This window comes from Papaver somniferum, chromosome 8, assembly GCF_003573695.1.
Source record: "Papaver somniferum cultivar HN1 chromosome 8, ASM357369v1, whole genome shotgun sequence".
Lineage (NCBI taxonomy): Eukaryota > Viridiplantae > Streptophyta > Magnoliopsida > Ranunculales > Papaveraceae > Papaver > Papaver somniferum.
This window is the reverse complement of record NC_039365.1, coordinates 154,619,426-154,691,514: the sequence shown is the minus strand read 5'-3', so window position 1 is coordinate 154,691,514 and position 72,089 is coordinate 154,619,426. Positions and strand designations below refer to the sequence as shown.

General features: G+C 38.8%; 4 protein-coding genes across 4 annotated transcripts; all 4 read left to right on the top strand.

Moving 5' to 3' along the window:
• Nucleotides 1-27,265: 27,265 nt before the first annotated feature.
• On the top strand, nt 27,266-28,135 carry LOC113306257 (F-box protein At5g41720-like). Its single transcript, XM_026555216.1, has one exon. The coding sequence runs from the start codon at nt 27,266-27,268 to the stop codon at nt 28,133-28,135; it is 870 nt and encodes a 289-aa protein (XP_026411001.1).
• A 22,427-nt stretch (nt 28,136-50,562) lies between these two features.
• Nucleotides 50,563-55,966, top strand: LOC113303609 (THO complex subunit 6-like). The gene is made up of 13 exons (XM_026552651.1): nt 50,563-50,877; nt 50,978-51,009; nt 51,093-51,206; nt 51,960-52,030; nt 52,201-52,246; nt 52,958-53,018; nt 53,234-53,287; nt 53,452-53,532; nt 53,634-53,673; nt 53,906-54,015; nt 54,505-54,615; nt 55,136-55,252; nt 55,608-55,966. The coding sequence occupies exons 1-13, from the start codon at nt 50,686-50,688 to the stop codon at nt 55,695-55,697; spliced, it is 1,119 nt and encodes a 372-aa protein (XP_026408436.1). The 5' UTR covers nt 50,563-50,685; the 3' UTR covers nt 55,698-55,966.
• Nucleotides 55,967-56,410: 444 nt separating this feature from the next.
• Nucleotides 56,411-57,678, top strand: LOC113306256. Its single transcript, XM_026555215.1, has 2 exons — nt 56,411-56,446; nt 56,536-57,678. The coding sequence occupies exons 1-2, from the start codon at nt 56,411-56,413 to the stop codon at nt 57,676-57,678; spliced, it is 1,179 nt and encodes a 392-aa protein (XP_026411000.1).
• Nucleotides 57,679-58,339: 661 nt separating this feature from the next.
• LOC113301463 (F-box/kelch-repeat protein At1g15670-like) lies at nt 58,340-59,678 on the top strand. Its single transcript, XM_026550236.1, has one exon. The coding sequence runs from the start codon at nt 58,393-58,395 to the stop codon at nt 59,470-59,472; it is 1,080 nt and encodes a 359-aa protein (XP_026406021.1). The 5' UTR covers nt 58,340-58,392; the 3' UTR covers nt 59,473-59,678.
• Nucleotides 59,679-72,089: the final 12,411 nt, after the last annotated feature.

The window sequence follows — 72,089 nt, the reverse complement described above, 5'->3', positions numbered from 1 at the left end:
GTTAACAAAATCTTGCTGTGTCATTTACTTTATTATTCCACAACTATTATTTGTTTATTATAATTTAAAATAAATACACTTGTACATCAATTCCTAGTCTCTTGATATTGTTCCTATAGAGTTTCAGTTTCATATCGTACCTATTATCAAGTGAACACTTTGTTGTTGTATTGTCTCGATTTCATATCCATAGACAATCACACAAAGTGTATAACTTAGTTGTCGTATTGTCTCGATTTTTTCCATAGACAATCACACTTGGTATCAGACTTATAGGTTGGTATTTAAAAGATTGTGGTGTATTTGGGTACCCTTGTCTTTTCAAAAAGGGTATCCTTTTCGGGAATACAAGCTCAAAAGCACCAAGTGGGACATATTAGTAAAATCACGACTAAGTTGAGTTATTTATTTTGCGTATGTTATTAAAATCACAATCTAGTGTTACTACATAATAGTACTATCCCACACTAAGCAGGGGACTTAATGTTAATGGTGGATTTTTTACGAAGGCGAAAATCGTAAAATCGCCTCTACTCAACTGTAGAAACACGAGGATTTTATATGTCTCTAACCCAACATCAAAAGTATGAAATTCACATTTTACATTCGGCAAGAGAATTGCAAAAAAATCATTATTACAAGCATCTCCGACTAATCATGTAACCTCCTTAAAGCATAAATATATATGACAATATTAGACCCTCACCAGCTGAGCTTTCAATATTTTATATACTTTGTTATGTATACTGTACGATCCAATATTTGCTTTTTGTATTCAAAAATCACTTTGTTGAGGCTTTAAAACATCAATGGTGCTTCTTGCGACTCTTCCCAGATGATTCATAATTATACATAATATACATTCAGAACGAATATGGTACTTCTATTATCTTGTACTTCATTACCGAATCAATACAACGCTCTTATATAAATTTCCGTACTAGTATATATAGTGTTAGAGCATTACTCAGTTGAACCCACAGGTTTTGCTTGTCAATGTTAGGTGATCAAAACTATATCTTGATATATATTTTACTAAGTCAAGTTTCGGAAATGTTAGATATGTAGTTGAGTATCAGAGATCACCCTTGAAGACTGGAGATCGAAGAAGACATTTGGAGAACTTCTGTATCAGGTATGTAAAAACTGAACTATTCTATATCACTCACTATACGATTATTTTATCTATTGAGACTATGTCGTTTGACTTATAGTAGATTAACAAAGAAGATATTTCGAGTCAAGCTTGTATGTGAAAAATATCGAAATATGATTTAGCGATTGGATATTCAAAGGTCCTTAACAATATTAGTTATATGAATTAATTTTTGGATCAATTTTCTTGAAAATTGCCCATGTAAATGATTATATCACCTGGGAATGTTTCAAACATCAAAAGAGATAAATATGAACTTACTGAGTTTCCACTCAGGGTAGGTTGGCTAACTTAGTTTGCAAATCATAGATATATGAGATTTAGAAATATAGAAAGGTTGGCGAACCAGTTCACAAACCAAAAGTTCAGTTGGGAACAGTTCACGAATGCGATTGGCGAACCGTGGTGAATTGGATTTTATATGTTGGATTAATTGGCTAACAGTTGGCGAACCCGGTTCACGAACCGAAGTCAACTGAGTTCGGTAATCTAATAGGGTTGGCGAACCTGGTTCACGAATCGTAGCACCCTGACTCGTGAACAAGCCATGCAGTTGGCAAACCGTTGTACCAACTGCCCCGATAATGTTTAGCAGATGCTCAAAGACTTATTATTTTAATATGTTTAACATTGCTAGAACTCTCTTAAACACTTCTAAGGCTTCATTGATCTATTAAACACTTAAGTGTTTAAATCATGATTAATTTTTAAGTGTTTAGATGAACATCAAGTAGCTTTTAGTTCTTTAGCTAACTTTCCATACCGAACATTCATTATACACGGTTCAGTAATCGGACCTATGTGTATAGTCTTCTATTGTAGTTTGAAGATCTTTTTTTTTGCTTGATTCTCAAGTTATCTTAGCTTGAATTCCATGATAACTCTGGTATTTGAAACTATAAATAAAGGATCTCTGTCAACTGGGAAAATCAATCCCTAACACTTTGTGTCCTAATAGATTCTAGATTCGCCTCCATTGACCTTTTATGTCTACAAATAAAAAGACTTCACTTGGGGATTCGTAAAGCTGGCCAGGTCCGACTATATTTACCTTGATAGTTCGTATATCCTGATATTTCTTTATCGAGGTCTTCGTAATCTCTTTCACGCAAGATATATAATAACCAAAATCTCTCTTCGTCTCAGACTTTGTGATTCCTCAAGATATATATCTAAAGACTGATCTTAGTTGATCTTTCGAAGATTGTTCTTAAGAGGTGGTTAAGAATCTAGGTTGCTCTTTGGGAGTTGTAAGTTCCAGATTTGTGAGGTTTGCTAGCGTGTTATTGCAAACATATTTCCACACCTTGATCTTTGATTTAAATGGAAATCAAATAGGCAGACTGGTATCAAAAGTCTTCGGTTCGGCTAAAGCAACTCTTAGGATGTAAAGGATGACAACTAAGGGAATCAAGTGCGAAGAACCTTGCGAGGTTCAAGAGATGTAAGGAGCGCAACTGTAACTGAATCGCTTAGAGGGTGGATTCGGTCTCAACTGCATTCCAGTCCGAAGTATGATAGTAGGCTAGTGTCTGTAGCGACTAAATACAGTGTGGTGTTCAATATGGACGAGGTCCCGAGGTTTTTCTGCTATTGCAGTTTCCTCGTTAACAATTTATTTTATGTATTGTGTTTTTCCTTTTCCGCGTTATATTGTTTATCTTTATAATTGGATTTACACAGGTTCGTACATATTCAATCTAACTAGATACGTCCACTTAATTGTAATCGATTACGATACTAATTTTTTGTCGAATTCGTATCTTGAAAGATAAATAAAAAGTTTAATCACTTGGCTCTGATTGAATTATTTGGATACGATTAGATTAATATTGGATATTTATTTTTGAGATCGTCCAAGTACTCTGCTTAACAATTAGGTTCACGGACCTTGTGCCTGTATACATACTGATTGAGTAGAGGTTGAGATATTAACTTTATACATATCGTCAAGGATTATTAAGTTGGTCTACTTGCAATTTTGTTAAGTTTTTTCTATACAGATTTCCGAACGAAAAAGTTGGGTGTATTTGGTATCCCCTGCGTTTTCATATGGAGACTGATTGGTTAATTCTATTGTTATATAATCATCAATTGAATTCCTAATATATTACTTTTTCAACAAAACATATCAGTACTTTTATCTATAGCTTTTCTCAGCAGAATTCTATAAATTGCGTATGGGCCACCACTGGATATCCAAAAAAAAATTGCGTGGGTTTACGTATTAATAGTGCTCTAAAGAGCAACATATATCCAAAAAGGATTAATGGATAAAAGAGAAATATTTGGAAAAGAAAAACTTTTGACGGCCATCGGCCCGGTCCCGCCTTTTTATTTATCATTATTGTTTATTTCCTTTATATAAGACCTCGTTTTTCTAGCAAACTCTTTCTTTTGGTCTTTATATCATTTATTTTCAAATCTTGCTTTTAAGAGCAACCTATAATACACAAATAAATGTCCCGCTACCATTTAATCTTTATGCCACATAATACATTAGTAAAATATTATTATTTTAGTATATATTTTCAAATATTGGTCTTTATACCAAAATCTTATTTGCCCTGCATTGTAAAATTAGGTCTTTCAGTCAAGATCAAACTCTTCGGAGATACACCAAATATATGCTCTCAAGACCAACAAAAACAAAAATGGCCCACGCAGCACGACCACCACGACCAACCATCATGTGTTGTCCTACCACTACCTTGGTCGGTCCTCTTGCTCCACCTTGGTCGGTCCCTCTTCACCACCTCGGTCCTCCTCCTATCACTTTTTTCTCTTTCTACCATATTTGACAAAATGTTCTAAGAAGCATAATTCTAGCTAGGTCTAGGCACCAATAATTTTATATTGGCCCAACTACCAATAAATTTAGCTAATAAATATAATTGATTGCTAGAAAAAGCTAGCAATATTTCCTTTGACTAGCAAAATAGAAAAATTGCTCTAGATGGAAATGTTTGCTCTAGCTGACAATGTTTACTCTAGCTAGCAATACTTGTTCAACAATATTCATCTAACTGGTAATACTTCCCTGACTAGCAATATTCCTCTCACTAGAAATATTGCTCTAGCTAGTAATATTTAATCATTTAGAAATATTTGCTTTGACTAGCAATATTTCTTTAGCTAGAAATATCTAATTGCCATGATATTTGCTCATATTAAATTGCTATAGTTAGCAATATTTCTCTATCTAGAAACATTGTTCTGAGTAATATTTAATTGCTTCGACTATCAACATTGCTTTAATTATCAATATTACTCAAACTAGAAACATTTCTCTAAATAGCAACATTGCTCAATATTGTTCTATGCTTGATCCAGCAATCTCATCAGACATATTCCAATCGTCGAGTATCTGCCTCAATTGGCATCAATGCTTGTCTCACCAGATACCTTATGCTTCATTCGCCAAACTGACGAGTCTCTACAAAGCATGCCAGACTCATCATTGAGACTCATCAATATGCTAAGACTAACATCTACGTCAAGGTTGACCAAATAAATACGTCTGCAAAGCAGACTTAAGCATCGAGACACCAATAATGTCACATGGGGGATATTTACTAGGTTTGGACTTGCGGCCTACAACACGTGCAATTTAGAAATACTTCAACGATGAGAAAGTGAGTAAGTCGTGCTGGCAGTTAAAGAATAAATAGAGTAGGGGTATGAAAACCACCAAGTCTCCCTAACGAAGTAGAACTGGTTTCTCCTTAATTTCCACTTCTCTACTCTTCCACTTCCTTGCAACTCCCACAACTTAAGGACATAAATGTGTAACTACCTATGCTACAAATAGGTTCCTCAACCTATGATTTGGACAATCAGTCAGCAGTCATACAACGACCACATTCCAAAAACACAAAGGAGCTTTCTCTCAGTCTAACACGGAGAAATCATTCAAAACAGTTCAACACATTCGCAATCCAAGCCATTTGTCTCAACACCTTATCAGCTTCCTTCCCTACAGATCGACCCTTTTTCTTCCATTGTGACCGAATTGAATCAGGAACAACCATTTCTTGATTTCGGTCATAGTTTTACAGATTAGTCTCTCGAACTCAAAGCACTCCCATGTAATGCATTTGTTTAAAGGTTGAAACGATTTGCTTCATTTAGCATCTGCATACTCCACCATTCTACACTTTAAATAGTGAATCGTTTTTACGCACAAACAAACTTACTTTTACTACTGGAATGAAATTCCGACTCCTTAGACACACTTGAGACATGAAAAACTAAAGTGCGAAATGATCTCGAGGTATGGTCCCCTCTTCCTGAAGATACTACCAAGACTAATGTGGATGTGGATATTTTTGTGGAAAAATCTGTAACTGTTATTGTTGTTAGAGATCACGATGGTCGTCTCACTGCAACATCTACCTCGTTATTCAACAAAACTATTCCTCAGATGGCTAAAACAAATGGATTTTTCCTCGCGCTGAACTAGGCACATAATGATAATTTCAAAGAGTAAGAGCAAGTCTTATGGTGGAATCCAACCTATACCAAGTGTGAAAAAATTATGGAATGTCAAGTCTAGTGGCTTCCAATTTGTTGTTTTCCACAGTTTTTCCAAGCCATGTTCCATGATTTCGTGGGATGCTCTATGAATCCACGAAAACGCTAATCAAATTAGCACAAAACGCTACTCATAATAGCGCACTAGAGGACGAAAAACGCAAATCAGAATAGTGATGAGCACGTAAGTGTGACGCATTTTCACCCATAAATACATTAGCTGGGACTCGTTTTATCACTAATAAACTTCTTTGTAGGTGTTTTTGGAAGAATAAGCTCTTGTGGAGAATCGGCGTGAAAAAAATGTTATTTGCACCTAGAGGACACGTGTTATTCGGACTCTCAATGTTGGTTAAGGGGCACCTCAGTTACTAAGGGGCTCCCAGTTGCTAAGGGGCACCTTCTTTACTATTTGGAACCAATGGCTATTCACACCCCAGTTCAGGATATGGGGCATCTCATCTTCTTCATTTGAATTTCCAGTTTTGGCGGGGAAAATGGCAGCTTTGGATTTTGGAGGTCTTATAATGAGACTAAATGGCGGTAATCATTTGGGTATCTTGATTTCGGCTTAACAGGACTGGTAATGGGTTCAGTTCCGATTGCAATTGGTTAGAATCGTGGATTTAATGTGAACCAGTTCCGGCAGAAACTAGGGTCCGATAATTGAAGGTGTGTTAATGAGATTAGAAGACTGAAATCAATTGGGTTTGTTCCAATGGGCCAAACAGGGATGGCATGTGATTTTGATTTAGTTGGAATTGACTGGAATGGCCAATTTGGGTTAATCAGGGAAGGTTATTAACTGCGCTGATTTGTGGGATTGATTTTGGACGAGATATTTGGAGATTCTGTTTCGGAAATGGAGTGATATTACCCTGTTTGACTTAAACAGGGAAGGTAATCACTTGAGAAACTTAAACAAAGGAAGTTTCACCGAATTTTAAGAAAACAGAGTAAGGGAAATATACACGGGTTTTTGTTTGATTCACTGGCATTATTTATGGGAAACTTGTAGAGGATATCTTCTCTATTTACTACACTCTATCAAGCGACAGAGAAGATGTGGATTAAAAAAGGGAAATATGTTTTTACGATGAACAGAATTTGAGATATTCACGGGTTTGTATGTGATTGGCGTGTGTCTAGAAAGAGTTTAAATTGTTCTGCAATGTGGTAGAGTGTGCTAGATATAAGGAAGCTGCGTGAGAAGATAATATATTCCCCGAAATTAACAGCTACAGATACACAAAATATTCCCGAGAATATCATCAACATGCAAGAAGATTTTGGAGTTAATATCGTGAGATTTTGGTGCCTGTTGAGTATAAAAGATATTTTGGGAGCAAGAGAAGGATATCGAGAGTTGGGGAGAAGAACAGAGGGTCGAAGAGCAGATTTCTCTGCTGCTGCAGAGAAGAAGAAGAAGAAGAAGAAGAAGAAGAAGAAGAATAAGAACATTTGACGCCTGCTGACTGTCGCAGATAACTGTCGTTTATTAACAGTACTCGCAACAGTCAGTTTGGCACACTTGTTTTGAATTTGCAACAATTTCTTGTAACGGTGACTTCTGTAACGCAAGTACACCGTTGCAGATTCATTGTATTATTAGTTTTCTTCAATAAAAACACTATTTGAGCTACGAATTATATTTTTGAGTGTTTTTTTATCATGAGAAGATAAACCCCAACACTGGCTCGACGGAGGAAGCCGAACTTCATACATGGGTGAATTTATTTTATTTTCTATATGACTTTTGCACTAAGTAAAAAAGAATTATGATTTGGATTAATTAGTTATTATTTTATTTGATGGGTCATTCTTGCTTACATGTTTGATGTCTCATGCTTACGATTTATAACTGATATTTTGAGAATCTACCTTGGAAAAATAAGAGTCCATGTTTTCATTTATTGAGCGATAATTGTAGAGAATAAATAATTGAACCTTATGTTATGAATTCGATGAAATCCTAGACCCAGTAACTCTTGCCTTTGTTTATTATTTTATTTAAACCTTTAAATTTAATCTTCACAAGTCTTAGAGTTCGAATCTTTATTTGCAACAACGACAATTAAAAATCACATCAAATAGCGCCCAAAGCTAATCTTAATAGCGTAGAACTCTATTCTTATCAAAGTTTTTTTTTATCCGTAGATTCAAATGAATTTCATGGTTGAAAAAAAAACGCTAATCTTAATAGCGTAAAGCGCTATTCTTATCAGCGTTTTTCTGGCGCTATTCTTATTAACGTAAAACGTTATTTTGATTACCGTTTCTATGATTCCGCCACTACACTTGACCTTCCATGAACTATTCTAAATGCTGACGTGGCGTGGAAGATGAAAAATGGAATCCTTTCACCATATGACTTTCCCTAATAATTGAAGGTGATTGTTTCACTGTTGGAGAATCTCAACCGACTTCTTGCAGAATTCAGAGAACTACCGAAGATACCAGGTTTGCAACGACTCAATTTCTTTCTTTGACTTTCAAATTCTTGAAGATAGAATCTAATTCAACAACTTACAATCTCGCTAGTTATACGGTGAAGCATAATGTCCGTAATTGGTGGGCATCTTCCCAAATCTCTTCTTCTTTCATCGTTAATTTTTCCGTGAACGTTTCAGTGTTCTAGTTTGTAAGTTATTTTTTTCTCTTGTTTTAACTACCAAGAAAATAGAAAAGGGAAGGTTTGAACAAATTATAACAAGTCTGGTTATTGTAAATATTGATTGAGGATAATCAGGGATGAAGGAATGAGATATAGAGACAAGAAGAAGAACCATCATATTAGAGAGATTAGTAGTACAATTACATAGGTTACAGTATACACATATAAAGAGGTAACTGGATGGACCGCACATCCAAGGACCGTAGGCCCTGTAACACTCCCCCTTGTACGGTTCAATAACAAAACTTTATACATACTGCTTCATATATAGTTCTTTGAATGTATTTCTTTAAATGACGTCCTCTCCTTGATGGCTTGTGCCGAAATCAATCGCCTCATTAAAAGTTCGACAAGTAAAAACCCAGTGGGTTAAAACCTTGGAACAACTCTTCACATGTAGTACTTCACATGTTATCTCGTACTTTACTTGTAGTTCATCACATGCAATATGATATTCAAGGACCGACTAGTCTAAGTTAATTGCCTCGTCAAAGCTTTGTCAGGGAAACCTAGAGGGATAAAACCTGAACTAACAAAAGGAGTACAATATTAAGCAAACTTAGAACATAGTTGGACTTGAGTATGTTGCCTCATTAAAACCTTGACAAGGAAAAACCCAGTGGGACAAAACCTTGACGAAGGGAAAAGAGTACAACGTGACAAATGCAAGTAAATGTGATCCGTTGAAGATGATCACTTTGCTCCACTGAAGTTGACTATTTTTTTCACAACTCCTAAGACAGAAAATCCTCGTGGGAAAGACAATAGCCTTAGATAGGAAATTACTTCCCGGTGTTTGTTGTTGTCTCATTAAAAACCTTGCCGAGTAACAAAACCCTTTGGGAAAAAAAGCAACCTCGGTGAAGGAAAAGAGTCTGACACACTATTAGATTCTCCCCCTGATGTCGAACAGTTTCATTAATACAACCAAGTCATGAGAGTTCATCACACTTTACTTTGGTGACTTAAATGTTTATAAGACCCTGTTGTTGATTCTGTAAGTTGCGTTGCTTAACAGACTATCACGTTTCATTTCTTTGATTAAGATATTTTCAGTGATATCAACGCGATCTATATGTCTTCAACGTACAACATACTTGATGTTTGTAGTGTTGTCTCGCTAAAAACCTTGTCGAGTAACAAAACCCTTTGGGAAAAACTATTCTCGATCCAAGGAAAAAAGAGTACAACACAACTCCAATTTCGATGTAAAATATGTCGACATCATATCCTTGGATCCTCCCCCTGATGTCGGCATATCCCCCTGATTACATTCAGAGTTGTTCCAGACAGTTCCTTTAGTCATATACTTTTCGAATTGAATATCGGCAATGACTTAGAAAATAGTCTACCATATCTCCCCCTGATTACTTTCGTTGGAGAAGATATTATTGTTCTTTAATAATCAACAACCTTTGGATTGCACTTTAGTTAGTATTCTTTTTTATGTCTTTGCAGGGATAAAACAAATTTATGTCAATGGTTACTATTAAGTACATGATTACATTCAGTATACCATTCCAATGACGTTGCGTTGGTGCTGAGCTATATCTAGCTGACAAGTTCACTGAGGATGTAACATTTGGCCGAGTACATTATGCTAAGTACAATGATGCGTCTATTATACTTATATAAGGAAATTTCATCTCCCGACACAACTTCGTCATCTTCCTTTAGACGAATTGGTCATTTTTGTACATTTGGAGCTCGACTAATCATGGGAGTGCTAGTCAGATGCATGTCCTTGTTAAATTTCCTGACAATATACATATACAAAGTGGTGGAATAATATACCACAAGTTCGGTCTTCTAGTTCAAAACATAGATAAGATCGATATTTCCCAGGATTTTCATCTCAAATTCAGATTTTAAATAGCTTGTAAGATCTCTTATTCCATTAAGAGTACTTGGTGCGTCGTAACCACAACAAATTAGTGAATATATTTCAACTCAATTAACAAGTAATATGGTGGTAGTTAAGTTCGTTCCTACGAGGAGCAAGAGATTTTTAGTTGTAAAATTGTCACAGGGGGGGGTGTTTGGTTTTAGATTTAAAAAAAAAAAAAAAGTAAATAAAGCGATTAAAAGTATAAGTCGAAATCAATAAGAAAAGTTAGATTAAGGAATCCTTCTTCATTGCAAAACAATGAATCAAGTTATGTTCTTTTCCAATTTTTATTAGTCACAGATTATCACTAACCATAGGTAAAACAGCTAGATCAGTGCTAAACCCCCAAATCCCTTGTATCACAGGATACGGAAGTTCTCGACTACCGAATTATATTTACCAAACCACCTAGTAGTAGATCACTCAAGATGTAATTTAAATAAACGCATTAAGATTTATGAACTTATTAGGTTGATATTAGTAGTTAGACTCTTAGATCAAGGTCTACTTGCTAACGTTGTTTTCACACACAATTGCTCCACGGAATCCCTCCGCAAGGTCTTGTGTTTGCTACTTGTGTAAAGAGTCAATAAACTATTACTTATCCCCTAACTTTCACTAACTTTATATCAATTAATAAATCAATTTAGTTGGCCACCTAAACAATCTATCAATCAACCATGAATGTATAAACATTCCTGTTAGTAAAAACAAACGATAATCATGTGAAAAACTCAAAGTAGATTTAAAATAAAACTTAAAACATGTTAAGAACTAGGTATTCATCCTCAATCAATAAGAAAATTATCTACGTATGTTTTTGAAATTCACACCAATAATTAAAAGAAAAATTTTGAAGTTCACACAAATAATTAAAAGAAGAATTTTTAAAATCAAGCAAAAACACAAGTGTTGTGTGTGTAGAGGTGTAAAAGTTTTGTAAAAAAGTAGAGAACTTCTCTATTTATAAGCTTCAATTTTGCTTGTATCCTCTTAGGAATAGAATCCCTTTCCCTTTATAGCTCCACTTTCCAAGTCCTTGTCTTTCTCAAACCTTCCATCTTCACTTTCCAAATTCAAGTCCAATTCCTAAAACCCATGAGTCTAGATAAGTCTATAAAATTCTTCACAAATTGGGTTGCCGGAAGTTCACTGGTACCACCGGAATCCGGCCGAAAAGCTCCCTGAAATGTCACTGCCGGCCACCTGAGATGCTTCTCCATAGACGGAATATTCTGTCACTGCTCGGTTATAAATAACGGTCAATATGGTCAACCGTTAGTCGAGGAGGTCAAGGAAGATGGTTAGTCAACTCATTCAATTGTTCTGGCTCAGTCTTACTTGGTCTTATTTACGAGATGGATCGTCATTTTCGGTACTGAGTTAACTCGCCGGAGTAGAAATCCGGGCATTGTTTCTTTTGTATTTCGACCGATTCCAATCCAATTTCAGGCCTTTCTTCCCTTGCAAAACCTGTAGAGGCCTAACATACATCTAATCAAATTCAATTTATTCACCAACAGGGCTTCAAATCATCATCAGCTCCTCCACTATTGTCATCAGTTCAATCTCTGGTTGCAGCTGCAATTTCATACCAACACCATTTACAATTTCTTCCTTAACAATAACAGTACCAACACCTGCAATTGCAGCTTTGATTCTGCAACATTTCTTGTTCTTTCTACCTGAGTTTCTCATCAAACCCAACCTTTACAGCAACACCAAATTTATTCCTCATAACTTCATAGATCTCCTTCTTCTTAACCAACAACATCAGTGGGGTCTTGTTCTTTCTCTATATCCAGTTCAAATCTAACCAAATTCAGAAACCCAAAATCAACCACTATCCCTTATCTTTACCAGCATCACCAGCTGCATCTTTTCTTCAATTACAGAGACGAATTGAACCCTAATTTCTTCACTATTATTTCAATCACCAGAGTCAAACCCATCTTCATATTCACAGCAACATCATCTCTCGCTGCCAGATTCAATCTTGAATCAAACCCTAATTTCATCCTCTCTGATTCAAATAGCTCTCATCTCTCGATTTCACAGCAGCAGCTGCGCTGCTTTTCTTCTTCCATTTCATTCAGGTGAAGCAATGATTGAGAAGAATGAGAAGCTCTCAAGATAGTTAGGGTTGTTTGGGTGGATCGTTGCACCCCAGGGATAGGGACCCGATAAATACACCCACTGATAAGGGATAAGGGATACCCTGATGGCAACCCCCTTAACCTCTGCTTGACTGTACTTGGTACTTCTCCAAATATAGTTGCCTCTTAACCTTGACTGGGCTCCAGATAGTGTTCGCCCATGAAATGATAATTTTTCCCTTTTTGCTCAAATTAGGTGATTTCTTCTTCTTTTTCTCCGTATGACTCCAAGTAGCTATAAAACTCAAAATACGCGTGAAATATATAATTTACAAGAAAAATAGCAAAGAAAGCATAAACCATAGATAATAAATATGGTGTGTTCTACACCTATCAAATTCCCCCACACTTAGACTTTGCTAGTCCCCGAGCAAACTAAACCAAAACTTACAACTTCAAAGCGTTCCAGCGTCCCAAGCATCCAAAGAGCTATGAGGACATAGAGTTTCTGCATGCTAGTAATAAGAAGTTAGAAATTCTAAAGAACATATTCTCATTCTTAAATGTTGAGTGAGAATTAACCACACCATAATGAGAGAACGCGTGTTTTAAGAACGATCAATAAGCATTTCGCCTCGACTTCTGCCTCACCAAAAAAGGTTTTATGAAATTGCACTCAAAAGACGTACATTTATGGTTCTCACATGTGTGCAGGTAGAAATGAAGAGAGAGTTCCTGCAACACGTTGAATGGTGGGAAGGACAACTTCCGAAATATTTTAAAAACCCACATCTTTTAACATTTTGAAAAACCATTTTTATGACGATCTCTAAGAAAGGAAATCAACCACTATTATCGAGGGTGAGATTACTTACTCACCTTCACATCCGATTGCAATGATGATAACACCACTCTCACAACATCCAATAGAAACGTCTTCGGCTCCTCGTCTTTATCTTCTTGGTCTTCGTCTTTGGTTTCAACTATTGATGATAAACTCTTGAATTTCGTAGATCCTTGACAATTTGTAACTTTTTACCTTAAATCCTTGTCGCTTGAAACTTCCTTATAGATTTTCCTTCCCCACGGTTTATTAAATAAAAAGTAAAACAATGATAAATTTTTCTCTTGTCTCATTTTTTTTTTTTTCATTTTTTTCATTTTTTTTAAGACAAGAGAAATAAATACAAAAAAAAATGAAAATAAAACAAACCGTGACCGTGGGAGTAGTATTTTACCGCTTGATTCTTCACAACTTGTATCGTCTCGAAATCATAAACTTCAACAATTCTCACCTTTTGGTTCTCTTTGATCTCGTAAATAAGTCTCCATACTTGGATATGTATTTCCTCATTGTATTGTAAGTCCTCAACATACATGTAAAAATCTGCTCATTTTATGTTGCTTTACTTGAATATGAAATTTTCTCTTTTCTTGTTCCGTTGCTTGTTAATCTTGAACGTTTTCAACTTTCCTTGTAGATTTTGATGTCGCTTCCTTGTTGATGATGATGGTGTTTCTATGGACCCATTGTTTTCGAGAGAATGATGCTAACTTCAAATCGAACTACAAGAAGGAGGCTTTCATCTATAGACGTCACCCTCATGATTGACAAAAAATTAGCACTCAAGAGATCAAAAATAGTGCTGAAATTGGTGTGAAGTTGGGTAGCTCACCATTCTACCCGTAAATAACGTATGGTGACACATACTCAAAAGAAAGCTCTTTAATTAGATGGAAAAATTTTTGGTCGGTGCCTCACATGATATAAATAGGGTAGTCTCCACTAATGATTGATCAGCAACTCTAATAATGCATTTCTCCCTGCTCTTAATTTGCATCACCGGCATGATTAAATCCATTATTTAACACTCTAACAAGCAAGAAATCTGAACGTAGTTCCCTAACACTTCCAAGTTCAATTACGTCGGTCAGAATTCTCTATGTAAACATACCTAGAAGTATGCTAGTGACTCTAAAATCTCTACAAGTTGGAGGTTCTATGTAAAACTTTTTTTTTTAATTTTTTTAAAAAAATACATGCTTAACCACTCCCCCACACTTAAACCTTACATTGTCCTCAATGTAATTAAATTGTCCTAGTAAAGTCAAGGTGGGAAATCTTAACAAGAAAAATAAATAACAAAATAAAAAGCAAAAGGATAAGAAATACAAAACCTGTGGGTTGCCTCCCATTTAGCGCTTGTTTTAAAGTCGACGGCCCGACGTAGCTCTTTCTTCACGTTACTCCTCCAGAGGGAGCACATCTCCAAGTGGAAGTTCATCCATATTCACATAAGCGATGTTCTCATAGTATAGCTTCAATCTATGGATGTTGACCGTGGAAACCGAGTTGTCTCTAAGACTAGTAATTTCAACTGCACCATAAGGAAAAACATTAGTAACAACATATGGTCCAATCCAACGGGACCTTAACTTTCCAGGAAAAAGTTTAAGGTGAGAATGATATAAAAGGACTTTTTATCCCACGATGAAGCTTTTACGAGAAATCATCTTGTCATGGAAAAGCTTAGTCTTCTCCTTGTATATACGGGCACTCTCGTAAGCATCATTACGTATCTCCTCTAGCTCATTTAGTTGTAACTTCCTTTGCTTCCCCGCTTCATCATACTCCATGTTGCATTTCTTTATCGCCTAATAAGCCCTATGTTCAAGTTCAACCGGAAGATGACAAGCTTTGCCATAAACCAACCTATATGGAGGCATGCCAATCGGTGTCTTGTGCGCCGTTCTATACGCCCAAAGTACATCATTGAGCTTAAAGATCCAATCTTTCCGTGTTGTATTCACCGTTTTCTCAAGAATGGACTTGATTTCACGGTTTGAAATTTCCGCTTGTCCACTAGTTTGTGGATGGTAAGGCATACCAATCTTGTGTGTTATGTTGTACTTCTTGAGGAGAGTGTGGAAAGAATTCTTGAAATGTGATCCTCCATCGCTTATCACCACTCTTGGTATACCGTGCCTAGTGAATATGTTTTCCTTTACAAAATTACAAACAACTTGAGAATCATTAGTTTTGGTGGCTCTAGCTTCCACCCATTTCGAAACATAATCCACCGCAAGAAGTATATAAAAATTTCCATTCTAATTGACAAAAGGCCCCATAAAATCGATACCCCACACATCAAAAATCTCAACGGCGAGAATTGGTGTGAGTGGAATTTGATTTCGAGCACCTAGATTGCCCGTTTGTTGACATCGATCACACGATTTACAAAAAACATATGAATCTTCAAACAAGGTGGGGCAATAAAATACACTCTCGAAAACTTTAAGAGCGGTATGTTTAGAACCAAAATGGCCACCACAAGCAAGAGTGTGGCAAAAGGAGATAATGGATTGAAATTCGGAGTTAGGTACGCACTTTCGTATTATTTGATCAACGCCATATTTCCATAAGTATGGTTCATCACACACATATTTCTTGGCTACCTTCTTAAGTTTCATCTTTTGGAAGTTGGACATTATACTAGGTACCTTTCTTGTCACCAAATAATTCACTATATCCGCATACCAAGGTGTTGACTCTTCCAAGGAGAAAAGTTGTTCGTCCAGAAAACGGTCTTGTAATGGAAGTTCTTCTTGAGACATAACAAGTCTACTAAGATGATCCGCAACGGTGTTCTCCACACCTCTCTTATCTCGAATTTCTATGTCGAACTCCTGTAATAATAGGATCCACCGTATTAGTCTTGGCTTAGCTTCTTTCTTCTTTATTAAGTGTCTAAGTGCGGCATGATCGGAATACACAATAACCTTTATACCTACCAAGTATGATCGAAACTTTTCTAATGCAAACACTTTAGCCAATAACTCCTTTTCCGTGGTAGAATAGTTGATTTGTGCATCATTGAGGGTCCTAGATGCATAATAGATAATATGGGACAACTTTTCCAATCTTTGACCCAAAACGGCTCCAACAACATAATCACTAGCATCACACATCAATTCAAATGGAAGATTCCAATTCGGTGACTTGATAATCGGTGCACTTGTCAACATTTCCTTCAATTTGTCAAAGGCATCCTTGCATTCCTTGTTGAATTCAAAAGGTACCTCCTTTTGTAGTAACTTGCACATCGGCATGGAGATTTTGGAGAAATCCTTGATAAATCGCCTATAGAAACCTACATGGCCAAGAAATGAGCGGATCTCCCTCACCGAAGTGGGATATTGTAAGTTTCTTATTAAATCTATCTTTGAATTGTCCACTTCGAGCCCTCGAGAGGACACAATGTGACCAAGTACTATGCCATGGTTTACCATAAAGTGACATTTCTCCCAATTAAGGACAAGATTTGTGTCTATGCATCGTTTAGAACTAGTTCAAGGTTGTCTAAACAACTATCAAAAGAATTTCCATAAACACTAAAACCATCCATAAATACCTCAATAATGCGATCCATGTAATCCGAGAATATATTTACCATGCATCTTTGGAAAGTAGCCGGTGCATTTCAAAGACCAAACGGCATCCGTCTATACGCAAACGTTCCAAACGGACAAGTGAAAGTAGTCTTCTCTTGTTCCTCCGGTGCAATACCAATTTGGTTGTATCCCGAATATCTGTCCAAGAAACAATAATGAGAATGCCCCGCTAACCACTCCAATATTTTATCAATGAAAGGTAAAGGAAATTGATCTTTTCGGGTTGCGGAATTAAGCTTTCTATAGTCAATGCACACTCTCTAACCGGTTTAAACTCTTGTAGGAACAAGTTCATTGTCTTGATTTCTAACAACCGTAAAACCAGACTTCTTTGGCACCACTTGTACCGGATTAACCCACTTGCTATCAGAAATTGGATAGATTACCCCCACACTTAGCAATTTGAGTATTTCTTTATTTACAACCTCCATCATGGGAGGATTAAGCCTACGTTGAGCATCACGTACCGGCTTCACGTTCTCTTCCATTAGAATCCTATGCATGCACATGGATGGACTAATTCCTTTGATCTCCGAAATTGTCCACCCAATTGCCGTTTATTGCTCTTTCAAGACTCTAAGAAAACGGTCTTCTTGTACCGGTGTGAGGTTCTTTGTAATAATCACCGGAAAACCGTCTCCATCTCCCAAGAACGCATATTTCAAATGGTCCGGAAGTGGCTTCAACTCTAGTTTAGGCGCCTTCACAATAGATGGTACAAGTACTTCATCATTCACGGGTAAATAAATATATGAAACATTACCCCTTTTAGCTTCTTTTAATGCCGTCAAGGCACCACACATATCCACCAATTCCTTGGAGATTTCAACATCCAAGTTAGACAATCCATGGACGTCCAATTCAATGCTCTTTTGCAACCCCATATCAAGTTCGTCCTCTTGACTCAATTCCACCATTTGTTGCGCTAAAGAGCTAACCACATCAATGGAGTAAACGGAATGCACATCACTTGGGTAGCGCATGGCTTCAAATATGTTGAAGTGTATTATTTCCTTGTCGAATTCCATAGTAAGTGTACCCTTATCAACATCAATCTTCGTCTTTGTGGTCTTCATAAGTGGCTCCCAAGAAGTAGAGAAGTAGACGACCGATTCTCATTGTTGTCCATATCCAGCACAGATAAATCAACCGGAAAAATAAGCTCATTTACTTGCACTAACACGTCTTCCACAAGTCCCTTAGGATATATGTTAGACTTGTTTGCTAATTGGATAATAACTCTTGTTTCTTTCAAAGGTCCAAGATTTAAGGAGTCATATATATCGGCCGACATCACACTAATGGAAGCTCCCAAGTCAAGCAACGCATGTTCAAACCTTTTCTTACCAATAGTAATTGGCACCGTGAAACCACCGAGATCCATGCACTTTGTAGGCATCTTCTTTAATATCATAGCTGACGCACTCTCGCCAACTTTAGTAATTTCATAATCAAGCAACCTATCCTTCTTTGTGCATATTTCTTTCATGAACTTGGCATATCTAGGCATTGTCTTGATGGCCTATATGAATGGAATGTTGATTTCAATCTTCTTGAAGATATCCATGAGTGCCTTGTCTTGAGCGTCTTTCTTGGATTTAGCAAAACGACTAGGAAAAGGAGGTGGAATAGTAAAAGTAGGAACCGGTTCCTTGGATTGGGCGGTTGGTGTTGAATCCTCCTTTGGTGCGGCTTCCTCCTTGTCTTTGGATACCTCTTCACTAGCTTCTTCATGATGACTTGGACTCTCCACTTGTCTTCCCTTTCTTAAAGTAACCGCATTAACATTCTCTCTTGGGTTCACAAATGGTTGTGAAGGAAGCTTAGTGGATGCTTGAGATTTCATTAAGTTCACATCGGTCGCCAATTGTCCCATTTGAGTTTGTAAATCTTTGATTTCCGAACCGGTCTTTTGCTAAAAAGCCTTGATTACCAAATCGGTCTTTTGTTGGTTTCGTTGTAACATAGAAGTGAGACCTTGCATGCTTTGCATTATCGCATTGAACTTGTCATCATTCAAAGAATCTTGCTCCTTGACTAGTTGTGGTTGAAGAGTGATTGTTGGAATCCACCTTGTTTCACATATGGATTAGGAGCCTCCGCTTACTTGTTTGCATAACTAAAGTTAGGATGATCCTTCCAACCGGGATTGTAAGTATTTGAGTATGGACCGTGCCTTGGCCTTTGATTTGGAAACAAAGCATTTACTTGTTCGGTCTCCTCTTCATATGAAGGAACAACTACGGAAGCTATACATTGTACCATCTTTTCCATATTACCCATCCTTTGATCAAGGTGTGATGAAAAATCACTAACTTCATGTACCGACCTAACCATTGGTTCATCTCTTGTGTAGAATTGTTGCGAGTTCGCCGCCATACTCTCAATCAACTCGGTAGCTTGGGTCACCGTCTTGTTCATTAGTGCACCACCACCCGCGGCATCAAGAAGAGATCTATCACTTGGTTGGAGAGCTTCGTAGAAGTATTGGAGTATCATAATGTCACTAAATTGATGGTGTGGACAGCTTGCCAACAATCTCTTGTATCGCTCCCAACATTCATACAATGACTCTCCCACATGTTGCTTCATCCCACAAATCTCCTTGCGAATTTGAGTAGCTTTTGATGCAGGAAAATATCTCTCGAGAAAAATTTGCTTCATCCTATTCCATGTTGTGATACTTCCGTAAGGCAAATAATACAACCATTCCTTAACATTGCCCGCCAAAGAAAACGGGAAAGCTTTCAACATTGCTCCATCCGCATTAGTCTCCGGTGGAAGCATGGCCATGGCTATGGTATAGAAGTCCATAAGATGTTTGTTTGGATCTTCATTCACCATGCCATGAAACTTTAGTAACTCTCTAATCAACCTAGGCTTGATATCAAAGGTTGAGTTAGTTTGGATACACCATTGTTGTGTATCAAGCTTGTGAGAAGCTAGGTCCTTGAGTGTACGATCAGCCATTGCTTCTTCTTCTATGTCCGAATCTGCGAACTCACTTGATGAAAAAGGAGGTAGCAGAGTGTTAACCGCTCGAATGAAATCCTTTAGTTGAGTGCCGGATCGAAGACGTATTGGACTCAGTCTGCCCTCTTTAAGCATTCACCAAAGATATAGTACCTGAAATAAGATTCTCAAAACTAAGTTAGATACGATATAGAATCTAACAAAGCAAGAATAAAACAAAAAAAAACAACTAAAATCGTCCGCTACTCCCCGGCAGCGGCGCCAAAATTTGATGCGTGTCGTAACCACAACAAATTAGTGAATATCTTTCCACTCAATTAACAAGTAATATGGTGGTACTTAAGTTCGTTCGCACGAGGAGCTTGTCACAGAAGGGGGGGTTAGTTTTAGATTTTAAAAACAAAAGAAAGTAAAGCGATTAAAAGTATAATTCGAAATCAATAAGAGAAGTTAGATCAAGGAATCCTTCTTCGTTGCAAAACAATGAATCAAGTTATGTTCTTTTTCACTTTTTATTAGTCACAAATTATCACCAATTGTAGGTAAAGCAGCTAGATCAGTGCTAAACCCCTAAATCTCTTGTATCATCGGATACGGAAGTTCTCGACTACCAGATTCTATTTACCAAACCACCTAGTAGTAGATCACTCAAGATGTAATTTAAATAAACGCATTAATATTTATGAACTTATGAGGTTGATATTAGTAGTTAGAATCTTAGATCAAGGTCTACTTGCTAACGTTGTTTTCACACACAATTTATCCACGGAATCCCTCCGCAAGGTCTTGTGTTTCCTACTTGTGTAAAGAGTCAAGAAACGATTACTTATCCCCTAACTTTCACTAGATTTACATCAATTAACAAATCAATTTAGTTGTCCACCTAAACAATCTATCAATCAACCATGAATGTATAAACATTCCTATTAGTAAAAACAAATGATAATCATGTGAAAAACTCAAAGTAGATTTAAAACAAAACTCAAAACATGTTAAAAACTAAGAATTCATCCACAATCAATAAGAAAATTAGCTACTCATGTTTTTGAAATTCACACCAATAATTAAAAGAAGAATTTTGAAGTTCACACAAATAATTAAAAGAAGAATTTTTAAAAGCAAGCAAAACCACAAGTGTTGTGTGTGTATAGGTGTAAAAGTTTTGTATAAAAGTAGAGAACTTCTCTATTTATAAGCTTCAATTTTGCTTGTATCCTCTTAGGAATAGAATCCCTTTCCCTTTATAGCTCCACTTTCCAAGTCCTTGTCTTTCTCAAACCTTCCATATTCACTTTCCAAATTCAAGTCCAATTCCTCAAACCCATGAGTCTAGATAAGTCTAGAAATTTCTTTACAAATTGGGTTGCCGGAAGTTCACTGGTACCACCGGAATCCGTCCTAAAAGCTCCCTGAAATGTCACTGTCGGCCACCTGAGATGCTTCTCCATAGACGGAATATTCTGTCACTGCTTCGTTATAAATAACGGTCAATATGGTCAACCGTTAGTCGAGGAGGTCAAGGAAGATGGTTAGTCAGCTCATTCAGTTGTTCTGGCTCAGTCTTACTTGGTCTTATTCACGAGCTGGATCGTCATTTTCGATACTGAGTTAACTCGCTGGAGTAGAAATCCGGGCAGAGTTTCGTTTGTATTTCGACCGATTCCAAGCCAATTTCAGGCCTTTCTTCCCTTGCAAAACCTGTAGCGGCCTAACATACATCTAATCAAATTCAATTCATTCACCAATAGGGCTTCAAATCATCATCAGCTCCTCCACTATTGTCATCAGTTCAATCTCTGGTTACAGCTGTAATTTCATACCAACACCATTTACAATTCCTTCCTTAACAATAACAGTACCAACACCTGCAATTGCAGCTTTGATTCTGCAACATTTCTTGTTCTTTCTACCTGAGTTTCTCATCAAACCCAACCTTTACAGCAACACCAAATCAATTCCTCATAACTTCATAGATCTCCTTCTTCTTAACCAACAACATCAATGGGGTCTTGTTCTTTCTCTATATCCAGTTCAAATCTAACCAAATTCAGAAACCCAAAATCAACCACTATCCCTTATCTTTACCAGCATCACCAGCTGCATCTTTTCTTCAATTACAGAGACGAATCGAACCCTAATTTCTTCACTGTTATTTCAATCACCAGAGTCAAACCCATCTTCATATTCACAGCAACATCATCTCTCGCTGCCAGATTCAATCTTGAATCAAACCCTAATTTCATCCTCTCTGATTCAAATAACTCTCATCTCTCGATTACACAGCAGTAGCTGCGCTGCTTTTCTTCTTCCATCTCATTCAGGTGAAGCAATGATTGAGAAGAATGAGAAGCTCTCGAGATAGTTAGGGTTGTTTGGGTGGATGGTTGCACCCCAGGGATAGGGACCCGATAAATACACCCACTGGTAAATGATAAGGGATACCCTGATGGCAACCCCCTTAACCTATGCTTGATTGTACTTAGTACTCCTCCAAATATAGTTGCCTCTTAACCTTGACTGGGCTCCAGATAGTGTTCTCCCATGAAATGATAATTTTTCCCTTTTTGCTCTAATTGGGTGATTTCTTCTTCTTTTTCTCCGTATGACTCCAAAGTAGCTATAAAACTCAAAACACGCGTAAAATACATAATTTACAAGAAAAATAGCAAAGAAAGCATAAACCATAGACAATAAATACAGTGTATTCTACACCTATCAGTACTTATCATGTCCATACCGTTGACATAGATGGCTATAATTCTGAATCAGGAACTTATTTAATATGCATGGCACAAAACTGTACTTGTTTATCCCTTCCCAATCAAATAGTCACTTAGACAAGTATACCACATCCGTCTGATTGTTTAAATCAATAAGTGAGTGTTCCAGTGTAACTGCAAACACACTCCGTGGTTTAGAGTCATTCGACTTAGGAAGCAAAAGAGTATGCAAATATCTTTGAGTCTAAATCTCTAAATATATAACCACACTTACTATGTTTCAAGTTATTTTGTCACTTAGACAAGTATAAGTTCTTTTGGACATTATAATGTTCAAAAGAGTATGCAATCCAGGGGTTTGTGAGAAACCTCGCGTCACAAGGTTATTCTTTATACTTTAAGACCTCATTCTTCTCACTACACTTTGTGACAAATAACCACATATGTCCCACAGGCTTTACACTTGGTTGGTTAGCGCTAACACACAAAATACCCGTATATTTGTCAATGAACTAATTTCTACCTGGATTGCATAGGCCAAATATTCTCTTTATTTGAAATTAATCAAAATAAAGCATGGTTCGATCTCATTGTACTCTACTTTTTGGAGCATCTATTTACAGATTATATCATCATTGTGCATGCATGATCCTTCCATTGACTCATGTGCATTCTCATAATCTGTTAGGATTTCATTGTTCTCTAGAATCATTTAAAACCTCTGAGCGTCCTCCCGTTTGATTCATGGGCATATTTAGAGACAATTTTATGAGATGATTTCAGATGATATAATTAGGTTGTGCCTAACCCTAAATCCTATTTCCTTTCTAGGTGAGCACTGATCGAACCTAGTGGTCTCTCCATCTTCCTTTATGGAGCCATAGCCTCAACCACACTTCCACCAAGTGTAGTTGTTACACCTTAGTTTTACGGTGCATATCCTTTACTAAGGATTTTTAACCTTACAGGCACGTTTGCAGTTGGTATGCTTGATCTCGCCAATATACTGATATCAGTGTACATTGTGAAGATCGATAATCCTTTTTTTTGACTTCACAATTCCATTTGTTGAGTATATGAGTCTATATGAGACAAAATGGGAACACACCACGACATTCCATGTCGTTCCCTCGGAAAATACTTTTTCCTGTCTCCCCCTAACAACGGGAAGACTATCCCATTAGAGTGATTATTCGAAAATCAGCGGTTGAGAGATCGCCGGTCAAAGGTTTAAAAATGCGGATAATTATTGGAAATTCTTATCCAACATAGTAACTTAATCATTTTAATGACCCATCATAGTACGATCTGGAGTCGTAAGGGCACATATTAGTGCAACCAAAAAATGCTGCGTAAGAACACAAAAATGTCAGGCTTATATCCAGTTACCAACTGGTGCGCAAAGAATGGTTGACCAATTGTGGGTCTAAAATGAATAACTGAAGATGCGTGTAATATTACATATTCCACAAGCAGTTAAAGGTAGGTTTGTATGCATAACCATGCCTTAGGCACCATCTGTAACTGTTGATGATGCCCTTTGCGAGACCATAGGGTATAGGATTCTCTGCATTGATCCTATTAAATACGCAATAACCATCAAGTCCTTTTGATGTACACTAGCTAGCATTTACTATGGGTGGTGAGCCCTTACATGTATATATGTGCTAGTAGTTTTCCAAACGCAAAATTTCTTGGGAACTATAACTAGTCCGAAATGTCAAAACATTCACCAGAGCCATAAGTCACTTTAATGGTCCGCATTTTGCATGAATATTTTTCTAAATTTCACCTTGTTTTCTTTGTAATATGGATTTTTTACCATTTGCATCTTAGGATGGTATCGATCTTGTTTTACTGAAGACTTTGTGAAATGAGCGATATGCTTTCTTACTTAAAAGCAATGGGGGGTGGGGGGTGGGGGTGGGGGTGGTAGTGCATCTAGTACTTTAGAAAACACTTACCGAGAGATATGCCGTCATTTCGCATTCTGTCAATCTTTTTCCTGTTTATATTCACTCAAATAAATTGATGTTCGTATGAGTCCTTTCAAAACGATCATCATGTCACAACTAAAGTGGCTTTATGGTTATGCCCAAAGCCTGTATGAGTCAATTCCCAACATTTCATCGTCGGAGTCAGTATTGATTCAATAATCCAAGAACTATAGTGATTTACATTTCACTAGATTGACTCACTAGTTTCTCTAATACATTAGATACTATAAAAGATGCAATCAATTACATTCTCATCATTGTGACTTTCCACATGATATCCACTTGCATGAGTTTCTATGGAATTTAACAAGGTTTGATTATCTCTTGGTACATGTAGAGATTTTGTGACGTCTTTGTTCTATCTTGAAAACAAATTTTGAGTAGTGCTTCACTCGATGATCCAATCCTCGTAGTCACATTATAAGGAAATAGTTGAACAACTAGTTTAAATTCCTTAAGCTAGTGAAAGAAAAATAACTATGAATTAGACACTTGGGTCTTAAGAGTTTTAATAAGTGGTGTGGCCTTATCACGTAATAAAAATAGGATTCAACTCAAGTACTTTAGAGTGAACATATATTATGTGTCACCCAATATATCTCAAGTTCTTTAGAGAATTTATGTCTCGTGTTTTCATTCCATAAGCGCATACATTGAATCTAGTTCAACTCAATAAGATAGCCAATTGGCCCGGCAAAGTTCTTGTTGCCATTAACGTTGATGTGAAAATTGGTTGCTACTATGATACACGCATTACATTGTATATACTAATACCTATGACCAGGTGCATTTACAACTCTTTTTATTTATGATTGGAGCTACAATTACATTTTAGTTGATCCCATACTCAGTTGATACTTGTGTATTGGTGTTATTACTACCAAAGACAAACGTACATCTTTGTCTCATGATACATATGTCCCTTTTCACAGGCTTTATATGAGTCAGTACGTCTAACCCTCATTACTTCGAGCTTCTTTCCATTTTCAATTTTGTTACATTTAGCTTAATTTGAAAATTTTCTTTATCTCAACAGGCCAAGAGATTCTCACTACACATGTCAACCAGTTACTTTAGTTTGAGTATATTACTAAAGGTAATTCTCTTGTTGTCACACTTCAACATATATTATTTCTTTAGTATCATGGATGAAGTAGAGAAATGGAAAATTTCTGACTCAAATAAAAAAAAAGTGAGTTCCACAAAAAATTGGAATACATGTGATTTTATTTGCAATGTATCTTTTAAAACTACCGACTCTTTAATAGTCGCGCAAGTGTATTACATTCCACAGAATATTCAAGTTTGGAAAGAAAATATCAAATATGCAATAATGGAGTTGAAGTACTTCTAAACCCCAAATACATACATTTGAATCAAGTTGGTACAACCAATTGTACAAAAAAAAAACATCATTCAACAATAGCCAATATCATATTCAAGAGAACTAAATAACATAAACCAAAATCCTTAATGAACGCGATCAACAATCATAATTTAAGTTGACCGTTTATATGATATGTACTTATTTTAAGGCGAAAAAAATAGAACTAAACATGTTCCAAAAACAGATAAATAAGCCCAACGAATATTTAATTTAAAAACCCCGCATTAGTTACATACCTCGCATTTTGGTTCCTGCTGTATATCGACAAAACCGGGGGAGCCTTGGGCGCGGACGTCCCAAAAACAGTCAAAACAGGAAAACGGGACCGGAACAGGTTGGATCTGCAAGGGTTGGAACGGAACAGGTTGGACCGTTTCAGGGTTGGACTGGGCCGGATTGTATAAGGGTTAGACCGGGCTGGGTCGATAGAGTTGGACCGGGCCGGATCGGTTCAGGGTTGGATCGGGCTTTTTCTCCCTGACCTAATTCCTTCTCCCTCTTTTCCGCGAGGAACTGGTGTAGTCAAGCGCCGCATAAAAAGAAAATGATGGACAGAGGCGCGGATTAGAATCTTTCACGTCCAAATATGAAATATGTATTATATTATCATATGAATATATTATATTAAAATATAATCATGGTATACATCAGATTCAAAACCGTTTTCACATTACGGATTTGAACCAAATAAATCATGGCGTGAATATTCTTCTCTAAATCAATCATGGAGAAAGGAGAAAAAAACAATAATCATATTTAGGACAAAATTAATCCAAAACAATCAGGGAAAAGAAAAATCATGACGTAGAGTATAGATTTTTTTCTAATCAATCAATATGGTATAAAACAAATTCAAAAGATCAAATCAATTCCTAGTGATTTGATTCCAGGGAAAAGAAAAGAAAAAAAAAATCCAATTTATCTGATTTGACGATGACGATGACGATTCCATTGATTCCAACGTATATATTTGATAGCAACCCAGAAAAAAAAATCAAAATCCATTGTCGTAGGATTAGAGCTCGTGCTTGATAACCTGATTGAAGATAATCAGGGATGAAAGAAAGAGATATAGAGACAAGAAAAAGGACCATCGTATTAGAGAGATTAGTAGTACAATTACATAAGTTACACTATACACACATAAAAGGATAACGGAATGAACTACACATCCATGAACGGTACGCCTTGTAACAAATATTTCATTTTATATAAAAGAAGGTAAAATTACCCGGTGTCACTGAGTTACCGAGTACCGACCGATATAAAGTAAAAACTCATAAAACTCGCACACTCCTCATCAACCTAACATTATAAACCCTCATCAGTCGCGAAAAAGAAGTCTGGGTTTTTTTTATTTCTAGGGTTTATCGATCTCAGCTGTCGGCGATGGTTTCTTCAACTCCCTTAACAGATGATATGCTGCTCGAGATCTTTCATCTTCCTCTAAATTCAACCTACAAGTTTAAATGTCTATCTAAGGTATGGTTATCTAACCTCTCACACCCTGAATTCATTACCAAATGGTTCAAAATTAACAGCAAATCTCTTCTATGGATACAATATTATTCAACTAATGATCGCCGGGTTACTGATGAACATGATGATAAAAACCGCTTGATATCTAAGATGGCATATCCTGAATCACATTCAGGGTTCATGTCTAGAAATGACCATTTGTTCTCTCTTAAGTTTCTTATGAATCAGAAACCATCTGGAGCTGAGTTGCTTGTTTTAGGTTCTAGTAATGGCTTGGTACTTTGTTCAGTTATTTTGTATCCTCGGAGGAAGAAGACGGATGGTGTGTATCATGTTTGTAATCCACTAACTCAGAAATGGGTTTCACTTCCTCCCTATATTGAAGGATTTGGTGTTAATGCTATATCTTGTGAGTATTCATCATCATTCCCAAGTTGTTTTAAGGTTGTACGTATCCGAGAATTTGAATCGCCTTCGAAGAAATTCAAAGTTGATATGTTTTGTTCTACTCTTGGTGTTTGGGAAAGCTTTCAAGTTTCGTGTGATAAAAATGTTGTGTGGGGATGGTCTAATAATAGTGTTACCCTTAATGGTGTTTTGTTTTGGGCTGAAGGGGGTGGAATGTTAGTTTGTGATCTTAATCAGAAAAATGGAAGTGGTGGACGGCGATGTAGTTTGATTGATTTGCCGGATAGGGTGCTTGGTGTTGATGAGTTTGGTATCTTTGATAGTCGCATTGGGGAGTCAGAAGGCGATTCAAACTCATCAAGATACCAGTAACTTAAAAAGGGTGAAAGCTAGGCCGTATTGACATCTAGCAGAACAAGTAAGCAAGGAGACACAACAGCGCTTTAGATTGACAGGTAAGCAAAACTTCTCATAGCGCTGCATTGTCATAGAATTTTTGAGCCCCAACGCTCTCAGTATGCCGCCAATCCTGTGCAAATACAAATGGCACTTGTTGAGTCAAGACACATGCAACAGTACCAATTTAACTCAGTAGTGTAAGAGTGTTACCAAAATTGATAACACGGGTCAGTCGCCTTATTTACACGGCCTTGAAATCCACCATCAATTGCTTGCCTCTGAAGAATGAAATGTGAAGGGAGTTAGCTTACGCTAACATGTAACTCGGAATACATAATACTATTTAGACGTTTAGACCTCAAATACACGCCTGACATTAAAGCATTTTTACATGGGGGATTTTGGTGGTTTCCTGGATTAGAATCTCATGATAGGTAGATATGGCAAATTTCTGCAGTAGCCATGCTTTCGTTAATTTGATCCAATATCTGTTGTGTCTTTTTTCGTTTCCTGTTCAACAATTTTACAGCTATTTCAACTCTTATGATACTTAGCATCCAAACTTTTTTAGTGATGAAGGTGGTGCAAAGTATACTGCAGTTGCAGCTCTGCGTTTGATGGGATTTATTGAAGATGACGTTTTGTCCAAAGGGACAACATGTTCTGTTTTCGATGTGTAATCCGCTGCTAGAATGGTGCTTGCAGGCGCATTTTCTGTTTCATATGACTGCACTTAAAAGACTTTTTAGTAAGTAATATGCATAGGATGGAAGTACTGCAGTAGAGATTTGTAATAAGAAGCACATCCAGAACCCATATTTCAGAAGAAAATCGTCATATACACAAACCTGACAGTTCACTGTATATTCCATGGTTTCCTCCATATCCATCCCACTCCAATCATTCAACAAAGAAGATATGGCAGCTGAAACATAACTATGGGCCTATGGCTCCACTCATATAACAAAAGTAAATCAAATAGATAGGGCTGAAATATCAGTTTCCAAAGCATTCAACCATGATTTCGGGCATACTGAAATCTTATTAGGCATACGAAATAATAGTCCCATCTTGGGTGACCTTATAAGGGGTACCCTATGGGTAGTTCAATTACCTATATACCCTTAATACAAAAATCTAAAATCAGTTTTTTAAAAATTCAAAATCAGTTTCCCTTAACATCTCTTCTTCCTCCTCCTCCTCTAGCCGAACTCTTCCCCTCCCGCGAAAAAAGAAAAATTCATCATCTTGATTAATTGTCGGTTCGTAAAAATTTGATCGTCGATTAACCTCAACCACATAATGACTCGTACAAAGAAAAGCAGGGACTAGGCAAACCAAATCGTCTTCTAATCCATCAATTGAAGAAGAAAAACCAATTGAAGATGAAGGTGTAGAAACTGAAAATCAACCGCCAATTGAACCACAAATTGAACCAACTGCATATCCAACTCCAGAAATGAGGATAAGAAAGTAAGTTGTACAAACTCAATCTCCTATTTGTTGTTTTTCATTGATTAAATGACGGTTACGGTGTTGGGTTCGGCTTAAAATTGAGTTGCGTTTTTAGCCGAACTGTTCTTCATAAAAGCTTCCCGTAAGTGTATATGAACAGTTCGACATGAAATTTCATGCCGAACCTAATCACAGATAGAGGTGCATAGGGGTTCGGCGTATTCGATAATCATAATATGTGTCGAACTTAGCACATTTACGAGGTTAGGCTATTACGATATTCACATTATGTGCCGAACCAATACAGAATTCTTACCCAAAAAATTATCAGGAATATGAATGATCAGGTTCGGCTTATATAATACTTATGTAAATAGCCGAACCATGTACTACCAAAGGTTCGGTGCTTACGATTTTCTCAATATAAGTCGAACCTCACATAATTTTTCTTTCAGATCACACAGGATTAGGTTCGGCTCATTATGACATTTTTAAACAAGCCGAACTAGGGGCTACAAAGTGGGTTCGGCTCATAATAATAACACTTTCAGCTCGCCGAACTGTTCATTAGTTGTCAATATCCAGGTGGGTTCAGCTGATATATTAAGCTGAGCATATTCCAGACGTCGAACCTTAGTGAAAAACATAAACTTTTTATGATTTTAAGCTACAAAAGTAAGATTAAACATAAGATAGAAGTGTACCCTCCTCATCCAAGCTTTTTTCTCATTTTCCCCTTCTCCTTTTCCAAAAAAATCTAACTTTTTTTTTCTTACTCCAAGATTTTCATCTACACAAATTTATAACTAAATAATCTTAAACTTAATCACTAATCAGAATTATTTTAACTAATCATTAGTATTAACACTAATCCTAAAAGGGCAGATTTGCCATTAAAAAAAATTTGGTTAAGGGGGCTTCTGATTTTGTTATTTCACATCCTTTTTTGGAACGCGCAATTGGGGGATATGGAAACTAATTGGGGGATATAAATACATGACAAAATAGGGATCCTAATATCAAATCTGGGTCACCCCTTATGTAATTACTTTTTTAATTCCTAATCTAGCTCTCACTAATCAGGTTTAGTGGTTAATAATAATTAGTAAAATCTTAAGTATTTGGGAGATAGATAAGTGTGTATTTTTATTTGAATTTGTGCGAGGGAGGTGGGAGTAGAAGGAGGGAAAAAAATTGAGTAGAAATTTTTTTGTGAAAATGTAAGATGATTGTGAGGAGAGAATTGCAGCTGCTGAATCTTTAGCTCAACTACAACAACAATCATATATTCAATCTTGGTTAGTGATAACAACTCACAATTAGACTTATATGATGAACCAACACCCTTGGATCATGATTTTCGTGAGCATCAAGTGTTTTTTGAAGAACCAACCCAAGAAAGTAAACAAGTTCAACATACAAGCATCCCCAACACACAGGTAATGCTGCAAAGAGGTCGAAAATTTGATTATTTTTTATTGAAACCGCCATTTTTTCTCTGAAAAAGCTTGGTGTCGGCATACCCGAAGTATGAATACCACGCCGACACCACCATTTCCGGCGTTGTCTTCAACCAAAAACACCATGCCGGCACGCAGTTAACTTTTTACCTACCACCGAATATTCCCTGGAATATTCAAACCGGCATGGTTCTGTCCTAACTTTCCATGCCGGTACCACAAGAAAAACATCCAGGAGTTAATTGAATTTTGAACATAGGTACCGACGTGGTATAAAAGTTACCGAGCACGCCGGAACCAAATCCCGACATGGTTTGAAAATTAAGTACCATGCCGGGAACTGCTACCGGCTTGGGACCTTACATATTCAAGAATGCCGGTACCAGAAATTAGTCACTTCGGAAATTGATTTTCCGGCTTGGTGTTAATTTTATCGAGCATGCCGGCACTTGTTTCCGGCTTTGGTTATTTTTGCGGAAATGTCGTCGAGCATGCCGGAACTAGTATAGTAATTTAATTTTTTGTGAACTAATTCAATTTTCTTTTCATTCATTCCTTAGATTGTTCCCTATATTGATCCAACAAATTCCAAACCGCTTGGTCCGGATACGTCTGAATACTATAAAATACCTCCGGTATGTTACCAAACAATACTTTTCACCTAGTCTTTAAAAATTTATGTGTGGATTGCTTGTAATGAACCTTATAATATTCCATTGTTGTCCTCATGTAGGGAACAAAATCTCCAGAGGAAGCAATTGCCTGGGCAAAAGAGACGGCACTTAAACACATGTGTGTGTTGGTGAGGAATACCCAACGTTCAGATAATCGTTTTGAGATAGTTTGCGAGAGAAGTGGGAAACACAAGAAGAAGGATAGTCATAAGAGAAAGGGTTATGTATATCCAAAGAAGACTAATAGGGTATACAAGATTCGTACGAGGAAGGATGATTTCCCCTTTAAGCTTGTATTCTATTTAAGAGACAAAGAAACCAATGAAAAGGAATGGGATTGTTCGGTGTGGTTTGGCCGTCATAACCACCGGGATCCGAAATATTTTATCGGTCACTCCCTAGTTGCGAAGCTAAAACCTCATGAATTCGATGATGTAAAGAGAATGACCAAAGCATGTATTAAACCACGAGTAATTCTCAAAGGCTTCAAGGAAAAGGATAAGACGAATGTTTCTTATCTAAGTACAATCTATAGCGCGCAAGAAACCATTAGAAGGGTGGAATGGGAAGGGAGGACCGTTATGCAAGAATTTGACAAGATATCTTGGGATCACAACTACACGCTATCATTAAAATAGGACCGGACAACGAGCCACTTCAAATATTCATTGCGCATCCTTTGCTTTCACAATTGGCTCATACATGTTGTGGTGTTCTTATGATGGATTGCACCTACAAGATAAACAAATACAACATGCAGTTGTTCAACATCGTGGGGAAAACATCGGAAAAGGTATCATTCAAATTGGCTTGGTGTTTAATGGAAAACGAGAGGGATTACAATTATCATTGGGCATTACGACAAATGAAATTATTATTCCCGGAAAATCAATTTCCGAGGGTCATCATAACCGATCAAGATGACGCACACAAAATTTCATATGTACGTATCATATAGGCCAAAATGTGAAAAAACATTGTCATGCTTTGTTTGAAACCTCTAAGACGGATATTAAGAAAATAATGATTGCTCAACTAGAGGAAGATGTTCTGAAGAAGAAACTATCACCCGAACAAGAAGAATATGAAAGAGGAAAGATTAAAGAGCGAGTGGACAAAGAACCCGACGAAAATCATAAAAAGTGGTTGGAATTTCTAAAGGATTGTGAGAAAGTTTATTGGTCTCTTACCGAGGATATGTATGAAAACATATTGAACATGTTTACTGCCAAATATAACGAAGTGTATCCAAGTGTCGTCTCGTACTGTCGGGATAAAGTGCTGGCTAAGTTCAAGGAAAGATTTGTTTGTGCATGGAAAAATCGGTATAGACACTACGGGAATGAAGCAACTAGTATTTCGGAGTCCGCTCATGGAAGATTTAAAGATCTCATCCAGTCCGGCCAAGGAAACGTGGTTACGGTCACCGAGGCTTTTGAGCAATACTTTAAGTCAGATATCGATAGGATCAAGAAGGCCTTTGAGAAAAGATCAATGGAAAGGATGACATCACATCTTCGATATTGTAATTTTCTCCAAGGAATAGAATTCAACGTCTCGCAATGGGCAATAAAACATATGATTAAAGAAATGGAAAACGAGAGAAACTATGGAAGATCGGGTGATGTGTGTATTTGTCCCGACGTGTCTTCATTGGGGATTCCGTGTCGTCATATGCTTGTGAAGTATGAATAAGTGATACCTATTGAGGTTATTGATCTGTTTTGGAAGCAATTATCTTTCGACCCTCCCCTTACGGAAGCTCCCGGACAATCACCATGGGATACTCCCGAAGCAAAGGAATTCTATGAAGCTTACTCACGTGGCAGCTCGGCTAGACGACAAGTATTGTTGAGCCAACTAAGGCTAATCACACGCCCATGGATAACACAAAGTGAAGAGACAACAAAGGGAGATCCGCCCAGTAGACCACAAATTAAAACGACAAGGAGAAAACAAAGGAAAGAACTGAAAGAAATAAGTCAACGCGAATGTGAAGACGAGGCAAGTAAGAAACGAGACCCAGCCGGATGTGAGCTTTCAGAAGCAAGGTTCGCGGAAGTGCCGGTTCCAAAGAAAAGGGGTAGGCCGAGGAAGGAACCGCCATCAAGTCAACAACAAAGGGTAATTCTGTATCCACACCACAAGTCGATGAAGTGTCGGTTCCGAATAAAAGGGTTAGGCTGACGAAGTTACCGCTATCAAGTCAAGAACATATGACGAATTCTGTATCAACACCACAAGCCGATGAAGTGCCGGTTCCAAAGAAAAGGGGTAGGCCGAAGAACTTACCCGCATCGATGGAACAAGAACAACAAGCCGAGGAAGCGGATGCCACGCCTAGAGTCGATGTAGCGGAGGTTACAAAGAAAAGGGGTAGGCCTAGGAAGGTACCAACAATGATTGAACAAGGAGAGTATTCCGAAGTCACACCCATAGTCGAAGGGGCGGCTTTGCATATCAAAAATTAAAGGCCGAATAAGGAACCTACATCAAGTCAAGTACATCAAGCTGAAAATTCCGAAGTCACGCCAAAGATAAGTGAAAGCAAAGGTAAGCGACCAATGCCTAGTCATAAACAACACGATGGTGAGGTAGTCCCTTTTAAAAAGAGAAGGGGTAGGCCAAGGAAGTACGGACTCCCAACACATACCGAAGACATTGGAAGTGTAGAGATTGCAGAGGATGGAATGGATATAATTAAGCTGTAAATTGGTAATATGAAGATGTATAAGGATTACAAAACAGGTAAGACTTATAGACATAGATATGTACCCACAAAACCTTACCAAAAACTACCCTAAAAACCTAACTAAATACCACTAAACCTATCAATATTCTTAGGAAGAATCCGTCTCTGATTCACCCAGCTGGTGGTTATCAGTGACTTTTCTTACAATGTGGTTCACGTTGGCATCAAACATGAATGATTTTCCCTTTTCCTGTAAGTAACGCGTTTTCACGGCTTCATGCTACAAAAACAACACAAAAATTAGTTTGTTACATAAAATTTGAAAAAGAGTGGATTGTGTCAAATTAACCATAAAGATACTTACAAGTTGTTAAGGGGACAATATATTGTGGGTAGCGTGCTCGATCCGGTGTTTCATTTTTAGATACTCAACTACCGCATTTAAGATGATGTCGTGTCGTTGCTCGATTTGTTGAGCATTTCTTCCTTTCGGGTTACCGTAATCATGAATAAATTTGTTAAAAATCTTCAACCACATGGAATCCCGCGTGTTGTTATCTATAGTTGAAGGACGAATTTCGGCGTACCATGCTTGGGTGATTGATAAATCTTCCTCGGAGTCGAACGATGCCATTTGTTGTATGTGGGATTAGCTACTATATATACTAAGCTATTTATAGATGATTATTCTAGGGTTTAGGGTTTCTAAGTTAAAAGGCTCAAGGAGGTATATAAGTGATCGAATTTTTCAATGAAGTTGTAGTAATAAGTTCGTTGAGACTTGTGAAAGCAAAATATTTTAGACTTATAAAACTTAAAAATAGAAAACTTATTGCAAAATTGATTTCAAGATATTAAAAGTAATCAAGACACGAGATTCCACTATTACACATGAATGAACAATAACAAATATGTTTCAAAACTCTAACTATCCTTTAAGTCCTTTATTTCTTAATTCACACATAATCAAACATACTCTCAAATATTAATTGTATTCCCTAAGAATAGACTATCAATCAATTAAACAAAGTATAATCTATCAAATTGAATCACAAGTAATTAAGAAAATTATGTGAACATTTAGAACTCCGCAAAAGCGGTGATTGAATGAATTATAAATTGTAAATTAGAGAAAATAAAATTGTTACCAATTATTCATGCATAGATAGCTTCATCCATTGCCTTAGTTGCGCGAGAATTAGCTCATCATCATGGAAACACGCTCAAAATTCATTTTTATTGCTCAAAGGGTGTTTACAAAGATGAAATGGGAGAAACAATGATAAAACAATGATTTTCTTTTCTCTCCCAAAAACTCTACCCAAATGTGCTCTCTAGCTCTCTATTTATACACACAAATACACATCACTCAAATATATTCTTCCATAACTCCAAAATCTTCTTCTTTTTAATTAAAAATATCTTCAGAATTTTTCCTTCTCTTTATTCTATATATTTCTTTACTAAACCCATATCTTCTTTAATTCGCAGAATAAAATCCAATATAAAATCTTCTAAGGATATCTTTCTTGTTTAATACAAGATAACTTCCTTTTTCTTCAAAACTTCATGTTTGTAAGGCAAGAAGATATTCTTATCTTAAAGATAATAAATCCTTTACCGTTGAAACCAAATTTCCCACCAATTTTTTCTTTTCAAATCAAGGAAGAAGATGGAGCTCCCTTAACCAGTAATGGGGTGCGATTAGCAGTTGGTTCTCTGGGGTGCCCCTTATCAGTTAGGTGCCTCCTTATCCAAACCTGAGAGTCCGAATAACATGTGTCCTCCGGGTGCCTATACCAACTTTTCGAGCCGAATTTTCCAAAAATGTTTATTTTCCAAAAATACCTACAAACACATAAAACACCATCATAAGTAGAAAATCGAGTACCAACAATACTGAAAATTAAGGACAATTCGGTCACAAAAATGTGTCTATCAAATACCCCCAATCTTATTATTTGCTAGTCCTCGAGCAAATCTAATCTAGAAAAATAAAAATGACTACACTTAGCACGTGCAGTAAGCCGTTAAACCGCTAGGTGGCCCTAGCAGCGGAGTGTTGTCTCCGGAGGGTTTACCAGAGGTGTACCCATAAAACCTTTACTCCATACCCTAGCTATCTACGCAGAACCTTGGAAGGAACTAAAGAATCTCCTTGGTTGTCATACAATCATTGACTATAGGAGGAAGTACCCTGATGCGAAATTCCAATTGTTGTACACGAGTTTGCACTCAGCATACTAAAATTTATATATAAGTGACAGAGCTCTACTCAGATAGTTTCTAGACATCATAACCGGAGTCAACCAATCACATGGAAAGATTAAGAGGATGGATAAAGAGAGAAATAGATGGTTCAAAGTGAACGGTGTTTCCCATATCTTTTTGAAGGCCTCTGCCAAGATGAACCTATCATAATGGACTGAGATACCGGTCTTACTAATATCAACACAACTGGCATATACAAGGGGACCAGTGGTCGATAAACCTAACTCTAGGTCAACACAACTGGCATATACAAGGGCACCAGTGGTCGAATTTATTGATTTTATTCCGGTTGGTCTGATGGTCTGGTCTCAAACTTTTTTTTTTATTATTATTTTTAGTTATCTCAATCACCCTATTTCACCCTAGCAGTGGTAACAACTTGAGTCGTGTGCCCCACCAAATCACTTAAGAAACAAAAATAGAAGGGATTAGGATTCAACGAGTTATGGAGAAACTACCATGTTTTTTTTTTAAATTTAACACCTGAGCTCTGTGCTTTTATGAATAGACTATTTAGATGTTTCCATCTAATTAGATTGGTTCCTCAACTCCTACAACCAAGATGTTCCCATCCACTTAGATTGGTTAGTGCCAACCTTAATAAGCATAAATTTCTAGGCTCTGGAGTTTATTTATTGCAACTAAAAGCTAACAAAAAGTTTATTCCCCACCCCCAAACTTAAATCTAACATTGTCCTCAATGTTTCTAATGAAAGAGCAATACCAAAAAGTAAGGTAACACGAGGAATCAGTAAAGAGAGAAGTCGGAAAGATAGTACCTGGGTGAAGAGAGAAATCAAAAACTAATATACAACATATAATCGCCTCGATGGTCAATCAAGGGTAAACAGGGTCCTCCAGAGGGACCTCCTCAACATCACCTGTAGCAAAAGGATCTAAAAAGGGTTTCAATCTCTGACCGTTAACCTTCGAAGAACTACTACCATCTGGTGTCTCGATCTCAACATCTTCATGAGGAAAGACAGTGCGAACAATAAAAGGACCCGTCCACCGAGAATGTAACTTCCGAGGGAAAATATGCAAGCGGGTATCATACAAAAGAACTTTTTGACCTGGAGAAAATGACTTTCTTAAAATATTCTTATCATGCACAAGTTTCATTTTGTTCTTATACTCCTTCGCACTATCGTAAGCATCTATACGAATCTCTTCCAACTCATTGAGCTGGAGTTTCCTATGGGGTCCTGCCTTGTCAAGTGAAAAATTTAGCTGCTTAACAGCCCAATAAGCTCTATGTTCTAACTCAACAGGTAAATGACATGCCTTTTTGTACACAAGCCGATAAGGAGACATTCCAATGGGGGTCTTAAACGCAGTACGGTAAGCCCATAAGGCATCAGTAAGCCTAGACGACCAGTCTTTCCGATTAGGATTAACTGTTTTCTCTAATATACGCTTTATCTCCCTATTGGAAACCTCTACCTGGCCACTAGTCTGTGGATGATATGGGATAGCTACCTTATGTATAATACCATATTTCTTCATCAAAAACCTAAAAGGTCCGTTACAAAAGTGTGACCCTCCATCACTAATTATATCTCGCGGTGTACCAAAACGTGTAAGTATATTATTTTTCAATAACTCAATCACAACCCTATGGTCATTGGTTTTACACGCAACCGCCTCAACCCACTTAGAGACATAGTTTACAGCGACAAGGATGTATAAGTTACCAAAATAATTAGGAAACATACCCATAAAGTCAATACCCCACACATCAAAGACCTAAACAACTAAAATAGGGTTCAAGGGAATCATGTTCCTACGGGAAATGGTTCCTAATTTCTGGCAACGTTCACAAGTAACACAGTAACTTTGGAGTCTTTAAACAACGAATGCCAATAAATTCCACACTGTAATATTTTAGCAGCAGTCTTCTTAGCACTAAAGTGACCCCCACAAGCATGATCATGACAAAAGGAAATAATACTGGACTGGTCGTTCTCAGGTATACATCTCCTAATAATCTGGTCTGGACGATACTTAAACAAATAAGGATCATCCCAAAAGAAGTGCTTCACCTTGGCTAAAAACCTAGAACGATCTTGTTTACCCCAATGTTGGGGCATTCGACCAGTAACAAGATAATTCACTATATTCGCATACCAAGGTGCTTGGGTAACAAAGAACAGTTGTTCATCAGGAAAACTATCTCTAACAGGAGGAGAATCATTAAGGGTATCCACAACAAGCCTAGACAAGTGGTCTGCTACTATATTTTCTGCACCTTTTTTTATCTCTGATGTCTAAGGAAAATTCTTGCAACAATAGGATCCAACTAATCAATCTAGGTTTAGTATCCTTCTTGTAAAGAAGATACTTCAAAGCAGCATGATCAGTAAAGATTATGACCTTAGAACCTAAGAGGTAGGATCTAAACTTGTCTAAGGAAAACACAATAGCTAATAGTTCCTTCTCCGTACTGGTATAGTTCAACTGGGAATCATTCAGAGTTTTGCTAGCATAGTAAATCACATGAAGTAACTTATTTTCTCGCTGACCTAGCACAACACCAATAGCATAATCTGAAACATCACACATGATCTCAAAGGGTAGGTTCCAGTTGGGTGCCTGGACTATGGGGGAGGTAGTGAGTAAATTCTTAAGCTTCTCAAAAGCCTCTAAACAAGCATCATCGAATACAAACTTAACGTCTTTTGCAAGAAAATTGCAAAGAGGTCTAGAAATTAAGCTAAAATCCTTAATGAATCGACGATAAAAACCTGCATGCCCTAAGAATGACCTAATATGTCTTACGGTTTTTGGGACCTGTAAAGTTTTAATAAGGTCAAATTTGGCTCTATCTACCTCTATACCCTTCGAAGATACGATATGCCCTAGAACAATTCATGAACGAACCATAAAGTGACATTTCTCCCAATTAAGCACTAAATTCTTTTCCTTACATCTAGTCAAAACTAATGACAAATGATGCAAGCACTCATCGAAAGACGAACCAAACACTGAAAAATCACCCATAAAGACCTCTAAGAACCGTTCTACCATGTTAGAAAATATGCTCAGCATACAACGCTGAAAGGTCGCAGGAGCATTACATAGCCCGAAAGGCATGCGTCTATACGCAAAGGTACCAAAGGGACAGGTAAAAGTGGTTTTCTCTTGGTCTTCTGGGGAAATAACAACCTGATTATAACCGCAGTATCCATCTAAAAAGCAATAATGGCTACGTGCATCTAATCTCTCTAGCATTTGGCCGATGAAGGGAAGGGGAAAGTGGTCCTTCCTAGTGAACTTGTTCAATTTCCTATAGTCGATACAGACACGCCAACCCGTGGTCACCCGGGTTGGGATTAACTCATTATTATCATTATGGACTACAGTAATACCGGATTTCTTGGGAACAACCTGAACGGGGATGACCCACTTACTTTCTGAAATGGGGTAGATAATGCCTGCATCTAACAGCTTAAGAACCTCGGTTCGAACTACTTCTTTCATATTAGGGTTCAGTCAACGTTCCATCTCCTTATAAGGTTTGGTGTCACTCTCTAAATAGATATGATGCATACAATCAGTAGGACTTATACCCTTAATGTCTGCTATGGTCCACCCTAAAGCTTCCTTGTTATTCTGAAGGACAGTCACTAGCCTACTTTCCTGATCACTATCCAACTCGGATGCTATAATCACAGGTAAAGTTTCAGATGGACCTAAAAACACATACTTCAGGGAATCTGGTAATGGTTTAAGGTCCAACTTAGGAGTCTTTTCTAACGAAGGAACTAGGGTAGACTCAGAAACGGGTAGAGGTTCGAACTTAGGTTTCCATCCATTATTAGTGTCTAACAAAGGGGTTGAGTCCAACAAAGCATTCACATAATTAATCACATTATCATCATCAAAATCAATCCCAAAGTGAGCTAGGAATTTCTTTAATGGATCTTCTAACAAAGTGTTTGGTAATGACTCCTCGATTAATGTTCTTATCATGTTCACCTCTTCTATGCTCGAGTCATCTAGTTCAGAGGGTAGCTTACTAATATTAAAAATGTTCAGCTCAATAGTCATATTACCAAAAGACAAATTCATAATACCATTTCGACATCTAATGATCGCATTGGATGTAGCTAAAAAACGGGCGACCTAAAATCACTGGTATTTGGTTCTGTGGGTCAGGGACAGGTTGGGTATCTAGGATAACAAAATCCACTGGATAAATAAACTTGTCGACCTCAATAAAAACGTCCTCGATCACACCACGAGGAATTTTAACGGACCTATCATCTAACTGAAGTGTCATATGGGTAGGTTTCATCTCACCAAGTCCTAGCTTAAGGTACACATGGTATGGCAGTAAGTTCACACTAGCTCCTAAGTCAAGAAAAGCTTTCTCGACACGGTGTTTACCTATTGTGCAAGAAATAGTAGGGGACCCTGGGTCTTTATAATTAGGAGTAGTGGTATTCTGAATAATAGAACTCACATGACTAGCTAGGAAGGCTTTCTTCTGGACACTAATTTTTCGCTTTCGCGTACACATATCCTTAAGAAACTTGGCATAAGCAAGAATCTGCTTAATCGCATCTAACAATGGGAGGTTGATAGTAACCTTCTTAAAAACCTCCAATATATCATTAAAGTTGGACTCCCTCTTAGTTGGAACTAGAAGCTGGGGGAACGGGGCTCTGGGAACAAATCCGGGTTCAGCAGGACCCTCATTGGTCTCTTTGGAGACTCTATCAGTCTCCTCATTTTCTGGCTCAGAAGGGTGAACTACAGCATGTTCAGTATCAGGCATGGCAACCTTATTGCCAACTTTCTTTCCACTCTTAAGGGTTGTTATAGAATTCACATGATTGTACGATTTCTCTCCTTTAGGGTTAGGATTAGTTTGACTAGGGAACCTTCCATCTTCTCTTTCACTAAGAAACTTAGTTATTTGGCCGACTTGAAGTTCTAAGTTAGCAAGAGACTGGGAATTATTCTTAAAATTCTGCCTGGTTTTTTCTTGAAAACCACAGTGGTTCTTTGATAACATCTCATGGTTCTTTGCTAACATAGTAAGGGTTTCTTCTAAGGTGGAGATCTTTTTCTCATTATGAAACTGGGCTTGACCTGAAGAGTTCTTAGCATAACCAAAACCTAGGGGAGGCTGAGAACTACTATATTGTCCTTGATTCTGACCCTTAGACCAAGAAAAATTAGGATGGTTTCTCCAACCAAGGTTGTAAGTCTCTGAGTACGGGTAAAACTTTTGTCGGTTCTCAAACCTAGCATTGCTATAGACAGCATGGGCTTGCTCTTCACTAACCTGACCTTCCCAAAACGATTATTGGGTTCTACTCCACAACTATACACTTGAGAGGCTCTAAACCTATCATCAGGTTCAACAAGATACTTATGTTTAGGATGATTCAATTCCAAAGCTTTAACCTTCTAGACAAAGCAGCAAACTTAGCATCAGACCCGAAGCTTGTATCTACCACATTGCTGCTACTTCTATTGACCAAGAGTCTTTTGGGGGGTTCAACATAAGACTCCCACTGTTGGGATTTTTCAGCGACAGCTCCTAAGAAGGTGAAAGCATCATCAGCACTTTTACTAGTGAACTCACCAGCGCACATATACTCAACCATGGCTTTGGTTGAATAGTCTAAACCATCATAAATAATCTCTACGAGTTTCATCTTATCAAATCCATGGTGAGGACACTGGGATAGGAGATCATTGAATCTCTCTAAGAACCTATAAAGAGACTCTCCCTCTTGTTGCACCAATAAGTTCCTGCCATGTTTCAATGGATTCAGATGGTATGTTGTTCAGCCAGGTCTTGGCTTTATCTCTCAAGGAAAAGGGAAACATCTTAAGTTTCAAGACTTCATCAGTAAGGTCTTTTATTCTAATTGTATCACAAATTTCCTCAAAGTCCCTAATATGAAAATAAGGATTCTCATCATCTTTTCCTAATAATATAGGGATCATCTGCAGAATACTAGGTTTTATCTCGAAATTAGTCGTAGTGGCTGGAAATTTAATGCACGAAGCTCGGGTGGACCTAGTTGGGAACATGTAATCTTTCAAAGTTGCCATTGTTGGCACAACGGAAGTACTAGGGGTATTTTCCTCTCGAAGAGACAGATTCTGAAAACTGAAGTTTCTAAAAACATGGCTCTCAAAAGAAGAGTCTTCGATCTCCCCTCCTTCACAAGAAGAACTACTAGGTTTATCATTAATAAAACGACCTAGAGTGCTTATTTTCCAAGACCGCTCTTTAATAACCTTGGGCATACACTAGAAAAACAAAAGATAAAGAAATAAATCCTAAAAGGAAGGGAAGTTCTATGCAAACACAAAGCAGGCTGACTCCACCAAAGCAAACCTAAAGATTTCTAGCAAACAAAAAGCATGTAGGCTCCACTTAGATTGTTTCTAGACCAGCTTCTAATCCTTCGAAAGGGAATTCGTTACAATTTAAGCAAACCCCTCTGGAATCAATCCGAGTTTAAGTAAGTTGAATCGAGACGAGGGAAGCTCAATGGAGCTTTGATACCCAAGGCCTCACCGGCATTACCAGGCGGCGTATTCAATTCGCAGAAACCATCATGAACTTTGAAGCATGCTTAAAAGAGTAACCAATATTTTTCAAATGACTTTCCTATTAAGCTCGTTACCCTATAGGTCTCGTTCTAGTCAATATTTAGGCTTAGGTTCGCGTTTGGTTTCGTTTTCCTAAGGCGGGCAAGAAGGGAACAGTGATGAAATCCGAACCCTTATCTTGTATGGCCAGTCCTTGCCCTTTACTAGGAAATTAAAGCAGTCGTTTTCAAATCCTCAGCATATATGCAAACGAAGGAATACAGTAACTCGCTGACAGGAGATTCGCGAGTGTTTCGACAAACTTACCTCCCATACCAGACGGGGGATGAACCGCTGAAGTCGACTCGGGCCACGAATCCTATGTCATGTAAGAACCCGAGGGGCCGAGGCGATATTGTAATCGCCATCCTTCTCTGCAAACAGTTTATATTTAAACTACCCTTCCGTAAGGTTTAAAATTAAAAAAAAAAGTCCCAAAGTCCACAGTCCAAAGTCCAAAAATAAGTGCAAAAGAAAAAGATAATCTGAAAGAAATAAAAAAAAATAAAAAAAAAATTGTCTCTCTCTCTTTTTTTTTAATTAATTTTTATTCTCCTTTTCTTTCGCTCCTTTAGCTTTGCCTTTACTCCAAATCTAAGTATTCACCAAAAGCTTTGGTAAATTTTTCTTTCGCTCCAAATTCCAAAATCTGTAAGGAAAAGACAAAAACCCAGAAACGTAAAGAAGAAAAAATAAAATAAAAATGAAAAACAAATAAAAACCTAAAAAAAAAAATCTAAAAATTCTAGCCTAAAGACAAGTCCGCGTCGGCGGCGCCAAAAATTGATATGTTTTTCAATGATGTTGTAGTAATAAGTTCGTTGAGACTTGTGAAAGCAAAAGATTTTAGACTTATAAAACTTAAAAATAGAAAACTTATTGCAAAATTGATTTCAAGATATTAAAAGTAACCAAGACACTAGATTCCACTATTACACATGAATGAACTATACCAAATATGTTTCAAAACTCTAACTATCCTTTAAGTCTTTTATTTCTTAATTCACACATAATCAAACATATTCCCAAATATTAATTGTATTCCCTAAGAATAGACTATCAATCAATTAAACAAAGTATAATCCATCAAATTGAATCACAAGCAATTAAGAAAATTATGTGAACATTTAGAACTCCGCAAAAGCGGTGATTGAATGAATTATAAATTGTAAATTAGAGAAAATAAAATTGTTACCAATCATTCATGCATAGATAGCTTCATCCATTGCCTTAGTTGCGCGAGAATTAGCTCATCATCATGGAAACACGATCAAAATTCATTTTTATTGCTCAAAGGGTGTTTACAAAGATGAAATGGGAGAAACAATGATAAAACAATGATTTTCTTTTCTCTCCCAAAAACTCTCCCCAATGTGCTCTCTAGCTCTCTATTTATACACACAAATACACATCACTCAAATATATTCTTCCATAACTCCAAAATCTTCTTCTTTTTAATTAAAAATATCTTCAGAATTTTTCCTTCTCTTTATTCATATATTTCTTTACTAAACCCATATCTTCTTTAATTCGCAGAATAAAATCCAATATAAAATCTTCTAAGGATATCTTTCTTGTTTAATACAAGATAACTTCCTTTTTCTTCAAAACTTCATGTTTGTAAGGCAAGAAGATATTCTTATCTTAACGATAAAAAATCCTTTACCGTTGAAACCAAATTTCCCGCCAATTTTTTCTTTTCAAATCAAGGAAGAAGATGGAGCTCCCTTAACCAGTAATGGGGTGCGATTAGCAGTTGGTCCCCTGGGGTGCCCCTTATCAGTTAGGTGCCTCCTTATCCAAAACTGAGAGTTCGAATAACATGCGTCCTCCGGGTGCCTATACCAACTTTTCGAGCCGAATTTTCCAAAAATGTTTACTTTCCAAAAATACCTACAAACACATAAAACACCATAATAAGTAGAAAATCGAGTACCAACAATACTGAAAATTGAGGACAGTCTGGTCACAAAAATGTGTCTATCAATAAGAACACGCGAGTTTTGGGCTTTTGGGTCCAAGTATTAGCTCTCCTTATATAGAGAAAAATCTCAACGACTAGTTTTTTTGAAATCACCCAAACTCCGGCACAGAAGTAAATGTGACATAGGATGCCGACATCCAGTTCCGGTGTACTTTATCGTTAGATGTTCATGCCGGTACAAGTGAATTTCTTCACAGAGAAATATGCAACTATTACCGGCATGATTGAACAACATGGTTCAACGCCGGTACGCTATTCCGGCATTAAATATATAATTTTGACCATGCCGGTATTTGTGAATTTAAAAAAAAAAACGGCTAGTTTATTGAAAAATAAGACCGTTAGAGATCCATTTCTATATAATACCCCCATTCCTTTGGAAAAATCTACACAAAGCACCCACCAAATAACAAAAATACTTCTCTCAAGAAAGCAAACACCAAAAAAATATATCAATCAAGCACGGTTAAAGTTCACAAGCGATGGGAGATTCATCATCAAGCTCTATTTGCAAAGTAAGTAGATTGAACATTACTAACAATATATGGACAATTAAATCTTCACTACTATGACGCATAACTAATATAATTTTCTCTTACAGAATCTCATTGCAGGTGTCAAATTTGCAAGTCACCTTCTCATCTAGCCATGGACTGTCATTTTATTTATTCAAAGTGTAGAAGCTGTGAAGGGACACGCCGGTTTTGGATTGCAAAAACTGATGATGCTGAAAATGGAAGAATGTTTCTAAGGTGTTTGAATTACCCAAAGTGCGATGAGTTTCAATGGTTTGACAAAGATGTTGCACTAGCAGAATCAAGAGAAAACCCCAAGGGCCAATGCAAGCCTATTGATGGGTGTGATGGGTGTTATATGAAGGAAAAGGAATATGTTGAAAGAGAAGATGAACCAATGAAGATTGTCCTTGACACCCCCATTCCAGACGATGTCTTCGAAGATATTTGCGAAAGACTCAAAGGATTCGCAATTGTTGAAAAGGGATGAAATAGATCATGAGATCATCTTTAACCAAAGTTACTCCATTACCATGTTTTAGTATTTTTTAATTTAAAGTTTGAATGTAATAGATTATCTAGGAATGAAATAAATAGAGTATTCGTAACCTATTTATAAACAATACCGACATAGTAATCCAATGCCGGAATTATGCAAAACTATGCAGTAGTAAGAAAGTCAGATTTCCGGCGTAGATTCAATAATTTTTTTAATGCCGGAACTACCTATAATCTACACAAAACTTGGTCATTTTCATCCATTGTGCCCGGCATGGTTTTGGAGTAAATTGTTTTGTGCCGGTACAAATGGCGGCATATAATTTAAATTGATTTTGATGCCGGAACCAGTACCGGTGTTGTGGAACTTAAACATTTGGATGCCGGCGCTTCTCGTGTAAAGAAAACTTACAGAGACAACATTTTACTAGAAATATAAACATGTTCAACATAAACCAAACAACTGAATCGTGCTTAAATGTTCTTCATCAAAGTATCATAAACCAAAAGTAAACCAAAAAAATAAAGAGTTCAACCAAAACATACAACTATAGAGTTCAACAAAGTTAGAAATTGTTCAAAACATAACAACCACCATCCAAATAACGAAACACAACTATAGAGTTCATCACTTGGTATTTTGCTTCTTGGAAACGGACACCTTCCTTGTTTCCCCAAACAAAGTTCTTTCACCTGGGTCTTCAATTTTATTAAGCTTTTCCACGACTTCTTTCATTTCTCCAAGGGATAACACCTCTCCTTCCTCGTACTTGCAACCTAACATCTTCTTCAACTTGCCAAGCCGACGCCGCTAGTTTCATACATACAACACATAGTTAGTATATATATGCTAATATAAAATTTTGTGTACATTAAACGAGTAAGCAATTAACAATACTTACTAGCAATCAAACAGTCTTATTAAGTTGGGTCATCGTAGGTGGTGCCTCTATAGGAGTTGGAACGGGAGGGTTTTTCTGGGGTGGAACTTCGACGTCTTCCGGGCGGACGACAAAAGGATGTGACCATTCCAAGTAATCATCAATGTAGGTTGGGTCGGCTTCATCACCGTTGTTCACAAGCTCCCAATTAGTAGCATCTACCAAACAACGTGGTTCCCTATCCCTCCAATGTGTTGGTTCTAGAGTTGGGTCATACTCTACCCTCAACTTTGTGGAACTTGTCATGCACTGAGAAAAATCAAGAATGTACCTTTCATGAGAGGCTTTCATGCATCTAGGTAATTGCTTGTATCCAAGTTGCCGCATCACACGTCGAGGATCATCCATAACGTATACCTTTGGGTGGAACAAAGGCCCTTGGTAAAGTGCAACGTTATAAAACCATTTGTATTGGCGGTTCTCTCTAGCCTCCTTGTAAGGGTCGAATACAACATCTTTGGTAGTGATCGCGTCCAGAGCCAATCTCATTTCTGCCAGTCAATGATTGTTACCGGGCTTCGGATGGCTGTTGAACTCGTATCTCTTGGCTCTAGGCTCCTCGGGGTCATCAACGGGAATAAACTTCAAGAAGGGGTTGTCCTTGAACAATGTTGGGAAATTTTCATAAGCCCACACCTATACAAATGTGAAATGATACATATAAAAATCAGTAAATTTTGTTTTTGAATTCATGATAAGGGTACATGTGAACAATATAAATAAGAACATAAGTTTAAAAACAAAAATACCTGGAGTAGAGTGAAATTCCCAACAAATTGGTTTGCAACCGCCTTAGAGGACCTTCTCATCTCCGTCATCAAATGTGTCATTGCCACGATGCCCCATGAATAGGTAAAGGCCTCTTCCAACGGATCCAAGTACTGAAGGTAGCTTGCACTAACCATGTTGCTACTAGTGTCAGGGAATACCCTAGTGCCCAAGATGAATAACAGGTACGCAGCGGATGTATAACGAATCTGTGAGGGGTCCCATCCATCCTTCAAACTTCTTTCCTTTGTATTTTTAAACTTCTCCTTAAGCAGGGTCAGCTTGATGGTCTTTGCCCTACTAACCTTAGATACATAGAAGCTTTCCACGGAAGTTTTGTAGTCCCAACCAAACAACTTGTTAGTAAGCTCGTGCAACTTCTTCCATTCTAGCTCAAAATAATGATCGTCTCGTTCTGCAATTGATTTGTCGATAAAATCCAAGCCTAGCATGTTCTGAGAATCATCAGGAATCAAGGTTATCTCTCCAAACGAGAAGTGCATGGTATCAGTTTCACCATGATACCTTTCGACGAAGCAATTGACTGTCACCATATCTGGCTTCACATAATTTTCAACCAAAGGGTGTAGACCAGAATCCTTTACTATTGCTTGGACCTCTTCATGCTCCTTAGACAAATCCCAATGAGCCGCGGCTTGGTTTCGGCAAACACGCACAACCTTCTTATGATCATACAATTAGGAAATAATACGATTAAGAGATTTTGCATAAATACAAAACAATACATATACACGAGATAGAAATTCTTACGTAGGTCTGATATATAATACGAGCCTACGAGTCCTTGTAGCCAAATAGATACCCCGGATCAAAAGAAGATGCGCCCCGAATTCTACCACGATCAAGGTCGGGAATCATGTCATCAACATGAGGAAGGTGCGAACCTTTAACTTTTATTTTTCCTTTGCATTTCCCCTTGCCTTGTGTGGGTTGTTGACTTGGACCACCTTGTTCCACTATTCTTTGGCTTTGGATTTCTAATTGAGTTGGATCAATCTCATTTTCTTCCTCACTTTCCTCTTCATCTTGCTCATCTTCCTCCTCAACAACTCCGGTTTTACTACGATCACGACCACTCTCCCAAATTTCTCCTCTTGTATTAGCACCCAAACGCTTTTTGTTTTTCCCTCGAGGAGGCAGAGACTAAGGAGTATCAAGACCATCCTTCCTTCTTTTCTTAGTGACAGCATCTTTAGCTTTTCCTTTGTTAGCCTCCTTTGCTTTAGATCTATTTCAAAAGAAGCACGAAATAAATATAAGACAACTAACTTTAATTTCTAATACCGGCATAGATACACACATCACGGCATAGAATCATCACTACCGGCATACTAAAAAAAAGTATCGAACATGCCTGGAGCTAATATCGACAGCTATGTAAAATAAAAACAAATGCCGGAACACAGTACCGGCATTGAAACAAAATTGTCGAGGACGCCGGTAGTAGTTCTAAAGTTTCTTGATACCAAAACTCAAGTACCGGCATGGAATCTAACCTAAAATGCACGCCGGTACAAATAACAAAATCCCAGGGTTTTCTGTTTATTAGAAGCTTACTACCGGCGTACTCGTAAAAGTTCAAATCAATGCCGGTACTAGGTTCAGAAGTGGTGTTCATCCTAAATACAATTCTGAAACTAAGTTCCGGTGCGGTCTTCAACCTAAATTAGATGTCGGAACTGAATACCGGTGTGGTCTTCATCCTAGATTGAATGCCGATACTGATTTTCGGTGTGGTATTCATACTAAATTGAGTGCCGGAACTACTGAAACTCAACTGTTTCAGTTAGGGTTTCGCGATTTTGACCTAAACCCATAGCTACAAATCGATTGAAACACTAATTAAACAGTTTTAAATGACTTACCTTCTCACATAAGCCATATTTCTGAGTAGTTGATCGTCCGATAACTCTTGTTCTTCGTGTTCTTGCTCTTGAGCAATCAAAGCAAGCCTTTTCTCTAATTTCTGTTGAGCAATCGATTTTGATTTCGATTGGGCATCTGATTTCTTTCGTGGAGGCATTATTATGGGTTGGTTTTAATCGACGAATAAATTTTTGATTAAACGATTAATCGTAGAGTATGAAGAACGATGAAGAAGAAGAGAGGAAGATGAAAGAAAAAAATAAATTCAAAACCTAACCCTAACCGAGTGTGCCAGAACTGATGGTGTAGATGGGGATAAATGATTTGGTTTTTACATTTTAAGTTTTAGGAGAAAGGATATAACAGTCTTTTCACAATGTTTTTTAATTAATCTAACGGTGTTTTAGTATTTTCGGTACAAAAAACACCCCTTAACAGACACATTTGGTTGAGGAAAGTAATTCATATCCCCAATTAATTTCCATATCCCAATTGCGCCTTCTTTTTTATCTTTATTAGGTATGCCTAATAAGATTCATGTAGGCCCAAAAACAGCTTTCAAAGCATTTTAGGCTAGACGCACCATTAAGGTCCGCCGGGAAATTTGGGTTGAAATATTAGTTTAGTTCCCAGTTCTTCCCTTCGGACTTCATTAGTTGTATACCACTTAAGTGAGGGTTTCATTCCCGCCATCCCCAAGGGCAAAATCAAACCCTAAAACTACCCCTCTAATTTTCCAGTTTTAGGGCGATCTGGTAAAATGGGAGGAGATGCAAGGAATTGGGATGAAGAATCATATAGAAAGAGTATATTAAAAGAAAGAGAGATTCAATCTAGAACTGTATTCAGAACAGTCTTTGCTCCTTCTTCTCAAAACCCTGAATACATTGTTGTTGCTTCTAGTGATGGATCCGTTGCTCCTTATTCTATCGCTTCTTGTATCTCTAATCATGTAATCTCAAAACCCTTTTCTTCCATTTGACTAATTTTGACTAACTCTTGAGTTTAATGAATTTGGGTTTTTTTTTTCTTTTTCTTGTTTTTGTTTGTAGCATCTCTGGTTTAGCAAGAGTGGAAATCAAATGTAAGTAATGGGTTTTTAAAATTTCAGATTTTAATGATGAATTGCTTGGAGTTGGGAAGTAATTTTTTAATTTTTGTTTGAAGGAATATGTGTGCATCTTCTTCAGTGGCTGAACCGTTTTGTTTACTTAAAGGGCATAATGGACCTGCTTATGATGTCAAATTCTTTGGTGATGGAGATGATTCTTTACTGTTGAGGTCTCTCTCTCACTCTTTCTCTTTGAACAATGTGAATTGTCATTAGCTTAGTAGTAGTACTATTACGAATGGGTTTCGTTTTTGATGGATGTGAATATGAAACGATAGTTGGACTACATTTAAGATTACAAGTCTGCAAAACAAGCCATAGTTATGGGGTGCTGCTCGTTTCCCCTGTGGTTTGCTATGTGGTACTTAATGGAGGCTGAGTAGCATGTGTACTTTTGTAGAAGTAATTTAGGGGCTTAACAGTGTGGAACGAGTTTATTATTTATCAGAAAAGCAATGGAACTAGTTATTACTTGGAATAAGTTGTTCATGGTTGTTGATTTGTTAAGGTACTTAGAGTATTGTCTGTGGTCGTCATGGAGTGTGCTGGGCTCATATTCAATGATATCTTAAGATATGATTCACATAATGATATCTTAGTCCATTTGTTACAGTTGCTAGAATCACATCCACTGGATGAGTTTATTCACATAATGATTACTTACTCTTTGCTAGGTAGCTATTTTAAAATTGAATTTGCTCAAGTCATTTCTGGTAAAAGCAAAGTCTATTTCAGTAGTTAACCGCTGTACTTCTGAATTCCATAGTTCAAAATTTGAACAGTGGGACATCATCTGTTTCAAAACTGATAGTGAATTTGGTATTTGTCCTTTAAAAGAAAAAGGATCACAAATCTGGTTTGCATAAGAATACTTACTATGAATGCCTGACTTATTCCTGACTTGTTTCAATATCATTGTGTAGTTGTGGAGATGATGGTCGTATTCAAGGGTGGAGGTGGAATACAATCCTTAATTCAGGTTGTCATGCCCAAGGTATGCAGGTAATCCATGGGTAGGAGTAATTAGTTTCCTCTTCTAGATGGTGATGATTCTATAGGAAGTATTTTGATTCTATTATTTTCTATATTACCATGTATTTCTGTGATAAATTTGATGCCGTATTTAGGATGTCACACATCTTGCTAATCGGTTTTCAATTGCAGAAACTGATTTGAAGCCTGTACTTGACTTGGTGAACCCTCAGCGTAAGTAAGTTATCACGTAACATAAGCTTTCGTGTCTTGCTTACACATGTTTTCTCTAGCTTGTTATCATAGTTCAGTAACTTTGGTAGTGGCCTATCTCCTGAACCTATTCCTTTGTAATCTGGTTCTCAATAAGCATCTGCTCAATGAATGGGCCTTGAGTTAGATAGTATCCTGTCGTCATTTTTTAATACCATCATGTTTCAATGGTTACATAGTTAGCTCATGCCCTAACAAAAGGTAAACTGGTATCTTTTATCTCTTATAGGCACCTTTGCACGGAACTATCTGACTTCGGGATAACAGAAAAGCCACCTCACACGTTTAGTTGAGGCTTCAGAAAGAATAGCATGTGCGTAGTTTTATCTTTATAATCTGAAAAAGAGAAGAGAATTCATTTTGCCATCTGAACTGGTTTTTCTCAAGACTTTTCTCTTGAAATTCTTATGGAATCACGAGTGGTCAGTTAAGGATAGAAATGCATTAAATCCAAAATAAATTTCTTAACAGTAAGCGTTATCTGGCTGATCTCGGTCTTTATGTTCCTGGCAAGTTGTCAGTAACCTTGATATGTTTGGTCTAATCTTGTTTCATTAATGGGCTTTTCTAGTGTTTAATGGAACTACAACTTTCCCCCCAGCTTTAATATGTTATCTTTTTGTAAACCACTTTCATTGATGTTATCCTTACATTGTTTTTTATTTTCTTATTCTAGAGGTCCTTGGGGTTCTCTTTCTCCAATTCCTGAAAATAATGCCCTAGCCATTGATTATCAGGTTTGTTAAGATTCTTTCTTTATTTGTCAAATTGTCATGTATCTTCTGTTTTTCATTTGGTGACATTGCTGGTAAATATAGTGCTATCGTGCTGGTTCCTTTGTTAGGATGTTCTGTTCCCTCAACAATTCCTGGAGATGGAGGACATTGTCTAGCTGTGAGTGTTCATTTTATGTGTGCGGTATTTTCATGGAAGCTTTATTTAATTTTGGCAGGGGGGATCCATTTTTTCAGCTGCTGGTGATTCTTGTGCTTATTGTTGGGATGTGGTATGTATTTTCTATAGGCGACGATATTACATACCTTTAGAAATCCCGCCTTTGGTTTCCTTCTTTTCTACATATCAGAAGTTCATCCTAATATCCATTAAAGGAGCAAGGTTTCATCAATATCTCTTCCTAGAAAATTTGAATTCATTCTGTTTTGTTTCTAGGAAACAAGCCAAATTAAAATGGTTTTCAGAGGCCACACAGACTACTTGCATTGCGTAGTTGCACGTAATTCAAGCAATCAGGTAATTCTTTACACTACCATAGTCTTACTCTCCAATTTGCGTCGGCAGTCTTTATTAATCCTATTATTAAGGCTCACCAATTCCAACGTTTTGGGTTTTAGATCATAACTGGTTCAGAGGATGGGAGCATGCGAATCTGGGGTGAGCTATCTTTCTAGTAAATTTTTGCCAAAAATAACAATATAGAAATGATCCTTCTATCCTGCTTTTGTTTCTCTAAAATCTAATGCAACAATAGGAATCTGACATATAACCTAGAATCCTGCATGCAACTATATGTAAACAACACAAGATCAGACAAAGTTTCATAATTTAGTATTTGACCCATGCTCAAGTTCGGTTGCACTTCTGCCATCTGATGGGGGTAATATAGACTGCAGAAATGGAAAATGTGTAAACATCATAGAGCCAAAGCAAATGGAGTCTAAGGAAGCTTTCCCATGGATAAGTTGCATTGGTCTGGATTCAAGTGACAGCTGGCTGGTAAGAATTTCTTTTTGTGTGTTATACTGCAATGCCTATTTTACATAGCCGATGTTTCTCTTTTAGGTATGTTTGATATTACATTTTGTATGCTAAAAGGCTGGCATCTACTACATTTTTCGTTCTACTAGTCATGGGAAGTCTAAGATGTGATCATGATAGACCAGAATTTGGCGCTCTGAAAAGCATTAAGTGAGTAAGAGATGAAGTTATGTTCATCTAGTTGACCAGATTCTCTATGTAGCTTATGCACACTCAAATATTTTAATATTTGCAATACAACAAACCCATGCTTCGATCCCCATAATGTGGGACATTTCATAGTTGGAAAGGACTCGATGGTTGTTTTGTCAATGAATTGCTCATTATATTAGAGGCATCTTTGTTTTTCTATGACAATGGAGCGGGACAATGTTTCTCTTTCCTATGAGAAGAAATTATTTGTTTTTCAATTATTTTAACTAAATAGCCCTATATTTCATTCTCCAGGCTTGTGGCAGTGGTAGGAGTTTGTCAATCTGGAACCTTCCTGCCTCTGAGTGCATCTCGAGGATTGAAACTTGCTCTCCTACGCAAGACTTGGTGTTTGATGACAATCGAGTAAATTCTCATTCCTTGAAATCCTTGAGAAAATTAATTTTGTTTCCCTTACGACATGATCGTTATTTATCTCTAGCTAGTAGCTACCAGTTTCCCTAGTGTTTAGATTTGGCATTTGGAAGTCAGATAATCAAATAAAGACATAATCATCTTTTCCACTTGTTATCTCATCTCCAGTAGTTACTAAAGATTCACATTCTCTCCCTTTTAAATAATTTCAGTACCGTCGTCACAATCAACAGAGCCTCTAGGTCTCTTCTTGTCTGAGTAAATAACTGAGTTATGTGAAGCATACCAAGAATCCTTCTTTGTTTATGTTAGTTTCCTTCATGTATTGCCTAAAATATAGACAAATGCGTATTTCTTTATTTCGTTCAATGGCTTTCTTGCCTTCCTGATATCTTATGTTACTTTTTGAGACTGTCATCAGTTCTGGTTTTGCTGGATATAGCCCGTTCCAGATAGTATCACATGTTTGAAGTTCTATTTATTTACATGTTACTTGTATTCTGTATACCAGATTTTAGCAGTTGGAGCAGAACCTGTACTCAGCCGGTTTGATTTAAATGGGATGACACTCTCACAGATTCAGTGTGCCCCACAATCAGCATTTTCCATTTCCCTTCATCCATCGGGTGTATGTATTACCTTCATCTTCTTTATTCCTTTTCCATATCTTTACTCTTGACAGAATTTTTTTCCTTTGCTTATATGTTACAGTACTTTTCATTTTATTACTACATCTACATTTCCTTTGCTACAGTACTTTCCTTTGCTTAGACTATTAGTACATCTAGGTTTATACATGTCATACCATTCGTGGCCCCTATGCATTTGTGGATAGTGAGGAAGACACGTACATTCTATTCTAATTGCTTTTTAAATTTGGCCACTTCCTTTTTCTTGTCCTCACTGCTAACATTCCTGAATTCAAAGGTATTCTCACTAGATAAATATATAATGTCCCTTATCCTCGTATCTTTCCTGTTCAGGTGATGGCAGTTGGAGGCTTTGGAGGTCTCGTGGATGTCATATCTCAGTTTGGAAGTCATTTGTGCACGTTTTGTTGCAGAGGTCATTGAACTCCTTGCTTTCTCATATGCCAAAGGCGTTTGAGGCAACATACTTTTACTGACACTATTCCTCAATGCAGTTTCCCGTAGCTTTTACATTGTTACTGGGAATAGTTTTCTTCAGTTATGGGTTCAATATATCAATTTCTAGTCTCGAATCAGTTCAGTATAAACCTGTTGGTTGGAATGGTGATGATATTAGGATGGACTATGAATTCTTCTGGTACCACAATACTACTATTATCTCCTCTTTTGGTAGCAATGTGCTATTTGTTCGAGTCCTAGCATGTTACAAGATTCTTTTAGGGCCAGATAGGAGTCGGCCCTCCTTTTAAATCAGCTTGCGGTTTTGTTCAGCTAGCAAAAGTTGTTCAGAGACCTCAGTTCGAAACTCGCTCCTAGCATCAAATTCTTTACTCATCTCATCGATTAGATCTTGAGAGTACTTGGTATATCATTAGATTTTAATTGATTGAAAGTTACTGAAGGTCTAATGGACAAACGTTTTATCAAATTAGATCTTCTGATGGACAGAAACGTTTTAGTTGACATGCGAAGTAGTAGACTAGGAAGATAACTTGGAAAATATTTTCTTATTTTCGTCATCGATTGATAGTTACTGTGGGATCAGTAAATATAGCTTTCAGAACCTATTCAAATCACTTACGATATTAGTAGTGAGCTGGAATTCATAAAGAAATATAGCTGTTGGAGTCTTGGAAATGGAAAAGAATTCTGATCTGGAAAGACGGATTGAAGTATTGAACAATTGGAGGGGCCTCCAGTTCCAAAAAATGGTGTTACTGATCATCTTAACTACGTCTATGTTCACCAACTGTTTGTGCAGAATTCTGGTTGCTGGGATTACAATCTCATATTCAGTCTCTTTGACAGCACTACAGCAGGCTACATCCTCGATATTTCTATTCATCATCACTGCGAAGATAGACTGGTCTGGACACTGGAGAGTAACGGTGCTTTCTCAGTAAAATCAGCTTATCGCAAAATGTTTGAGGAGAAAAATATAACCAACACAGTTGGCCAACGTATGAATTCTATCTTCAAGAGACTTTGGAAACTTCCCCTCACACAGTTTGCTTGGAAATGCATAAGGACATTCTTCCTTCTAAAGATAAACTTACACACTTCATTGAACCAGATGATTCCTGCTGTTCTTTCTGTTCCACTCATTTTGAAACGAGCACTCACTGCATCCTTGAATGCGACACTGCTAAAAGGGTTTGGTTTGTCACTCTTGGTTTACAAAGTTTATGTGGATCGTCTTTACAAGAAACTCTATGTGAACTGGTGGATAGACTTTTGGCGCATCAGATACAAGAAGCTGAACTATGCAAAATTATTATTGTTGCATGGTGTACGTATCTGGAATGAGCGCTGTGACAAGACTTACAAAGGAAGAAATGTCACTACAGATTCAATTATCCGTAGATGCAGGAAAGATATCTTAGATTTCGAAAACAAGCTCCAATCTTCTCGTAACTCAGTTCCTGCTCAACCTCGAGTTGGTCTGCATTGGTGTCCTCCTTCAAGAGGAATTTTTAAAATTAACTGTGATGGTTGTTTCTTACTTAATGATAATACTGGAGGCATTGGACTGATTTTACATGATTTTGCAGGGGGCTCAAAGTATATCTACCTAGCTAAAGCTACAGGACCAGTCCAAGCTGAATGTAAAGCTTTGTGGGAGGCTTGTCGATGGGCAAAAGAATTAAACCTGGAGAAAGTGGTATTTGAGTTAGACTCAAAGTTGGTTGCGGATGCTGTTGTCAAAACTTCTTTCAACGTGGATTGTAGAATTTATAATTTAGTTCTAGATATTAGGTCTTTATTTAGTATGTTCACCTCTTGGAAATGTCTTTGTGTGCCAAAAGAGAAAAATAAAGTCGCAGACATATTATCTAAATCTGCTAGAGTTGATAGACTTTGTGGTGTTTGGTTGTTAGATCCTCCTGATTACATTATCATGTAGTACAGGAAGACATAATCTATGATCAATTAAAATCTTTCAGTTTCAAAAAAAAAAAAAAAAAAAAGTCACTTACAATATTACAACACACCAAGCATCAAACTAGTTACCGTCCTAATGATACTTTTTCCAACTTTATATGATGTGCTTTGCTTCCAAAAACAAGTTAAAGAGGAGAATAAACTAAACTGCGACTTGTGACGCATTGACTATCCCATAAACAGGAAAATTACTCCCTTGTGATGGAATATGCTCCAATAAGATTTGAATTCACACTTAAATAGGCTATTAAAAATCCTAAAAGAAAGAAAATTAAGCTCATTCTGAAGCAATCAGCTTTGGACTCGAGCTATTAGTATCAAGGACAGGATCCACTACATTTGATAGGGCTGATGGTTCATGATATTTTTTAGTCTTTTCTGTCGGCTCCCTCAGAGACTATTCTCCGTGAATCGGTTTTCTACATAGCTATGTTGCTCTCGCACACTGTATATTCTTTTTTCATTTTCTTAATTGCACCTTCCATGTATTTCTGGATCGAGTCTATGACCATCTCCACACGAGTCATGTTTATATTTGGTCATCCAAAACATTGACAAAATGTACACAGACTCTATAAATAGATGAGCTAACTCAGACGTTTTCATTCACTTACAAACTTGTTCAACTACCATCAACAGGAGCATTATCAAAATTGTGTCCATTTCTACTGCACGGATGGAGATAATTCCAGGTTTACTAGATGAGATAGGAAGACAATGTTTAATTCGAGTTCCGTTCGATCAATTTCCGACGCTTACTTCCGTTTCAAGAAAATGGAAACAAGAGATCGAATCGAAAGAATTTCTTCAAGAAAGAAAAACAAGTGGGTTCAACCAGAGTCTTATTGGACTAATCCAAACTCATCCGATCACTTTTCTTACGCCAAAAAAATCTGTAACTTCTACTGCACCGGCATACCGTCTTGGTCTTTTTGAACCGGGTAAGGGGGAATTGAAGGAGTTGCCGCCTATTCCCGGTTGTGAAGATGGTTTACCTCGCTTTTGTCACAGTGCCGGAGTTGGCCGGAATATTGTCGTTATTGGCGGCTGGAATACCAAAACCTGGGAACTTTTGAATTCGGTTTATATTTACGATTTAAGCACCGGGATGTGGCGACGTGGTGTTGATATGCCTGGTGGTAAGAGATCGTCTTTTGCTTGTGTGTCCGATTTGAATCGTATGGTTTACATCGCTGGTGGACACGACCAGGAAAAGAACACCTTGAGATCTGCTCTAGCTTATGATGTTATGGGTGATGTATGGTCCTCACTTCCTGACATGGCAAGACCGAGAGATGAATGTAAGGGTTTGTTCTATGCTGGCAAGTTCCACGTCATAGGTGGGTATGAAACTGAGATGCAAGGAGATTTTGACAAATCAGCTGAAATTTTTGACGTCAACACGTGGAATTGGGATTCGGATGAAAAGGATTTATTAGAGACGGACGTGTGCCATAAAACATGTGTATTCGATCACCAAGGAAATCTGTACAAATGTGATTCGACATATTTGGCATGCTTGCATGGTTCCACATGGCAGCGGTTGATCAGGCTTCCTTCGGATGTACATCTGGGAACTTTTATTGCAACGTGGAAGGACAAAATGTTTGTGATTGGTGCAAAAATCTTTGGCGGACTGCCAAATTGTTATGCGGTAGAGTTTGAGAAACAAAATGGAACAATTTCATTGACAAAGTTGGAGATGCCTGAAAAATTTATTGGCCCTGTACAATTTGGTTGCAACTTAGAATTGTAAAGTGAGAATTAATTTGAATCAAGCTGCTGCTTACAATAAATCTCATCTTATTTATGTGTTGGTAAGATTTGTGGTAAGCAATAGCTTAGCATGGTAGCTTTAAGTTTGACTTTTTTTCTTCTTTTTTCGGACGAAGCTTTCATTTTAACTGTAGTATGATGTATGTTGAATACTATATCGATTGAAGCTTAATATTTATTACCTAATTGAAACTCGTCTAATGAAAATAAGAATAAGGGTTATATGTAGTGTTAGAGATTTTGTATTAAGTTAAGATTCTTTGTATGAATATAAACTTGTTTACCTAGAGGTTTTTTCATGCTTAGGTCCAACAACTAAAGTGTGACGACGTGCCTTGACCATTTTTGAATTTTGGTTTTTGTCAACCTAGCAGTTGAGCTGCGCGGGCTTGTTTGATCACTTGGTTATGGTTTTATCGACGGATTTCATTTGTCGGGTATAATTGTGCAAGCTTCCGGTGGAATTGGTATTTCTTCTTCTTTCATTGTGAACACACAAATCACGAAGGGATCCGAGTGCTCACAATCAATCATCATCATCTAAGGAGATTTGTGATGATAATATCCTAGTGTTGATTCATTGGCTCAAAACCTTCGGGTTTATCATAGCCTCATCTAACAACTCCATGCGAGGCGTTTGCGCACGGGATATAAGTACAAGCAAAGAAACAAAACGTATAAGTAAAGATCCATGAGGCTAAATAAATATAAAGTGCTGAAATGTAAATAAGACCAAGGTTTACGTGGTTCAGCACTAAGGCCTACGTCCACGGGGTTTGTTGTTTTACTATATTCTTCACGGTTACACGAATAGTCGAATGACTTTTGGGTTTACATGTTTCTCTCTTCTAAATGATTAACTTACACTTGCAAACTCTCTCTCTCCTTCCCTTCCTGATTCTTCCGATCCCCTTTCCTCTTGGTGGAGACGGGGTATCTTGGTGGTTAGGTGGTATTTATTAAGGTTAGAATGTGGGACCCATCTCTGATGACCGTTGGAACCTATATTCTTGGTCCTTGCGTCTATCACGCAGAGGTCTGTGTTTGCCCTTGATCCCGCAGAGGCATCCCGCTCGTTCCACAGTTGATCGACACGTACATGCTCAGAGTGTTTAATGTGGGTAGTTGAGGGGTCTGCGTGTCAGACAAGTGTCTTCTGCTGTCACGTCCGTGTCAGCTAACTTTCTCTCCACCGTTGATCCTAGCTTCTCTTTTAGGGATGCGATAAAGTAACTCCTCGGGTTTATTGGTGTTTCGTGGCGCATCATGTTTGATGTTTGTCCTGCATGCTTTCCACGTATCTTTTTATATACACGTGTCTGATAGTGAGATATATGTGTACACCAATTTGCCCTTTCTTCGGGCTTGAATGTCTAATGGGTGCCTGAGAAAAACTATCGTCGCTATTCTTCTCACTCCTAATAAATTTTCCTAGATACTTGGGACGTCTTTATTCGTGCATTAACTGCTTATGTAACGGGCACGTTTCCCATTCCTCCATTAATTCCTTCTTTCTTTCGGGTATATTAAGGAGAGAAAGAAAATTAATTTCATTTTCCTAAACATTCTCTCAGTTTCGTTCTTTGTTTTTCAGCCCTTAAATTTTCTGTCTGTCTTCATTGAACCTGTGACCTTAAATTCTCTGTCAGTCTTTATTGAACCTGTGATCTTAAATTCTCTGCACCCTAGCATTAATCACGCCCGCTTCCACTGTTTGTTTCTTCTGCTGCTGTTTTTGCCGGTAAGTTTTTCTTTTCTTTATTTCCACTGTTTTACGCTGTGTTGATTTGTAAATTCTCTGCTACTGTTGTTCCTTGTTTGTGATGAAGAACTTCTTTTTGATGCTTGCATACTAGTTTGCCCCTGTTCTTTATCTTAAATCAAGGAAGCCACTGTTTTTCTTGTATTTGAGTTTTTGAGGGTCTGAATTTTATGGAATTTTGAGCATGTATACTAATTTTAGGGTTTCTGCGTTATCGTGTGTGTATTGCTATTGATGTGGTTTTTTGATCTTTGGTAATGTTTTGAATGTGTGTAACTTGTTCTTGATTTTAATCTTTTCGCAGCCATGTCTGACCGTCCGCGGCTTACTTGTCAGACTCCTGGTTCTGGTTATCGAGATCTCCTCCGCGTAGAGAGTCTCAAGATGATGTCGTCGGAGTCGAGTTTCTTCTGGAGCGAAGGCCTCGTCTTCTAGGGAAGAGATTCCTCCGACAAATCCTTCTGGTTCCCGAAGAGTCTTCGATCGCGCAGCGTCTCGTCCTCGTGATGATATTAGGAGTACGCAGGCTCCGCCTCGTGTGTTGCTTTTGACGTTCCTCCTCTACGTTCGTTAGTGCCCGAGCATCATCTGCGGTCCCCTCCAACTTTTAAAGGGAAGAATACGAAGGGTGTAGTTCCGAGGGCTGAATCTTCAAAGAATCCTCCGGAAGAGAAAAGCTTCCGAAGCGTTCATTAGTTCATCCGGCCCCGCCGAGGAGGATGAGGCTGCCCCCTTGATACGTAGTGTCTCGGTTAGTAAGAAAAAAGTAACCTTCAAGCATATTGATCTCGAAATATTCAAGGAAAAGCATGAGCTCAAGCCTTCGGGGTTCGTTTCTATGCCCCTGAGGATGATATTACTTATGAGCTTATCTCAAAGTATGAGTTCGATGAATTTCATTTGTTAACGACGGTTGGAGCGTTCGAAGCTGGTCTTATGCTGCCGTTGTACAAATCAGGTGATTCCTTCTACTATGACGTGCTCGCTAGTCGTGAAGGCTCTTCCACCAATACTCACAGCCGTTCCGTATCCCAACTATCGGGGAATTATCTCCGCGCCCTGAAGGAGTGCTATCTGCGGAGTAAGGGGAGACGTCGATGACTTGCTACGTCCCCAATCCCGCGGAGAAGGAATGGTATACTCCTGAGAATTTCAATAACTCCTTCGGTGATTACGTCAATAGTAGGAACCGCAAGCCGTGGAGTGTCAGCCTTCGGAATCTCGCTGCTCCTCGGGGCGAGATTCGTCTGTTAAATGAGGTCAGCGATGCCAAGCTGAAGTATGTTCCTGGCACGGAGGGGTCTAGTCATCGGAAACTCTTCCCAGCGCGCGAGAGGATCAAGCGCGATCATGACTACGAGTGGCACGCCACCGTTATCGAAATAGTTGGTCCGTGGGCTTACGGTTGGATTCCTGGTCCCCGCGGTTGGCGGCCTACCGAGAGTAGTAAGCCACGCGAGTCTCCTCCTGCTCGTTATGGAGATTTCTGTCCCTGGCGTTTGAACTTTGCGGGTATGAATTTTCCTTATGCCCTTGACGTCGTAGAGGGAGACGAGGAGGAAGGTTCTGGTGCTATACTTCCACCGAAGAATACCTCAACTGCTCAGGTACGCGGATTCTAGCGCGCTTCTTCTTTTAGAAATTCATCTGACGGGAAAAATAATTCTTTTTGTGGTGTTGTTTTCAGGTGTTGAAGAAGAAAAAGATTAAGCCGAAGCAGTCTTCTACTATTGTGATGGGCGAGGCTGAGGCCCAAGAAGAAGTTACTAGTCCAGTGAACGAAGAGTTTGCTGAGGATGAGGAGATTACAGATGGGGAGGAACGTACTGGTACTTCCCCTATCAATGTCGAAGAAGAGGTCTTCGTTGGTCATGTTGGTGATGAAGGAAGGAACAAAGCCGTGGTGGCTGATGACGTTGTTATTGGGGGCATTTCTGTCCCTGCTGGTGATGTCGGGATACCCTTCCCGCCTCTCAAGAATTTTCTTTTGATCGGATGTACTCCACGGGGGAGTTCTTTGACGATGCCCTCGATTTTCCCGAGGACTTCTCTTTACTTTCCCCCAATGATAATTGGGATGTTCTTGGTGGTGATGGTAATGGAGACGCTACTGTTGAAGATGGTGGCGCGGAGGAGCATGCTGCGCATGTAGGCGCGGAGGAGCATGCCGACATTTGTGCTGAGGGGGCCGTGTCAGAGAAGGGGAAATCGGTCATTGATGCGCCTGCTGATAATCTTCCCAGTCGCCGACGTCTGAGGGCGAGGACGCCATCATGGATTGGTTCAAGGAAAAGAATCTTCTATTTGTCCTCATCCCGCCCCTGTTGTTGCTGGGGAAAAGGAATCTACTGCGTATACCCGTCGCATGATGGAGATGTCTTCTAAGGCGCGGGTGTCTGAAGCCTGGGGAAAAATTTGAGTGTTCCCGAAGCTACCCTTGTGCCGGAGCCTCCTACTTCCGTTGCAGATATGATGGCCATCGCCGACGGGTATCAATATGGCTTTCCGCAGCAGCGTGTCTTGGAGGTAAATTTTCGTACATACTTTTTCGTGACAATCGAATGCTTCGGTGAAATAATGTTTGTCATCTTGATGTGTAGATGATGAGGAGTGAGCATTGTAACCACGTGCTGTATCAGTTCTTCAAAGCGAAATCTCTGAAGCTCGAGGCTAAGCTTCGTCACAGAGAAAAGGAATTATCTGCGGCTGAGGTCGAAATAGAAGAACTGAGAAAAGCCTCAAGGAGAAAGAGAAGCTGGGTGAAGCAGAGGCCGGTCTTCGTTCCGAGCTTGTTGTGTTCGCGCTGAGTTAGAGCAAACTCGCAGCCAAGTTTCAACTTTCACAGGTTTGGTTCTTTTTCCCTCGCAGTATGTCGTCATTCCTCTATTTCTTAGTTGTTCTGTCTGAGTCTCCCCACCCTATCTCCAGTGGGTGGCGTCCCCGAGCTGATATGGCTTCGAAACGAAAGAGCTCGGCAAAAATCTCGTATTAGAGATCTGGTTGAGAAAATTAAGAATGAAGCCAAGAAATGGGATGCTCGGGCTGAGGTATGGCGCGCGAGGCATGTTCAGATGGTCGACATGCAAAATCTGTACAACCATGATCGTGCTTTATTTAATGGCACACTGCTGTGGACACGTGATAGTCTGCGGGAAGCCCGTGAGCGTACTTCCTTGCTGGAGTCTAGGATTCAGCTGCTGGAGAAGAATTACAGAAGGCTCGATCCATTCCTCTTTCAGGGGTTAAGGATAATATGCTCTGTCTTGTCAGAGAAAGATGATGCCCGTGCCGAAGCCCATGCTCTAAGCAAGCCCTTGCCGCGTCCCGCGTTGAAGTAGCTCGTCAGGCTGAGTCTGAGAGGAATCTTGAAGTGTATGTACAGACTTAGCAAAGGGGTCTCAGAGATAAATAAAGAGGTCGACCACTTCGTCACATGGACTCGATGAAGCAGGTAGAATTAGATGCCTGTCAATTTACTCTCACCAACCTTCAACTAGACTATAAGAAATTATCCGCGGAATATGACCATCTTGATGAAGCGCGAGATGCGGTTGTTAATGAGTATGAAGAGGCTTCGGCTTGTGTCGAAGGTATAATCCTATTTCATCGAGTGTGACCGTGTTTTTTTTCTGCGCTAACTCCGTGGTGTTGTCTTTTTCAGAGCTCGAGGGACACCTTCGCGTCACAAATGAAAAACTTGAAAAGGCTCAATCTTCCTTAGCGCAGCAGGAAGAACAGACCAATCATTTCAAGAATTTAGCGGCAACCCGCGAGGAGGCCATTGGTGCTGCTTCTAGAGAAGTGAATCGGCTATCTTCGTTATTATCCCAAGCCCAACAGCGGACAACAGTTATTAAGCACAAGGCTCGTTGTCAATTGGCTGAGGAGACGAACAAGATGCTGGAGAGGTCGTCGTACAGTTCCTTCTGCCTTTCCTGACTCCTCGGGACCTTCTTCTGGTGGGAGCGTCCCTTCAAGTCTTCGGAATAATCCTGCCGATGGGGCAGCAATCTAGGCAGAGACCGCAGCATTTTGTAGGGGCCGCGGCATCATTATCCTTCCCTTTTTGTAATCATGTAACAAGAATATTTTTTGTTGATATCCTGTAAAAGGAATATTTTTTGATGTGTATCCTTGGGCCTTTCACTTTTTAATCATCCTTTATGAAATGGATCCTTTTCTTGATATACCTGCAATGTTGGTTTGTTTTTATTTTAAGCATTTGTGAAAAACAAACAAAAGTTTTTAAGTGTTTTGAGTGCGATACTGAAGGAAGGTACCTTCGTGATCGTCTTGAGACCTGTCACCCCCCCCCCCCCCCCCGGGAATCCTGGGCCAAGGATTCCCAGACGGTGGGGGCCGGGGCAACGTTCTAGGATATGGGATTAAATATTTACACACCCATTCCGTCGACCCGTTGCCTTAAGATTGGTTGGGTATCTCTTTCTGCTGGGTGCCTTCCCCCTGGTCTTACACTTATGGACACTGATGGGGGAGCCCTGAGAGATTGTAGATTAACTACTTTCCCCAATATTGTCGATAGATTCCGCTGACTTGATAATTTGAAAGCTTGTTTGATTGATAAGTTGAGGCCTGCAATTCCTCTTCCAGAGATAGAAACATGTGGAGCGGTCAGGCTCCCTTCTTCTTCTGGTACACTCCAAGCAGATTCAAATCTGCGTTGCTCCTATGGGAAGTATGGTTTGAGCCACTTAGCATTCCAAGGATGCCGGAGGACCTCGCCTTTTAGATTACGAAGGTAGTAGGAACCGTTACCCGCAACGTCGTGTATTAAAAAGGTCCTCCCCACGTAGGTGCTAACTTTCCCCATTTCTTTTCTTGCTGATACCGTGGGATTGTTCTCAACACATACTGCCCTCTACAAAATTCCGCTTTACCTTTTTGTTGTACTCCCTTGCTAGTCTTCGTTGATAATTTTCCATCTTTTGTAATGCTACTTCCCTTCTTCCTTCCAAGTCGTCCAACCTTTCTAACATCATATCTGTTGTGAGGTTTTTCTCCCAAGCTTCGGTCTTCGTGGTTGGCATGAGGATTTCCGTAGGTATGACTGCTTCAGCTCCATAAGTTAGAAGAAACGGGGATTCCCCGGTGGCGGATCTTCGTGTTGTCCTGTATGCCCATAACACATTGTGCAGTTGTTCGCACCATCTTCCCTTATGCTCGTCTAATTGTTTTTTGAGTATAAGGGCGAGGGTCTTGTTGGTAGCTTCCGCTTGTCCGTTGCTTTGAGGGTATATGGGGGTGGACTTGTTCTTTCTTATTTTGAAAGTATCGAAGAGCATGTCTATATTTTTTCCCTGTAATTGCTTGCCGTTATCAGATACAATTTCAGCGGTATACCAAATCTGCAAATGATGTTCTGGAATATGAAAGTAAACACATCCGCGTCTCTGATCCTGGCCAAGGCCTTAGCCTCCACCCATTTACTGAAGTAGTCCGTGGCTACTATCAAAAATCGTCTTTTCCCTGATCCTTCGATGAAAGGCCCGACGATGTCTACGCCCCATTTTGCAAATGGCCACGGGCTATCGACGGAGTTTAACATTGTTGCCGGCGCGTGGATCTTTTTTGCGAAGCGCTGACATTCTTCACATCGTCGGGACATCCTCGCGGCATCCTGTATCATTGTCGGCCAGTAATATCCTTGCGTTTTTGCTTTGTCAGCTAGTGATCTCATGCCGCTATGATTCCCCGCGTCACCATAATGGATATCATTTAGAATTCGATGCCCCTCTTTCCGGGACAAGCAACGTAGTAATGGTCCAAGGAAGGATTTCTATACAGGACCCCATCCCGAAGATCATATCTTCCCACTTTGGAGAGTATCTTCCTAGCTTGTTTCTGATCCGCAGGTAAGCTTCCTTTTTCGAGAAAGGCATATTGTCACTCCAGTCATCTTCGTTGCTGAAGTCTTCGTCTTGATTTGCTCTTGACAGGATATCCTCTTCGTCAAAGTCATTATGGATGTCTTCTCCTACCTGGTCTTCGATATTTTCTTCCACTGTATCTTGATTGGTAGCGAAGGAGAATTGAGATGCAATCGAAGGCTCGTATACCCTTGCTATTTTAATAGCTTCGACATTTTTATCCCTCAGCATGGATGATATATATGCTAGGGCATCCGCGTGCCTGAGGTCCCTTCTGCATAAGTGCCGGAACTTAATGTTCGGGATTTGTGATGCCAATGTTTGGACCAAGGCCATGTAAGCTGAGAGGGTGTCATCGTACACATTATACTCGAGCCCTATTTGCCGTATGACAAGCTGCGAATCACTTGTCAGCCTTACATCGGTTACCCCCATCTCTATTATTATACGTAGGGCGTACGACAGCTTCGTATTCAACAATGTTGTTGGTATGCTCTTTGAATTCCAATCTAAGTGCCTGTATAATCCTTTCTCCAGTTGGGGTGATAATGACAATGCCTATTCCTGCTCCTTCCTTATTTTTGATCCGTCGACGAAGACTTCCCATTGTCTTTGACTCGCAGGTTCGAGGATATCCATTGGATCCTTGTTTTCTTCCTCGGCTTCTGGTATTCCCTTAATCTCTTCGTCGTTGTCAAGGGGGAGGTCTGCTAAGAAATCTGCCAGAACTTGGGACTTCTGAGAATGTTGAATTTCATGAATGATGTTGAATTGGTCCAGATGGGTGTTCCATTTGGCTATTCGGCCCACTTTTCCCGTGCTTTTGAGGACTGCTTCCAATGGTGCTTTGCATGGTACCCTGACGAGGTGAGTTAGGAAGTAGGTTCTCAGTTTTTGGGTAGCCCATACCAGTGCGAGGATGAGTTGTTCAATCTTAGTATAATTTCTTTCCGCAGAATTGAGGTCTTGCTGACGTAATAGATAGGTTGTTCTATCTTTGTATTGGTTTTGACTAATACCGCGCTGACTGCGTCCTCTTTGCTGCTATGTACAGTGCCAAAACCTCGTCAGGGTCTGGCTTCTGCAGGATCGGGATTGAGGCTAGGTTCTTTGATTTTTTGGAATGCTTCCTCGCATTCAGCGGTCCATTCGAACCTGCTCCCTTTTTTGAGAATATTGAAGAAATGTTTGCATTTGTCCGAACCGTGCAATAAATCTGCCCAACGCTGCTATACCCATTGAGCTTCTGCACTTCCTTTAATTCTTTGGGGACGGCATCTCTACTATGGCTTGAATCTTTGCTGGGTCTACCTCGATGCCCCTTTTTTTACCAGATACCCGAGGAACTTCCCCGAGGTGACACCGAAAGTACATTTCTCCGGATTCACTTTCATGTGATGCTGTCTCATTGCTTCGAAGATATTCCTCAGGTCCTGGTGGTGATTTTACGCAGCTTGCTTTTGACGAGCATGTCGTCACGTAGACTTCTAGGGTTCCTCCAATCCATGGCTTGAAGATAGCATCGACCATCCTTTGGTATGTTGCCCCTGCGTTTCGAAGTCCGAAAGGCATTCTGGTATAGCAATAAAGGCCATGTGGGGTGTAGAACGCTGTGTGTGGCTGATCTTCTTCTGCCAGGGCTACTTGGTTGTAACCAGAATATCCGTCCATGAATGACAGCTCTTCGTACCCTTCACTGCTTCAACCAGTTGATCTATGCTCGGCAGGGGATAGCTGTCCTTTGGACATGCCTTGTTGAGATTAGTAAAGTCGATGCATATTCTAACCCCTCCATTTTTCTTAGGAACAATGACCATGTTGGAGATCCAGGTAGGATACTTGACTTCCTTGATAAATCCTGCGTCTAGTAGCTTCCGAAGTTCTGTTTCTACTGCCTCATGATACTCTGGAGCCACTTTTCGTATTTTCTGCCTGAACGGGGGCGTGCCCGGTTTGATGCGTAGTTCATGTTGGATTACTTTTGGGTCAATCCCCGGCATATCTCCTAGCTTCCAGGCGAACACATCCGCATATTCCTTAAGTAATTTGGTTAAGGAATGCTCTTCCTTCGTCCATTATGGTCCCGATTTTGATCATCTTCGGGTTTTCTTCCGTTCCTATGTTGATTTCCTTTACGGGTCCACTGGTGTGAACACAGGCTTCGGGTTTCCGAGGACTGGGACGTTCTTTAATTGCTATTTAGCGTGTTTCTGTTCTTCGCTGGTTGTTGAAGTACTTGTTTCTGTGCTTAGGACATTATCATCTTTCGTCAAGCCCTTCCCTGTAGTTTCCTTGAGGAACAGGTCTATGGCCTTCTCTTTCGCGGTTTCTTGATTTTTTACTCTTCGGATTTTTCGCTGCTCTTCTTGCTCGTTGTTGATATGATCCTGAGTGGCCTGGCACTCTCGCGTAGTGATCCGATCTCCCTTGATTTCCATTACTCCCTCAGGTGTTGGAAATCTGAGATATTGGTGGTATGTTGCCGCAACTCCTTTGAGCTTATGTATCCATTTTCGTCCAATAATAGCGTTGTAGGGGGAAGGGGTGTCCACCACACTGAATCGGGTTTCCAGTTTCATGGGCCCTGCGTTAACCTGCAACACGATGTCTCCCAAGGGCTTCGTGGCTGCTCCATTGAATCCGTAGATGGTGTGATAAGAGGTCATTAACTGTTCATCATGGAGCTTCATCCGTTTGAATGCATCGTAAATAGGACGTTTACGGAGCTTCCCCCGTCTATGAGGATCTTTTTGAGGTTACATCCAGCTACTGGTAGTGTTAGGACCAAGGGATCGTTATGGTCTTCCATATCTTCTTCGATATCCTCGGCATCGAAGATGATAGGAGATTCCATCCATTCTTCGTGTTCGTCCACCACTATCCCATCGACCTTATATAATTCGCAGCGGTCTTCGAATTGCTTCCGTAACCTCTTTCCTATCTGCGCTGTAAGTGAGGGTCCTGTGGCTTCAGAACACGAGATGGTGTTGATTGTTCGGTTTCCTTCCGGAAGTTGGACTGGTTTGGTTCGCTTGATCTGTCCTCGGTAACATCCTTTCGTACGTAATGTTTGAGCTCTCCCGCATCAATTAATTTTTGGATCATTATTTTAAGGTTCTTGCACTTTTCGGTCTGGTGTCCGTTGAAACAGTGATATTCACAGTAATCTTTAGACTTCTCGGATCTCGGGGGCTGCTTTCCCTTAGACCATGGCCACTCCAAGTTTTCCCTCCCTTTGATCTCTCGTAGGATACGAGCATAGCTAGCGTTGAGTTTCGTGTAAACTTGATCTTCGAATTTTCGGTCACCTGCTTCGTTCATCCCTTCGTTCCTTCCTATCTTCGTGAGGTCTCTCCCCTGAGCAACTCCTTTTGGCCCCATTGGTTTGTTCCGCTGAATTGGTGCGGTGAGACCTCTGCGGATATGCCCTCGGGTTTTCCCGTTGAATTTCTTCAAGTCGAGCGTGCTTTTCGATAATTATTCGAAGATCTCCCTCTGTCTTAGGCACGCTCCCATGAATTTCAACAAATAGGGGACTCATTCGGTCTAAGCCCCATTTGTAGCAATTGATGCTTACCACTGGGTCCACGCTCCTATGGCTTGGCAGATCTTGTGCCATCTGTTAGTGTACTCCCTCGTGGTTTCCTTGTAGCCAATCGCTAGTGAAAAGAGCTTATCCATTCCGGTGTTTACAGTCTTGTTGTACATATACGTTCTTAAGAATTTCTCTGCGAGTTGGTCGTATGAGTGGATAGTTTGGTGGCAGATTATCGAACCATGATAACGCCGATCCCTTCAGGCTTGACGGGAAGTATCTGCAGAGTACGGCGTCGTTCTGACCCCATCTAGCTAAGACACGGTTGTAGTACCGAATATGTGCAGCAGGGTCGCTGGATCCATCATAGCATTCGAACGTTGGGACAGGGCATTTCAGTGGAATAGGGGTGTTGGCCAAGCGATGAGTTAAGGGCGTGGAGTTAGCTTCTCTCATGACCTCTTCTAACCTCCCCCCGCCTTGTTTATTTTTTAATTGCCTGATCTCGGCCATCATCTCATCTCGTAGTTCTTCCATTGCGCGGTGGTGCCCTAAATCTTCTTTCGTTACCGTCTGACTCTCCATCGTCATAATCCGGGTCAGATACGCTACTTCCCCTTGTCGCGTCTTCATTAGCCGCTATGACGACTCTACAGTCTCGGTTTGGCTCTGGTGCTTTGGAGTTTGCTTCATCAAGTTGTTGGCTGGTCTTCGTGCTTAGAGCAATCCGCTCCTTTAAATCTTGATTTTCTCTGGCCAACAGGGCTACACATCTGCGTAAACCTGCTGGCTCTTCTTCAGTTCCTCAAGCTCAGCCATCAGTCGGTGTGATTGGTTGGACCCCTGATTGGGGTCCCAGCGCGTGCTACTACAGCCATGGTGCCGCCCTCCTCCATGGTCTGCACTAAAGGTGGAAGGGGTTCAGCTTCGGTCTGGCATTTCCAAATTGGGGTGAGTGCCCCTCTGCGGTGCTAGAGCCGCCGGTATGGTTTGATTTTGATCATTTGTTGGTGGCATTCCAAAAGTTAGAAGGTGCACGGGTTGGAATGTTCTGGATTCATCCACCCTTTCTCTTGGTTGTTAAGTTGATTCATGGCGCAAGTATTGCTAGCCTCTGCAGCCTTCGGGACTACCGCAGCCGCACCGTACTTTGTCGCTGCTGCTCTGAGAGCCGCCGCTGCAACTGAATTAGCGTTCATAGGTGAAGTGATTTCCGCAGTATCTTGCCTTTGACTGGTCATTTTAGCTTTATCTCCTTCTGCTTGCTTCGGGTGATGACCGGGGTTGTCCTGGGTGTTTCTTTTGACAAAGCTTTGGATTTTCCTGCTTCCTGCGTCTTTTCCATCACGTGTCCTTTTGTTGACAATGAAATCTCGCCGAAACTCGCCTTCTTTACTCACAATACGTCCTTT

What these genes read in the sequence shown, in the direction of transcription:
- LOC113301463 (XM_026550236.1), top strand. Translation starts at nt 58,393, where the DNA reads ATGGAGATAATTCCAGGTTTACTAGATGAGATAGGAAGACAATGTTTA.
- LOC113306257 (XM_026555216.1), top strand. Translation starts at nt 27,266, where the DNA reads ATGGTTTCTTCAACTCCCTTAACAGATGATATGCTGCTCGAGATCTTT.
- LOC113303609 (XM_026552651.1), top strand. Translation starts at nt 50,686, where the DNA reads ATGGGAGGAGATGCAAGGAATTGGGATGAAGAATCATATAGAAAGAGT. An exon ending in CCCTAGCCATTGATTATCAG is followed by an intron (nt 53,019 to 53,233) that starts GTTTGTTAAGAT and finishes TAATTTTGGCAG; the next exon opens with GGGGGATCCATTTTTTCAGC. An exon ending in TGGTGTTTGATGACAATCGA is followed by an intron (nt 54,616 to 55,135) that starts GTAAATTCTCAT and finishes TCTGTATACCAG; the next exon opens with ATTTTAGCAGTTGGAGCAGA.
- LOC113306256 (XM_026555215.1), top strand. Translation starts at nt 56,411, where the DNA reads ATGGAAAAGAATTCTGATCTGGAAAGACGGATTGAA. An exon ending in ATCTGGAAAGACGGATTGAA is followed by an intron (nt 56,447 to 56,535) that starts GTATTGAACAAT and finishes CTGTTTGTGCAG; the next exon opens with AATTCTGGTTGCTGGGATTA.